General features: G+C 43.0%; 2 protein-coding genes across 6 annotated transcripts; both read left to right on the forward strand.

The window, feature by feature from the left end:
* The first annotated feature begins 7,790 nt into the window (after positions 1-7,790).
* LOC147892774 (uncharacterized) lies at positions 7,791-10,013 on the forward strand. The gene has a single exon (XM_087387412.1). It carries the CDS (start codon positions 7,826-7,828, stop codon positions 9,860-9,862), a length of 2,037 nt encoding a protein of 678 aa, XP_087243538.1. The 5' UTR covers positions 7,791-7,825; the 3' UTR covers positions 9,863-10,013.
* A 29,674-nt stretch (positions 10,014-39,687) lies between these two features.
* Positions 39,688-47,783, forward strand: LOC147892775 (prefoldin subunit 5-like). 5 transcript variants are annotated; one of them, XM_087387488.1, is made up of 5 exons: positions 39,688-39,709; positions 40,212-40,411; positions 45,525-45,628; positions 45,712-45,789; positions 46,166-47,783. In XM_087387488.1, exons 2-5 carry the CDS (start codon positions 40,219-40,221, stop codon positions 46,247-46,249), a joined length of 459 nt encoding a protein of 152 aa, XP_087243614.1. In that variant the 5' UTR covers positions 39,688-39,709; positions 40,212-40,218; the 3' UTR covers positions 46,250-47,783. The 5 variants fall into 5 exon arrangements, with proteins under 5 accessions (XP_087243614.1, XP_087243615.1, XP_087243613.1 ...); XM_087387489.1 differs by having other exon boundaries at positions 39,694-39,706; XM_087387487.1 differs by lacking the exon at positions 39,688-39,709 and adding an exon at positions 39,902-40,019.
* The last annotated feature ends 24,306 nt before the right edge of the window (positions 47,784-72,089 follow it).

Consider the following 72,089-nt stretch of genomic DNA (forward strand, 5'->3'; position numbering starts at 1 on the left):
GACGTGCCAGTCCTTTAAAAGCCCAACCAAGAAACCAGCAAAAAATCTACAGTCAATATCAGCTTCAAGGCCATTCGAACTGGTTGCTTATGACATAATGGGACCTTTCCCGATTTCTTCTAATGGAAATAACTATGTCATCATCCTCACAAATTATTTAACTCGTTGGGCTATAGCAAAGCCATTGAAATCTGCTAACTGATTTTTTGATTCAAAATCTGATTCTTCCTCATGGGTGCCCATAACAACTTCTTTTTTACCAAGGCAGCAATTTCAAGTCTGAGGTAATGAGAATTGTGACAGACTGACTGAATATCACATAGCAGTTCACAAGGCCTCATCATCCTGATTGCAACGGGTTAACAGAGCGCCTCAGTCATACTTTCAAACTTATGCTAGCTATGTACATCGACTCGGAGCACAAGAACTGGGATATTTCTCTCCCATTTGTGGTCGCAGCTTACAATACGGCACTACAAGAGTCAACCCGCATCAGTCCGTTCGCAGCCCTCTATGGCAGACCACCAATTTTTCCGCCCGAGGTTGGCCTCATAGATCCCACCAAAATCAAACATAAGGACGCTCAAGATTGGGCAGATTTCCTTCAGGAGGTCCTTTCTTTTCTCAGGCAAAACTCGACAGCTCATCTGCACAAAGCACAACAAAAACAAAAGTTTCTCTATGATCGACGACATCGAACTGTCACTTTCTCTCCCGGAGATTTGGTCATGGTGCAGTATCCAGTTCGAAAAAAGGGCCTGGCCGAGAAGTTCCTAGCACAATGGGTTGGCCCCTATAAAATCATCAAACCACGGTGACATACACTCTATAGCGTTGTAGTCCCGATCATCGAAAGACACATACTACTGCTCATGTGTTTTGCACGGGCTATTCTTTCTTTTGGGGGGGAAAGACGTGACGATGTCCCTAACCCAGCTGGCAGCGTGGCGACCACGTAAGCATGCGCCTCTGCTTGAGCTGTTGTGAGCCTGTCTTGAGGCAAAGGACCGTCTTGGAATGGCATTCTCAATTCTCAGGCTCTCTTGCTTTGTCGTGTTCTTAGTAGTCCCGTTCTCTGTCGCGTTGGTCTAAAGTAGGTCATTACGGTATGTTCCTGCCGACAGTCATCCATGTCGTGGGATGATGCTAGGAAATTTTCAAATCTAAAGGAAGTTCAAACCAAACTGACATCCAGGTGCCTGAGGAAACAATTAGATAACTACCTAGCTGATTTGATGTGTTTCCTCATAACTACCTAGCTGATTTGATGATGGTATGGCCAAAAAGAGGTGTCACGTGCAGTCTCTGACTAGAGCTTGGGTGATGCTTAGCCAAAGTCAGATAGGCCCAAGTCGAATGAGTTGGCCCTATTAGACTTTGGCACTCACCGTGGACAAAGGAGAACTCACCAATCCTACAATGCAAAATGAGAAGCTAGATGTCTTAGACTATAGAATACATCATTTTAGAACAAAATGCCACAGCTTAGAACCCATAATGACTCGAACATTGTTGACTTGGAGTGAAACACTAGAGAACTTGTTGATTATGGTGATAGAGAAAGTCGGCCATCAAATGGGTCTGATTTTTTGAAAGCCACAGTTGGAAGCCGACCAAATTCACTCAGCACCCTTGCAGCCATGCGTCATTCAGGGTGTTACATCCTAAACATGCATGGGCATGCTCAAAAAGCTCACTAACTATGGTGATGTAGACCGTTGATCGATCCTTCTTTCTCCAAGATGAAGGTTGGATGTAGAAACATGTTACCTACTCTTAAATCATCTCAAACCTTCTTGAAACACCTTCCAATGAGCTAGAAGGCTTCACCCATCCATGACCTCTTTGGCGTCAAGTGCACGCCAAAGGATAGGGGGAGATAGGAGCCATAGAAGAGTGGCACGGTTGTGCACATAGGACTAGATGAGGTTGGAAAGGGCTAAGTACCATAGAGGATATGGGAGCTGAGCCTAGGCAACCAACTGTGCAAGGCGCTAAATTCCCATACACGCATCTTCAATAATATAATGAGTTGAAACACCCGTCTCTACACTGGGCCTCTCCTAGTTCATCTAGAGGGAGTGGCAGTTGACCCATTTCTTTCAATGTCATTGTACTGTGTCAAAGAGATACGAGGCAATGTATAGGTCTTTGCCTAGTGTTTGGAGCTGGTCCATCCGATGGGACTCTTTTAGATTGGGGCATTTGGATACCGCGATCTAGAGACTTGGAACAAAAAGAACCATGGGGACCACTACCTGAATCACATACACAATTTTGAAAGGGGTGATTCTAGTGGTAACCTTGTATGCTATCCCAAAGGCCCATAAGGCAGAATATAACTTTTGGTCCTAGTCAATCCGGTTTTCATTCACGCCCTCTTTCATGATTACCTGCATGATTTTGTTTGACAATTTTCCTTGGCCCTTGGCTTGAGCATTGAAGATGGTGGATGATCATGTGCCCTTTTGTGAGCACTTTTATCATGTCTCATTTGGTGAGCGCTTTGATGATGCAGTCATTAAAACAAAGAGAAAACAAATGGCCACCCTGTCACTTATTGACTCAATGGGGTAGTATTTCATTGAGAAATTTGGCCACAGAGGCTGTCGGGTTGTTGTGCATCACTCGTGATTCAATCCACTTGGTTCAATAATCTATCTCCACCATGAAGATGTAACATTTCCCAAATGGATGAGCAACTAGCTTGAAAGGTCCAACAAAATCCAGGTCCCATTTATGGAATGGTTGGAGGGATAGAACTAGATTGTGTGGCATCTGATGGTGGATAGTTCACTAGCCCAACCTTGGAAGACATCGCATTGCTTGGGATAGGCACCTCAGGCTACTACCGTTGGCCACCAAAGGTCGGCTTGGAGCACCTTTTAACTAGTCATGTCATTGGCAAAATTCCCATCGAATAGCCCTTGATTGGCCTCAGTAAGAGCCATGGATTGCTTGTGTAAGGGTACACATTGGCAAAGCATTGCATCAGAGCCAAGATGATAAAGGAGGCCTGCGATAATGCAAAAATTCCAACTTCAGAGGGCAAGTCTTGTCATGGGATAGGTGCAATCTGATGATGCCAGTGTCAACAAATTGGAACATGTCATTGTACCAATCGCACATGAATGCTAAAATGTTGTCTTGCGTAGCTATCTTGACCTCAAATTGGCCGGCATATGAAAGTCATCAACAAACAATTGGAGCCTTTCTCCACTGTCCAGTCATGACAAATAGTTGGCAACTGTGTGCATCGAACCTAAAGTATGCATAAGAGCGAAATTGAATTCCTGCAATAGTAACATACAACAAGCTAACTTACTTGTGAGATTTGGTTTGTTGATGAGATACAATAGTGTAGAATGTTCCACATGGTGAAGGGCTTTACAAATAAGCTCTTGGGTTTGGGGCTTGTGGTGAGATTGGAAGGTGGATTTTGAAAGTAGAATGACCTTGTGAGTGTATCTTTATAGCATCAAAGTATAGGTGTGGAGACTCTTTGTATGCTTTGGTCATGTTTTCCCTTCCCTTGGGCAGCCATGCATTGGTCGTCCTTTTTTTCTCTATCTTAAAAAAGGGCAACCATGCCTTTTCCACTTTTTTGGGGCATTGCAATCAAAGGGCAGCTAATGCATGGTTGCCCTTTATCGAGTTTGAGAGAAAAAAGGCAGTCATGAATTAGCCACCATTTTTTTTTGCAATGCCCCCCAAAAAAGGGCAGAAAAATTTTAGCATGCCCTTTTTGTGATTGAGAAGAAAAAGGGTGGACAATACATGGCTTTACATGTCTAGCAATGCCAAGGCCACATAGGGAGAAAAATAAGCCTTCAACAACCTCCAACTTGCATCTAGTACAGTGTTGATACTAAGACTATGCTAATGCCCACATTGGACACATCAAGAAACATATGGAATGACATTGTCCTATCTGAGGGTTGGAAAATCGGGGCTTTAGCCAGCCTAAGTTTTGATACCAAAAGGAATGGTCACACTCCAGGGTCTAGACCAATGGAGCTTTGTTGCGCTATACATTAAGCAGTGTGACCACATCTACGAGCTATGCATTGTGCCAAAGGAATCTTGCTAACTACTTGCCATTAATCGAACACACGACCTTGTAGATTTGTTCTACCTTGGCTAGATCCATTGCATGATATGGGGGATATGTAGCTACCTCTCCTCCAATTCTTTCTTTGCCCAAGTCTAAAAGAGTGTCATTGGATATCCTTGCTCAGAGTCATATGCTATCTTGTATTGGCATTGCCTATGAGATTGCCCTATGATTTTTTCACTGATGTATAACATATGACTATTGGGGAGGGAATGCATGACTTTATTTTTCCTATGAGTGAATTCATTGATTTTTTTATTGTGAGGCATACTAAAAAAGGTTGGGTGCTGATATATAATTACTATCCTATCTCACTTTGGTTCAAAATGCTTAGCGATATGTGATTGATATGGAAGATGGAGTCAAAATTTTGGCCTTTTCCAACAAAACTAGGAAAATAATCTCAAAGCCAATGACTTATATCTTTTCTTGTCTCTAGTTTAGCCATGTTACTGTATACAAAAGCTACCTGTGATCCATTGTAGTGTAAATTGAGACAAAAATTCATGGAAATAAAGCTACTGATACACTATAAAAATGATTGTAATAATTAGATGAATGAAAGATAAGTTAAAATCTCTAAATTCAATGTTTCTACTTTCCATATTCCACATTTTCACCTTTGTGTCATCTTGCCTCTCTCTTGAAGATTGCCAACTTGAGACCAAACCAATCAAGAGCTCCTTCCCCCTTGGAGACACTGCCTTGGTGAGAGCGGATGAATTTTGATTTGGGCAGGTGGAACGATCATGACATGGGGGATATGCAACTGCCTCTCCTCATCTTTTTGTCTACCTAGGATTGCAAGACTATCATTGGATATCCTTGCTCATAGTTGCACACTATCTTGTATTGGCATTGCCTATGAGATTATCCAATGTTTTTGTCATTGATGTAGAATATATGGCTATTGGGGATGGAATGCATGACTTAATCTTTTCTATAAGTGAATTCATTAATTCTTTTAGCATGACGCATAATTGAAAAGGCTAGTTACTAATATACAATCATAGTTCAAAATGCTTAACGATACATGACTGATATGGAAGATTGAGTCATGGAATTTTGGCCTTTTCCAACAAAACTAGGAAAACAACCTCAAAGCCAATGGCTTAGATCTTTCCTTGTCTCTAGTTTAGCCATCTTACTCTATATGAAAGCTACCTACAATCCACTTAAGTGTAAAGTGAGATGCAGATTCATGGAAACAAGCTACCACATTGGTACTGAAAATGATTGTAATAATTAGATGAATGAAATATAAGTTAAAACCCCTTTCAAGGTTTCTATTGTCCATATTCCACATTTCCAACATGACTACACTAGCACAAGAAATGGTGCTTAAAAGCCACTTAAAGGCTAGGAAAACAAACACATTGCCGCAAAAAGTGTGTGACAACCAATTGTCGATAATCCATTAAGCACATTTGGAAAAGTGTGGCCTCTTGAAACCATCTTGGTCCATTACCAGTGCTTCCCACACAATATCATAGGCAAAGACCGAGAGTGTTCTATCTTTCACGAATCAAATCATGTGAACCTTGACAATGTGTATCCACTCGCTCATCTACTTTGTTACAGTGCCGTCTGTAGTGCTGGAAGTAACTTGTGTAATGGAGAAAGTGTTCAAAAAGTTTGGAAAGTTTGTTATATGTGTATCAACGAATTGATCATCTTGGAGACGTGGCAATAATACCTTTGTAAAATTTGTGTTCTAACATGAGCTACAGATGTAAAGTGCGATGTGCAAAATGCACTATGTGCCAAATTCATGCAAACTGCTATGAACCCAAGCAAGGGCACTTTCCTTGGTCTTATAATTTTTGGAGAGGGAGGGTGTCTACTCTTCTCTCACACAAAGTGTGGTTATTAAAGTACTATGTGCCAAATTCAAGTTGCTATGTGCTAAATGTAAAGTGCTATGTGCTAAATGCAAAGTGCTATGAACCCAAGGAAGGGCACATTCCTTGGTCTTATAGTTTTTGGAGAGGAAGTGTGCCAACTCTCCGCTCACACAAATTGCTATGTGCTAAATGAAAGTGCTATGTGCAAAATGCAAATTGCTATGTATTGTGCATATACCATGAATACAGAATGCTATGTTCTGATGAATGCAAATTGGTATGAAAAGGAAGAGCATGTTCCTTGGTCTTACAATTTTTGGAGAGGAAGCATGCGAACTTTCCACCCACAGAAAAGGTGTGGTTATGTGCTAAAGGAACATCATGTTCCTTGGTCTTACGATTTTTGGAGAGGAAGCACGCGAACTGTCCACCCACAGATGTGTGGTTATGTGCTAAATGCAAAGCGCTATGTACAAAGACAAATTGCTGTGTATTGAATTGCAAAGTGCTATGAACGCAAGGAAGGGCATGTTCCTTCCAAACTGCTTTTCAATTATTCAATATAACATCTACTCTCATTTTTAATATTCAATTTCAATCTCTTTTTAAAATTGGTTAGAATAATTAAACAAACCCTACCATCAAAGAACAGAATGATGTCCTCTTTCTCAATATAGCTTCTTTCTCAAAGAACACAATGCTATCTTCTTTCTCAATGCAACTGCCTGCCGAATAGGTTTAGTGGGGAAAACGTATTTGGCATTGTAAGATTTTGTAACGGATTGGGTTTACCATCGTTATGCAGAAGCCTAATTTTTTTAAAATGGGATGAGCTAGAGCTCTAATGCACATAACACTGATGTGTGGAAAAGTACAACAATCGCCAAAGTTCTTTTGGGCTCACCATGATTGAGAAAGGGCCTATTTCCCATGGGGGTGAATCTGCACACCCAACTGTTGCTAGATGCGACCCCCCTTGAGTTCATGCGTGGAGATGGCAGTGGAGATTTTGCACCTAGGTGGCCTTTGGAGCATTTTGGAACATGGTGGATTTGTGTGGCTACCCAGGGTGCTGCCTCGACTGATGGGGATGCTCTAGCCAATCACTTGGGTGATTGCGAGTGCTAGTCTCTTCTCTGCTTCCAAACAGTCTCTGCCTGCCTCGGAATAGATCTGTCTACCTTTTTTTGTGAGCGCCAATTCTAGAATTTCACGTGTGGTCGTGGGCATTGGGCACCCTTCTCGCACCGATGCACCAAGTCCACACCTCCATTCTAGAAGGCAAAATAGCTTGTAACCTCTCAAACATGCTTCAAGGAGCATAAAACATTGTCGAGTAAAGATTGCTGTTGGAAACAAGCCCCCAAAAGTCATCTCTTGGGGCTTGTTTCCACACGGGTTGGATGCGCCTACCCAAGTGCGGCATGCGTAGGGAAAAAATGCAAGGTGGCGGTGCAAATAGTCGTGCTTGGGTGTGAGATGGAGTCTTGCCAAAAACCATGGACTTGTTTGGCCACTGCTCTGAACGTCATTTTTAGTTGAACCTCCTTGACCCTCTGCGGACCCTTTGTGTCCTTCTACTGGTCAGTGTCACAATTCACTCACTCCTTTTGGTGAGGGCACCAGTTGCTGCCTCTGCACACAGGTCTAAACTCTTGCGATCTGCTCCAGCAGCGGTGCCTATGTGGCCATCACACTCTTAGGCCCTTGAAGGCGGGAAAGTGCGATGTTGACGACACGAGTACAATTTTTTTTTGAAAATGGCGCGCAAAAATTGCACAAGTGCAGTTGCAAAATTAGGGTTTCCGAAACTGTTGTGAGCTAAATTGCGAATCTGCAGTCTTGCAATCGATCGATCGATCGAATCATGGAAGAAGACTTTATCCCTTCCGGAGGCCACAGCGATTCGCAGTCGCACATCATCCTCACTCCTGAACAGAGAAATCGCATCGCCAAGCACAAAGAATTAGCCCTTGCCCGACGATCAGCTAAAGAAATCCGCCTTTCCTCTCCCCCAGACTCCTTTCCCAGCTCGAATGATCGACATTGCTCTGTTTCTGGACGCCTTCCGGGTTCGCGCGAAGAGATGAGAGGCTTTCACGCCGTCCCACCGTTGATCAAACAGTCTGTCTGCGAAATTGCGCAGAATCCGTCGCGTAAGGTAGGACGAAAATCATTCTCGCGCGTTGGCTCAAAGAAAGAGAACGAGGAACGTTCGATGCCTCCCCGTGTCGTTATTGATCTTGAGGATGAAGGCGAGGGAAGAATGCAGAACAATTTTTCGTGCCCTGACGCGCAGGAATCAGAAGCTTTCCAGGGGGAAAATGCGAAAGATTTTTCTTCCTTCCGTTTTAAGGCGAACGTTAGGCCAGCTGGCAACGAGCAAGAATGGAGATCTGTCAGGAAACGGCCCCTGCCCGGCCACAGTTTTGGTAGGGAGATCTTCCGGGACGACGAAAATACAAACGAAAACCGACTCAGTTCCATAAGAGAGTCTTACTTCAAGGGAGTTGTAAATACTCAGAAGGTTCCTTCATTACAATCCGGAAACCATCTGCAAGCTGGAAGAAAGGTAGGATTGAAAGGCCTGTCGGGGCAGCAGCGAAAGGTACTCTCAGCCATTGCAGCTGGAAAGTCTGTCTTCGTTACAGGTTCTGCGGGCACAGGTAAGAGCTATCTTTTGGACTATGCAGTTAAAATTCTTCACATAAAATATGGCGCGAGCTCGGTCTTTGTCACCGCATCTACCGGCTTGGCTGCTTGCGCTGTCGGCGGCATCACCCTGCATTCCTTTGCTGGCATTGGGCTAGGAAATGGCGACAAGAGAGCGCTTGCAGACAAAGTGGTTTCCAAAAGGGATGCAAGGAATCGGTGGATGGATGCTAAGGCTTTGATAATCGATGAGATTAGTATGATTGATGGAGAGTTGTTTGACAAGTTAGAGTATGTGGCGAGAACAGTAAGAGGACCGGCTGGAAAGGATAAGATATTTGGCGGTGTACAGCTTGTCGTCACAGGGGACTTCTTCCAGCTTCCACCAGTTAACCCAGAAAACCCGGACAGATATTTTGCTTTCGAGGCAGAGTGCTGGAACAGGTGTTTTGACCTTCAGATTGAATTCACGCAGGTGTTTCGACAATCAGACTCGGAATTTGTGGGGATTTTGAATGATCTTCGAAGAGGACACTGCTCACCATCTGCTGAGGCCAGACTAAAAGCTTGTGACAGGCCTGTGAAAGTTTCTGACTCAGGAATCCTCATGACAAAGTTATATCCACGCAAAATGGATGTGGGCAGGGACAATGAGCAGAGTCTGAGGGCTCTAAATAAAGAAACTGTCGAGTTCATTTCCAAGGATGTGGGCAGTGACTTTGCCAAGCGGCAATTAGAGAACGTGAGAGCAGAGAAGGTGCTCCACCTTTCCGTGGGAGCTCAAGTAATGCTCGTCAAGAATGTCGACACAAGTATAGGCCTTGTTAATGGTGCGAGAGGTGTAATAGTGCGGTTCACCTCTGTTGAAGATGTACCAGAGCTGAAGGAACTTGCAAAGCAGTTAAGTCCAAGTGGTCTTTGGCCAGTTGTCCTTTTTGCCTGTGAAGGTGTAGAGAGGGTTATACGGCCTGAAAGCTGGAGCATTATGGAGGGTAGCAGGGAAGTGGCAAAAAGGTCACAAGTTCCTTTGATTCTTGCTTGGTCTCTAAGTGTGCACAAGTGTCAGGGGATGACTCTTGATAGAGTGGAAGTTGATCTCTCAAGGTCATTTGAATATGGAATGGTCTATGTTGCACTGTCACGTGTGAAGTGTTTGGATGGTTTAAGGCTGATTGGTTTCGATACATCTCGAATTAAGGTGCATACCAAGGTCGTTCAATTTTATGAACTATTGAAGACTGTTGAGCTGTAAACCATAGTGACTGGGTCAAAATTGATTTTCTCAGATGTGAATTGAAAGTCACCCTTTACTTTTGAATTAGCGTTTCAAAACTTGGTGTTATGGGGATACATTGTTTAGTCAATTAAACTGTATCCCTCATACCCATATTCTTTCCTTTCCATTATGTACACTAATGACTATTGATTTTATCTGCGTCAGTCTTTTTTATGGTTGAAATTTTTGTACCATGCACTGTTGTTTTAGATTAAGGCCTCCAGGACTGGAGCTACGTTGAGTGTACCACTGTAGGTTGACAGTGCCCCATGATGCACTCCACTTGAAATATTTGGTGGGCAATAGTACTGAGGTGGAGCTGGACTAGAAGAAATAATGAGCCATTCTGGCTTTTATGGTACTTAGCTAGTTTTTTGTGAGGCTATGACTGACTAGATAATCTATCCAGATTCCGTTCAGGATGTCAGTTATAGCTTTCGCTGGTGTTGTTAAAAAAGTCAATTTGTAAGATTGGATATATTCTAGTCTTATGAAGGTTATATATATTACATCACAAGGCCTTGACTATGACTACCTGGCAATAGGTCCGGTGGAATCTCTTCCATGGAATAACTTTACATCAGGGACCAGACAAGTGGGCTATGGATCCCATGGTGACTGCACTGATTACCATGGACCTCTGACTGACCATGAGGACTGATGATGGAGTCTGAAACAAGTCTACTCATTAGCAATGCGTTCTTCAACCAACGTTTAACGACAAGACAGGTCAAAATGTAGTTAAGCTAGGGGGGGTTAGGCCAAACAGGACCTGGGGTGAGAAGGCTCAACAGGGAAAGAGGGGGTTGCATGGAAGTATAGCAGTATCTATGCTTTGTATGTTTTTGCAGTTATTAGTAGTCCTCCAGTTCCCTTAACTCTCTCACCCCTTGCTCGTATGCCCCCTCCTCTTGTGTCCTGCATTCTTCCTTGCGTCCTTTCTCCCCACCTTCTCTTTCCTTCCTCCCTCTAGATATGCTAAGCTACCTCTGTCATTGTTATTGGAGCTCGGAAGAGCCTGTCTAAATGATGCTGAAATCAGGAGCTCAAGACGGCAGTCAGAAGGATCTTGGGTAACATGGCATGTCCCCAGGCCTGGTGAGGTGGCGTGTGGGTGCCTCCTTCGTTAACATGTGCTCCTTTGGGCCATAGTTACCTCCTTTTGGTATCTGCCCTATTTCTTACAATCGAGGTACTTGTTAATCCCATAGGTGTAACAATCACCTTGGTAATAGGAGAAATGTGACATCTCCCCAAAGCTTTGTGAAGTAGCATCTGGATCACGTTTTTTCCACTAAGGTGCTCCCCCATTTGGGTTCTCTACTAATTACCTCCTTTGGGCATGTGTCCCAAAGGCAACAGCCTTACAAATTTCCTTCTTGCCATTACAGCCCTCAGGTTCCCTATTCTCAGGTCTAGCATTACTAATCATTAATCATAAGAGGTGATCTATTGGCCTGAACCTTACCATTTTCAAATTCAGCTTTATCTTCAGCCCATCAATATGCTTTTGCATGGAGAAGAGGATTCATTGTCCCACCTATAAGCCCCTAAATGACGATAGGAAAGGGATTATGGTGGAATCACGGGCAGCATCTACAAGAGCTGACATGGCTTGTATAGGGCAGCATGGAGGGATACATGGTGCAGCAGCAAAGGCTGACACACAGCCACAGGGCAGGCTGGGCAGCATAGCATGCACAAGGAGCTGGCAGATCTGCAGAAAAGATAAGGGTATCTGATGACGAGAATCAGTGCTGAATGGCTGCAGATAAAGGCCAGGACATGTGGTGGCAGACGGGCCGAGATGGGGGCAGGAAAGGCCCAACAGAAGGGCTCAAGGAAGAGGGTCGCAAGGGCTATAAATAGGCCCAGACACAGCTGAAACCTCCAGAATTCCTCGCTGAGCCAAGCTCTCCTAAAAGGAGTAGTAAGATTTAGTAGGTTTTTAGACTAATTAATAGGTTTTTGGGAGAGATGAGATTATAGTGAACTCGTAGATATTGGGGGCACATAGCTGGTTTAGGGGCAGTTGTGATGCTCATAATGATGCGCAACCTAGTTGGTGGCTAGAGTCGTGTTCACAGCAGAGGGCATTTTTTGCATTGCAAGTTTTCACTTTGCTTCGGGAGTCACGCATTTTGGGCATCGTGTGTAGGCTCTTACGGGGCCATGTAAGAAATCCTAGATTTACTATATTTAGAAATGTGCTAAGGAACAGAAAGGAGACTGAAATAGCAGAGAACAAGGAATATTTGTATTGCTTGAGTGTCTGTAGTTGTCATCCATACAGTTGGGCCTCTCTTATATAGAGAGTGAAGAGACACACGAAAAGGTGTGTACTCCAAAGTGTATGTGCATGAAGAGGTGTGTACCCCTTGCGAAGGGTGTGACCCTTGATGAGAGGGTACATTACAATGGGAGTGTCTCTTCCATAGAATGTCTCTTGTGAAGGGTTGTGCCTCATAGGAAGTGTCCCGTCGAAAGGGCATACCCTTCCACAAGTGTCCATTCATCAAACCATCCATAAGTCTAAGATATAGAGAAAGGAATACGTCACAGATCGTGACATCCCCTCCCACTCAAAATAAGACCTTGGTGGAGATAATGAACTGATGTAGAAAATATCACAGTAAATTCTGAAAATGCTGCTGTAAAATGTAAGGGTATTGTTGTAAGTCTTCATCAGATTGCCAAGTAGCGTCGGAGTCGTCCAGATCTCGCCAAAGAACAAGGAATTCTGTGATAAGTCGATGTCGAGTCTCTCGCTATCGATGGTCCAGAATACGCTCAGGAATAAGGAGAACATAATCGTCTTCGATTTCTGGGACATAATCACCTGCAAGAGGAACTGCTTCATCGCGTGGAATGTACGTCTTTAGCCAAGAAATATGAAATGGCGGATGGATTTTACCCCATGATGGTGGTAATTCCAATTTATAACTTAAAGGTGAATTTTTCTTGACAATCCGGAAAGGTTCATAGTATCTTGGTCGCAACTTAGGAAACCAAGAGTTAACCGTCTTATAGCGATGTGGGGCTACAAATAATAGCACCATGTCACCATTGTCAAATTCCAGGTGACGTCTATGTTTGTTGGCAGACCGTTGATACCGCTCTTGCACTTTTCGCATACGATCCCTAACTTGGAGTAGAATGTCTTGCATTTCTTGAACCAGTTGATCAGCTAGGGCCACTCGATGTTGAAGTACAAAATTCGTTGGTACAATCGGAGTGTGTCCATAAGGTGCTTGGAATGGAGTCATGCTGATGGCACTATGGAAAGAGTTATTATAAGCAAACTCAAGGAGTGGTAGGTACTCTTCCCAAGCTGCTAGGCGTGACTGAATATAATGCCAAAGCATTTCTTCCAGAACTTGGTCGACTCTTTCAGTCTGGCCATCTGATTCTGGGTGGTAGGCTGAACTAAATAGTAGAGTTGTACCCAAAGATTCGAACAGTGAAATCCATAAGTGGCTGGTAAACTTAGGATCTCTGTCGGATATGATATTCTTGGGCAATCCATGGTGTCGGAAGATGTGTTGTATGAAGATTTTGGCGATGTTCGGAGGCTGTGCACTTCTTTTGCAAGCAACAAAGTGTGCCATTTTGGATAATCGATCAACAATCACCATAATCTGAGTGTTACCTCTGGAGGATCGTGGTAGTGTTGTAATGAAATCCATGGAAATACTTTCCCACCTTTTAGTTGGAACTGGAAGAGGCTGAAGAAGTCTTGCTGGAAGTCGTCGGCTTGCTTCATCTGTTGACAAGATAAGCAAGATGTAACCATTTGGATGACGTCGCTTTTCATCTGAGGCCAGTAGTATGTTGCACTGAGTAACCTATAAGTCTTGTTGAGGGCAGCATAAGGAACTACATGATTCTCTTTTAACAAAAGATGTCGAACATCCTTGTCATGTGGTACACAGACGCGATCTTGATAATACATAAGGTCATCCGTATAAGAATAGGATGAGAAAATCTTCTGTTTGGAAGTCGAAAGTTGATCTTTTGAAAGAACTTGTACTGCTGTGCCAAAGTCTTTATCATTGAAATACTTCCCTTTGAATGAATTCGGAACATCCACAGATAATGTAGAGATTGTCATAGCTGATGCTAGAGTTAACCTACTGAGAGCATCTGCAACTACATTGCGTAGTCTTGGAATGTACTCAATGGTCATGTGAAAGTTGGCCAGAAACTCAACCCAGCGTGCTTGTCGAGCGTTCATGACTGGCTGAGTAAAGATATACTTTAGAGAGTGATGGTCTGTCTTGACCACTGAGTCGGCTCCCATGAGATAATGTTTCCAAGAGCGATAAGCATGTACAAGGGCAAGAAACTCCTTATCATAAACCGGGTATCGGGTTTGGATATCGGAATGTTTATGGTTGTCAAAAGCAATAACTCTGCCTTCTTGCATCAAGACTGCTCTTGTAGTGATGTGGGAAGGGTCGGTCATGACCTTGAATGGAAGGTTTGGGTCAACAATAGCCATGACTGGTGTGGTAGTGAGTGCTTGCTTGAGTTGTTGGAAACTGTAGGATCCCGTAGGATAGAATAGATGCATCTTGCAAGCAGTGTGAGAGCACAATGAAGGCAATATTGTAGATCTCTATTATGATTGTGAGAGAGAAGACTCTCTTTTATAGAAAGGGGGAGAAAGTAATACCTTTCCTACATAGTGGCAATCAGTCCATACATCAGTGGGAATCAATCCCTATATCAGTGGGATTCCCTTTGTCTTACATCATCACTTAGGTCACACACTAGACACATCATAGCACTTGATGCACCTTTACAACACACACAAACACACGTGACTGTCATGATCTGTGACGTATTCCTTTCTCTATTTCTAGACTTATGGATGGTTTGATGAATGGACACTTGTGGAAGGGTATGCCCTTTTGACGGGACACTTCCTATGAGGTACAACCCTTGCCCTTTCGACGGGACACTTCCTATGAGGCACAACCCTTCACAAGAGACATTCTATTGAAGAGACATTTCTATTGTAATGTGCCCTCTCATCAAGGGTCACACCCTTCACAAGGGGTACACATCTCTTCATGCACACACACTTTGGAATACACACCTTTTCATGTGTGACTCTTCACTCTCTATATAAGAGAGGCCCAATTGTATGGATGACACACAATGGATACCCTACAGACATTCAAGCAATACAATTATTCCTTGTTCTCTGCTATTTCAGTCTCTTTTCTGTTCCTTAGCACATTTCTAAATATAGTAAATCTAGGATTTCTTACAGTGGTATCAGAGCAAAATTCGCTCCTGCCTGTAGGAAATGCCCCCCACCTTCTAGCGCCGATCTGATACAAAGGATATCCGTGCACATTGTGCATGGAAGAGATGGAGAGGATGAGCGTAAAAATTTTTCGCGCCAACCCTGCCTAAAGTCATCTATGGCCTCTCCATCTCCCACACATCACGAGTTGATGTGAATGGACATGACAAAAATCGTGTCTTTTCAGGTGCTTGGGCTGTCCCAAAACCAAGGGACGCACCTTTTCCACCATCGGACACACCTTTTGATGAAGAGTCTCGACTCCTCACCCAAGGGACACACCCCATCGTGGACAAAAGGACACACCTATTCATGTAGGGACACCCCTTTTAAAAATAGGGACACACCCCTTCATGAAAAGGTGCACCTATTCCAAGGGTCACACCCCTTCGAATAGGCACACCTTTTAGGCACCAAGCACTTATAAAAAGGGTACCTAGAGGGGTTAAAATGGAAAATCCAGCCCCAAACCTTAGGTTTACCCTAGCTACCCAAGGGTTAAATAAACCCACCCTTTAATTTTTGGGCAACCACCCAACCTAGGCAGCCACAAACGAAAAAGGGACGCACCCTTTGATGCCCTTACGGATTTGTCACGTAGGCTCGCCTCCATCGTACGAAATCTGGTCACGCAGGATCTGCCCTCTTTCCTCGCCATATGCAGCCCTTGCCTCTCGCCGGTTCGCTACCAGCCTTGCCTCGCCATTTCACTGCCAGTCCCTCGCCATCTCACTGCCAGCCCCTGTTTGTGCCATTTCGCTGCCAGCCTTGCCTCGCCATTTCCGCTGCCAGCCCCTCGCCATTTCGCTGCCAGCCACCTTGCCATTTGCAGCCCCATTGGTTTTTCGGCCCTGTTCCTTGCCAGCCTGCAGCGTGAGCACAGCACCAGCCAGCCATTTTGTCGCAAATCAGCCTACAACCAGTTTGCGCCATTGATAGCCTGCTCTCCTTGGTTCGCTACCTTTTTCCTACCAGATCAGTAGCAGTTTCAGCTTCCTATCGCGATGAAGACAGCCTGTTAAATGCCAGGCCCAGTTTTGCTCCTCGCCACCCATTACAACATGGACCTCCAGACAGAAATTTGCAAGCCTCTTCTACGCAACAATTTGGTAGATTAAATCATTGCCAAATTACAGTAAATGAAAGACGTTTCCTTAAAGCATGGAAACCCCTGGTAATTCACCCGGCATTTCAAGGACACCTCAGGCATCATCTACCACACAATATCGTGTTCAGATTGCACAACCAGCCCATTTCGGAGTTTTTGCATCGTGGGTCTTCTGTGTCACGTGCCCTCCTAGTGATTTGGACCACATCCTATATCTTCTGCGTGAGGCACCTCAGTTACATTACTTCCTCAGCACAGTCCAGGTTGTGTTCCACGAGACACGAAGATACCCAGAACCCAATATTCCTCAAGAGTTTGCTGTCCATTTTTGGAGAGAATTTTACCCCTCACCTTCAGCGTCTCCAGGGTACTCTCCACCTCCTTCAGCTCCCAGATATCCTCCTATATAGGTTGTACCTTCCCTAAGACAATATTTACACCCTGAAGGCACTCCTTCTCCTGGATATCCTCCACTTCCGACAGCAGCTCCCTATCCCTTCTCAGATCTGTGGACTCTGCAACCTACTCCTGTACTCTCATGAGCAGTAACACCCATTTCGGCATCACTAGTGTTACCTCAGACAGGACCTCCTTTACCAGATTTCCACGGCTGGTTCCATCCTGCTTCTCCTGCCCCCTCCAACATGAGCAACCTCAGGGAGCAGCCCGAATCTTCTTCCAAGAATGGTACAAACTAGAGTGTAGGTTCGTGCTTTTCTCACAAGGATCTCAGATATGTCGCAACGCTCGCGTGCAGCCTCTCCGAAGATAAGCGACTCAAGTCCAAAAAAGACCCCTGAAGTCAACTTACAAGGCGAAGCACTACTTCAACTTCAAATTTCCCAGCTTTAAGACAACATCTCCGACTTGGTCCAAAAAGTCCAACAACTCCAAGATTCTCGCAGTACCACACATACAGAGGATGACGTGATGCAACCAGACGACTATGCGGATTCATTCCCACCAGAGGTAGAAAACAATGAACTACGTGCCCTCTACCGTTTACTTCAAGCTTCCAAAACTAAAAGACTTGACATCAAACTTCCGGAAGCCTACACTGGTCAACGCAATCACCGAACAGTTGACCAATGGCTCGCAAAAATGTGCATGTATTTTGATACTGTTGACCTCACTGAAGGCAAAAAGATCGCCTTGGCAGCCTCCCTCCTCAAGGATTTGGTTTTTATGGTGGCAAAGACACTTAAAGGACATCAAAAGTGTGTTAACATGGGAATGTTTTGAACGCGTGCTCCATAAGCAGTTCATACCTGCCAATGCGGACTTCCAAGCACGTTCAAAACTCCGACAGTTGGAGCAAACGGGCTCCCTGTCTTCCTACATCTCTTAGTTCACCACACTGGTGCTAGAGATTGATGGTTTAACTGAGGATGATCGCCTTCATGCTTTCATCTCGGCCTAAATCCCTCGTTACGCATTGATGTCCTTAAAGCAAACATCACCACCACAGCTGGCATGCAGAGCGCATTATAGATTTTCAAAACACAGGGAAGCAGAGTGCTAATCGCACACAGAACTCTACTATGGCCAAAGGTGCTCGTCCTCCAGATAACACTAGGTTTCGAAAAAACTCCGGTAATCAAGGTCAGCGACAGTCTCAAGATCCCCCGAAGACTCAGGAATCATATGCTGGATTCCAACAGAAGCACTTCTGCAAGGATTGCGCCTCTTCTTCTTCACAAAGTCATTACCGACATCCCCAACATAAAGGTGCGGCCACTGACAAGAAGAACAACTCCAGCATAAAAGAACTTTGTATCATCTATACAGGCGACCATAGATGGTTCGATTGTCCCAAGCGACCAAAGCAAAATTCCAATATGGAACCTAGCACTTCCCAACGAGAAGATGCTACCCTAGCACAAGACAAGAAAGGCAAAACTGTTCGAATGGCGAATACCATCCACTTGAGCCTTGCCAACAACCCTGAACCTTCCCTAGTCTCTCAAGTACTTTGTGTTCAAGGATTGATTCGTGGAACAACGGTCACTATCCTCATCGACAGTGGCTGCTCTCATAATTTCCTAGCTAGTTCTATGGTTGATAAACTTTGGTTGACCAGCAGTCCTATTCTCATGGCCTATCAGATTGAACTCGCAAATGGAACTACTTTCTTGTGCAACACCAAGATTAAAAACTTGTCTTTTCGCATCCAACATTATACGGACAAGTTGAACTTTGACATCATGTCTCTTTCTCGGCACGATGTCATACTCGGACAACAGTGGCTCTACGACTATGATCCATCAATCAGTTTTCGTAGCCATACTATCCAGTTTTTCTACCAGGGAAAACTTATTGAGCTAACTGGTTCTAGGGACTCTCCTTCAACCACAGTTGCCTCTGCCCTACAAGTAAAGAAGTGGGTTTGTAAACGTCAAGTAAAGACTTCACTTCTGTTGGTTACGGCAGTTGAGGAGACACCAACAAAGGATCCTCCTGAATACCTCAACCAACCTTTTTTCCAGCCCTACCTGGATATTTTTCCACAGGAATTGCCAAAGTAGTTACCACCTCGACGACCAGTGGATTACCCAATTGAACTTATTCCCAATAGTAATCCACCGTTGAAACCTCCTTATTGGGTTTCTTACACTCAAAATGAAGAAATCCAAAGACAGGTCACCGAACTACTCGACAAAGGTCACATTCGGCCTAGTCGCAGTCCTTTCGGATCTCTTGTACTACTTGTGGAAAAAAAGAATAAGTCAATGCGCCTCTGCATCGACTACCGAGCCCGCAACAAGCTCACTATAAAAAACAAGTATCCATTGCCTTGCATCGATGACCTCTTCGATCAACTTCTACATGCAACACAATTCTCAAAGATTGATCTTCATTCAGGTTATCATCAAATTCGCATATGAGAAGGTGATGAGTACAAGACAGACTATCACTCTCTAAAGTACATCTTTACTCAGCCAGTCATGAACGCTCGAGATCTGGACAACTTCGACGCTACTTGGCAATCCGATGAAGACTTACAGCAGTACCCTGACATTTTACAACAGTATTTTCAGAATTTACAGTGATATTTTCTACATCAGTTTATTATCTCCACCAGGGTCTTATTTTGAGTGGGAGGGGATGTCACGATCTATGACGTATTTCTTTCTCTATTTCTAGACTTATGGATGGTTTGATGAATGGACACTTGTGGAAGGGTATGTCCTTTCGATGGGACACTTCCTATGAGTTACAACCCTTGCCCTTTCGACGGAACACTTCCTATGAGGCACAACCCTTCACAAGAGACATTTCTATTGTAATGTACCCTCTCATCAAGGGTCACACCCTTCACAAGGGGTACACACCTCTTCATGCACACACACTTTGGAGTACACACCTTTTCATGTGTGACTCTTCACTCTCTATAAAAGAGAGGCCCAATTGTATGGATGACACACAACGGATACCCTACAGACATTCAAGCAATACAATTATTCCTTGTTTACTGCTATTTCAGTCTCTTTTCTGTTCCTTAGCACATTTCTAAATATAGTAAATCTAGGATTTCTTACAGTGACTCCCCTAGATGCACATATGCACCATAGAGCAAGCCCTTGATCATACTTACCCCAACAAACCCCTCCAAGGGATTGCCTCTTGCAGTGTCAAGGATTGATCTAGTCTCATAGTTTCTCATGCCATCTCATGGTGGTCAAGGATTAATCTATGGCTAGGATCTCATGCTAGCAAGGGTTCCCAAGGGTGTGAGTTTTACAGAAATGGGATAGTCAAAACACATATCACATGGTCTACATCATATGGCGACCACAGAGGTGATTTACATATTCTTTTTGGAGTACTACTCCAGGCAGAGAACCTCAAAATTTTGACCAAGTGATGATAAATAAAGAAGACAAAGTGCCTAAAATGCATAGTCTTCATCATGTGGAGACTCATCAAATGAAAGTAGATTGGTAGTTTCTGACTTTGTAGCTTCTTCCTTTTTGGCTCTACAATGCTTTTCATGGTGATTGTTTTTGCCACAATGTTTGCATGGATTGATCTTGAAGCAATCTTTTGAGAGGTGATTAGTCTTCCCACAATGTTTGCAAGGTGAAAACTTGCCCCTTTGAATGTTTATGGCATAGTCTGTGTCATTGCCTCTCTGGTAGGTTGTGTCATTGCCTCTCCAGAGTTCCATGTGCCTTTCTTCTTCTTGAAGAGCAGTAATAAGACCTTCAAGAGTAGGATTAGGAAGATTTTTCAGAGTGGTAACAACATGATCATAATCTTCAGGCATACTTTTGAGCAATACTGCCATTGCATCATCTGTAGTGATTGGAGAGTTGATAGAAGCAAGTTGAGTCATGAGACTCCACTTATAATTGACATGGGTAGCCAAAGGAGTGCCACTAGCCATCTTCAATTCAAAGAAAGCAATCTTAAGTGACAATTTTGAGATGTGAGAGCTAGCACCAAAAATAATGTCAAGCTTCTGCCAAGCTTCAGAAGGAGACTCTGAATCAGAAATGTGATGAATATAGTCATCTCCTAAGCCAAGAGCAATGATGCCATAGGCTTTCTCCTCTCTAACAGGATCTCTTGCCGAATTCTCCCGCATTAGAGGCTATTGAAGAAGTAGTTGAAGTAGGTTTGACAAGCCCCCAGAGGTTTTCCCTCATCAATGCAAACTTAATCTTCATCTGCCATGTGTGAAAGCCTTTACCATTGAACTTATCCATATTCAAGATGGTAGCCATGAGAGGGTCTAACCCAAAATGGGCAGTGTCTACTCTCTTACAAGGTTAGAAAGAGTTGAAGAGCTTCAAAATACAAGCATTTAGAGTAGCAAAGGCTTGTAACCAAATTCCATACTACAATAATGGAAATGATGCTTTCACTTGCATGCTTCATAAAGGTGGCTAAATGAAAGCATTCCAAGCAAATCCAGGTGTAGCAACTTAAAGCAAAGCTGTAGCCATAGTTGTACTGAAGCTATTCAACACTTTAAAACATTAGAAATGCTAAAGTAGCATGTAATGTAGCATCAAACTCACAACATTGTCAAAACTGTCCAAAACAGAGACCTGAACTTGGAGGGTGCAATTCTCACAACGCATAGCTCTATTCAAGGGGATTTTTATGTAGGAAGAAGGGCCTTATACCAGACAAGGGCTACCAGCAAGGAGAGGCGCAATGTTGCGTCAGGTTGCCATAGCCAAGCTTGAGAAGACCGACTGGTTTTTTGTCTGTTGCGCCTCCATTCCTTATCTGAATGAGCTCAGATTTCAACAGCAGGTTCCCTTCAATGTCTGTAGCTTGGGCTCAGAGGAATTGACAGAAGGATAAGCACAGAGGCAGCATTGCGGGAACTTTCGTCAGAGAGTATGAGTGTTGGCGTTTCACGTACAGTCGAAATTTCACCAAAAGCTTGCAGCTGGAAGTTCGCCCATGCAAGAGGAGTTTGCAGCTCAGAGGGTTTGGGCAATGGTCGTTTGTAGGTAGAGAAGAGAGCTCTCAAAGATTTTGGGAAGGAGGAAAATGGAGAAGATGAAGAAACTTGTAGTTTATGCTAGAGATAGCATCTAATGCTAGGCTAGGTTAGATCTAGAACCTAAAGCTCTGATACCATTTGTAGGATCCCATAGGATAGAATAATGCATCTTGCAAGAGGTGTGAGAGCACAATGAAAGCAATATGGTAGATCTCTATTATGATCGTGAGAGAGAAGACCCTCTTTTATAAAAAGGGGGAGAAGGTAATACCTTCCCTACATAGTGGCAATCAGTCCCTACATCAGTGGGAATCAATCCCTACATTAGTGGGATTCCCTTTGTCTTACATCATCACTTAGGTCACACACTAGACACATCATAGCACTTTATGTGTCTTTACAACACACTCAAACATACATGTGACTCCCCTAGATGCACATATGCACCATAGAGCAAGCCCTTGATCATACTTACCCCAATAGAAACTATACTCTGTTTTGGGAAGTCACTGAAAAATTACTGTGCTTTTCAATAATTTGGACATAGGAGCTGCGATTTCGAAAAACTGATAGACCTTTGTATGGTAGAAGTTTGCCAATCCGAGAAAAGAGCGGACATCATGAACATTCTTAGGAGTAGGCTAGTTTCGGATTACCTCGACCTTCTTGGGATCCACAAAGATGCCTTGAGCTGAAATAACATGTCCCAAATGTTTGAGTTGGGTCTTGAAGAACTCACTCTTCTCAATGTTGATATAGAGAGAATTTGTGCAAAGAACTTCAAAAACTTGGTGAAGATGTTGTTTGTGCTCATGTAGGGATCTGCTGAAAACGAGGATGTCATCGAGGTAAACGATGACGAACTTATTGAGGAAAGGCTTGAAGATGTTGTTCATGAGTGTCATGAATGTGGTCGGGACATTGTTTAACCCAAAAGGCATGACCAAACATTCATAGTGTCCATACTTTGTTCGAAAAGCTGTCTTGTACTCATCGCCTTCTTGTATGCGAATTTGATGATAACCTGAACGAAGATCAATCTTTGAGAATTGTGTTGCGTGTAGAAGTTGATCGAAGAGGTCATCGATGCGAGGCAATGGATACTTGTTTTTGATAGTGAGCTTGTTGAGGGCTCGGTAGTCGATGTAGAGGTGCATTGACTTATTCTTTTTTTCCACAAGTAGTACAGGAGATTTGAAAGGCCTGCGATTGGGCCGAATGTGACCTTTGTCGAGTAGTTCGGTCACCTTTCTTTGGATTTCTTCATTTTGAGTGTAAGAAACCCGATAAGGAGGTTTCGACGGTGGATTATTGTCGAGAATAAGTTCGATTGGGTGATCCATTGGTTGTCGAGGTGGTAATTGCTTTGGCAATTCCTATGGAAAAATATCTAGGTAGGGCTGGAAAAAAGGTTGGTTGAGGTATTTAGGAGGATCCTTTGTTGGTGTCTCCTCTACTACCGTAACCAACAGAAGTGAAGTCTTTACTTGATGTTTACGAACCCACTTCTTTACTTGTAGGACAGATTCAACTGTGGTTGAAGGAGAGTCCTAGAACCAGTTAGCTTTATAAGTTTTCCCTGGTGGACAAACTGGATAGTATGGTTGCGAAAATTGATTGATGGATCATAGTCGTAGAGCCACTGTTGTCCGAGTATAACATCGTACCAAGAAAGAGACATGATGTCAAAGTTCAACTTGTCTGTATAATGTTGGATGCGAAAAGACAAGTTTTTTATATTGGTGTTGCACAAGAAGGTAGTTCCATTTGCGAATTTAATTTGATAGTCCATGGGACTAGGACTGGTGGTCAACCAAAGTTTGTCGACCATAGAACTAGCTAGGAAGTTATGAGAGCAGCCACTGTCGATGAGGATAGTGACCATTGTTCCACGAATCGATCCTTGAACACAAAGTACTTGAGTGGCCAGGGAAGATTCGGGGTTGCTGGCAAGGCTTATAAGGATGGTATTTGCCATTCGAACAGCTTTGTCTTTCTTGTCTTGTGTTGGGGTAGCATCTTCTGTTTGGGAAGTGCTAGGTTGCATATTGGAATTTTGCTTTGGTCACTTGGGTTAATCGAACCATCTATGGTCGCTTGTATAGATGGTACAAAGTCCTTTCGTGCTGGAGTTGTTCTTGTTGGTGGCCGCACCTTTATGTCAGGGATGACGGTGATGACTTTGTGAAGAAGAAGAGGCACGATCCTTGGAGAAGTGCTTCTGTTGGAATCCAGCATACGATTTCTGAGACTTGTGGGGATCTTGAGACTATCGCTGATCTTGATTACCCGAGTTTTTTCTAAACTTGAGGTTATCTTGAGGGTGAGCACCTTTGGCCATCGTAGAGTTTTGTTTCTATTAGCACTCTTCTTCCTTGTGTTTTGGAAATCTATAATGCGCTCTACGTAAGCAATAGCGCCAGCTGTGGTGGTGATGTTTGCTTTGAGGACATCAATGCGTAATGAGGGGTTTAGGACTGAGATGAAAGCATGAAGGCAATCATCATCAGTTAAGCCATCAATCTCCAGCACCAATGTGGTAAATTGAGAGATGTAGGAAGATAGGGAGCCTGTTTGCTCCAACTGTCTGAGTTTTAAATGTGCTTGGAAGTCCGTATTGGCAGATATGAATTGCTTACGGAGCACGTGTTCAAAATGTTCCCAAGTTAACACACTTTTGCCGTCCTTTAAGCGTCGTTGCCACCATAGGAAAGCTATATCCTTGAGGAGAGAGGTTGCCAAGGCAATCTTTTTGCCTTCAGTGAGGTCAACAGTATTAAAGTACATGCGCAGTTTTGCAAGCCATTGGTCAACTATTCGGCGATTTTGTTGACCAGTGTAGGCTTTCGGAAGTTTAATGTCAAGTCTTTTAGTTTTGGAAGCTTGGAGTAAATGGTAGAGGGCACGGAGTTCAGTGTTTTCTACCTCTGGTGGGAATGAGTCCACATAGTCATCTGGTTGCGTCACGTCATCCTTTGTATGTGTGGTACTGCGAGAATCTTGGAGTTGTTGGACTTTTTGGACCAAGTCGGAGATGCTGTCTTGAAGATGGGAAATTTGAAGTTGAAGTAGTGCTTCACCTTGTAAGTTGACTTCAGGGGTCTTTTTTGGACTTGAGTCGCTTATCTTTGGAGAGGCTGCACGTGAGCGTTGCGACATATCTGAGATCCTTGTGAGAAAAGCATGAACCTGCGCTCTAGTTTGTACCATTCTTGGAAGAAGATTCGAGCTACTCCGTGAGGTTGCTCATGTTGGAGGGGGCAGGAGAAGCAGGATGGAACCAGCAGTGGAAATCTGGTAAAGGAGGTCCTGTCTGAGGTAACATTGGTGATGCCGAAATGGGTGTTACTGCTCGTGAGAGTACAAGGGTAGGTTGTAGAGTCCACAGATCTGAGAAGGGATAAGGAGCAGCTGTCGGAAGTGGAGGATATCCAAGAGGAGTGCCTTCAGAGTGTAAATACTATCTTGGGGAAGGTATAACCTATATAGGAGGATATTTGGGAGCTGAAGGAGGTGGAGAGTACCTTGGCGATGCTGAAGCTGAGGACTAAAAGTCTTTGTAAAGATGGACAACAAACTCGTGAAGAATATCGGTTTCTAGGTATCTACGTGTCTCGTGGAACTCAACCTGGATTGTGCTGAGGAAGTAATGTAATTGAGGTGCCTCATGTAGAAGGTATAGGATGTGGTCCAAGTCATTGGAAGGGCACATGACACAGAAGACCCACGATGCAAAAGCTCGGAAATGGGCTGGTTGTGCAATCTGAACATGATATTGTGTGGTAGATGATGCCTGAGGTGTCCTTGAAGGGACTGGGGAATTACCAGGGGTTTCCATGTTTTAAGGAGGAGGCTTTCATTTGTTGTAATTTGATAATGAGCGTCAAATAACAATATGAAAGAGAATCCTTAGAAATAGAATCCACCTGGCATAGATTAGATCTGCCAATTAGTTGCATAGAATGGCCTGAAAATCTCTATCCGGAGGTCCATGTTGCTGTCCATGCAAGTCCACGTAGATGTGTGAACAAGAAAAAGGTGCCTGGCGAGACTTTTGAGGCAGATAGGGGCATTGGCAGAGGTGTGGTGCAGAAAAGGGCAGATTGCATGGAACCAGACATGCTTTTCTTGTGTTGAATTCAGAGGCAAGTACCTGTGGGGTGCGAAGAGCAGAACTGGGCCTGGCTGGTTGGAATTGGAAGGCAGCAAAAGGCCGCTGTTCATAGGCTAAGGTGGCGAGATGAGCTAGGAAGATCCAGGCTGGTCTGAATCGCGATAGAGGGGCAGCAAGGCTACTGGTCATAGGTAGGTATGGTGGCGATGCTCTAGCGAGGGCTAGCTACCAAAAATGATCCAGTAGATTGTAGGATGGAAGCCTGACAAAGGGCGCAGCCTGCTTGCATCTGGCGCTGCTTGTTGTGTGCTTCTAGGGCTGATTTGCAGTAGCAAGGGCTGATGATCTGGGCCAAGAAAGATGACGAATTTTTGGCACCTACGCTATTTGCAGAAATCGGGGCAGCAAGATGACAATAGAGGCTGCAAAGGGGATCTGTTCGATCACAAGGTCTTGTAGGTAGGTATGCAAAAGAGTCGACTGATGCAAGCCATCGAGAATGACGCAAGATGGAGGCTTGACGAGGGGAACGGCTTGCTGCGGGGATATGGCACAAACACGTACTGCAGAAAAAATGAAACGTATTGCAGGAATTCGAATTTTGATTTGTGCGCCTATTGCTGGGTGGTGGTTACCAAAAATTAAAACGTGGGTTTGGAGAACCCTTGGGTAGTCTGGGTTAGGTCTTGGGTATAGGACTGGTTTTCCTTTTTAGCCCTTTTAGGTACCCTTTTGTAGGGTGCTTGGTGCCAAAAGGTGTGCCTATTCTAAGGGGTGTGACCCTTGGAATAGGTGTACCTTTTCATGAAGGGGTGTGACCTTGTTTTAAAAAGGGGTGTCCCCACATGAAAAGGTGTGTCCTTTTTTCCACGATGGGGTGTGTCCCTTGGGTGAGGAGTCAAAACTCTTCATCAAAAGGTGTGTCCGATGGTGGAAAAGGTGCGTCCCTTGGTTTTGGGATAGCCCAAGCACATCAAAAGACACGATTTTTGTCATGTCCATTCACATCAACTCGTGATGTGGGGGAGATGGAGAGGCCATTGATGACTTTAGGTGGGGTTGGCGCTAAAAATTTTTACGCTCATTCTCTCCATCTCTTCCATGCACAATGTGTGCGGATATCCTTCTAGCGGAAAGAGATATATCAGATAGGCGCTAGAAGGTTGGGGGCATTTTCTACAGGCAGGAGCAAAATTTGCTCTGATACCACTGTAAGAAATCCTAGATTTACTATATTTAGAAATGTGCTAAGGAACAAAAAGGAGACTGAAATAGCAGAGAACAAGGAATATTTGTATTGCTTGAGTGTTTGTAGTTGTCATCGATACAGTTGGGCCTCTCTTATATAGAGAGTGAAGAGTCACACACGAAAAGGTGTGTACTCCAAAGTGCATGTGCATGAAGAGGTGTGTACCCCTTGTGAAGGGTGTGACCCTTGATGAGAGGGTACATTTAGAATGTCTCTTGTGAAGGGTTGTGCCTCATAGGAAGTGTCCCGTCGAAAGGGCATACCCTTCCACAAGTGTCCATTCATCAAACCATCCATAAGTCTAAGATATAGAGAAAGGAATACGTCACAGATCGTGACATGCCATTTGAGGGCCTGACCAAGGTTGGCCTATTTCTAGACACGTCAGCTCAAGAAGACAGGCCCAATCGAACAGATTCGAAAGGGGGCAGACAACTTGACAAGACCTTCCTTTAAATAAAGAATGTAGTGGGGGCTGCCCCAAACACTTGCAGAAAGGTCACAGAAGAGCACACAGCCAAGAGTGATTGTTAGGCAGAGAGAATAGGAGCAGATCTTGAGCTCACCACTGAGCTTCCAAGGCAGCGACTTGGCTGCATGTGATGGGGGGAGCACAAATGTCAATTTGAAGTTGATTGTACATCAGTATTCCCCTTTGGTTCAAGATTCTTCCATTGGTAATAGGACTTGAAGCCCTCCCACTGAAGCCCTTCCATAGGAATCCAGGACAGGAAGGAGAACAGCAGCTCAGCATTGAGCTTCGCTTCAGTTTTCTGGCCTCTTCTCTGTAGTTCATTGTCTAGGGTGACCTTTGGGTCTTTGCATCTTCACTACACATTTTGGTGGAGCTTTATCGATGGTCTATTGTTTCTGTACTTTCAGCTGTATTTCCATATCTGAGTTATCTACTTGTGCACTTGTGTTAAGCAACTGGATAGAGTTTGCTTTTGTATTCTGCTACGGGACTAGCATTAGGTGTCTATCTATTTTCTGACATGGCACAAGTGGCCAAAGGTTCAACTCTTCTGATCTGCATCACTCGTGAAGGAAGGGGAGCCCTAATGAAAGGCGGCCACATTTTCAGTTATGTGCAGTTCTTGAGATCTGGAGCATTGTCATTTCAGTTTTTCTAGTTTCTTCTATCTGCCATGGCTTCTTGTTTGGCCATCCCTAACTTTGATGAAGGGGGAATTTTGAATGATCAAACTCCAATGTGAATCTGACGGTTCATAGTTATGTGGTTGCAAGAAAGATTTAGAAGGTATACAAACACATCCACTGATTATTGGACATTGGCAGTGGGGAAGATGTGACACCTGTAGATCTGTAGCTTGTTAAAGAGTGGGAACATAAAGATGCCAAAGGCCTTTCTTGAGGGTGGAGTCAATGATTCCTGTATCCACGTGCATAGATATCCTTCAAAGTGTGGACTATCTTGAAGGGCACGTATGAATTAATTGTATACAAAGAGAATGGAGGAAAGTATGAATTGCGTGGCCACATAATGAAGGATACAAGAAAGGGTGTTACGTAATGAATTGAGGAAGGTTTGTGTAAGGTCACAACTTTAGTTAACTAACTCAAGCTTTGACATGAGAAATTTGGTCATACCAGCTAAATGACTTTTTGTAGATGCAAAGAAAGGTTTAGTGAATGGATTTCCACAGATGAGACCATTGAGGAAATGGAAATGAATTAGATGCTGTTGTTGAAACCACCCTTGTCATTTTTTGTGGCTAGTGTGGCAAGCAACTTCCTTTATAAATGACCAACCAGTAAAATAGGACGAATGAGCACACCATTGGTAGTGGATTTGCTATTATGGGAATCTCCCTCATTTGGCAAGAAAGCAACTGTAGGAAAGCAAGCATGACTATGAATGATGCCATCTTGTGTTCTTCGCAAGCAAGGTTACTTTATCACCACTATAAATTCATGTACCAGTGTGACAAACCTACCTAGAGGACATCAAATGCACATCTAGTTTTGAAAAAGGGTAGATGCTATATATATGATCTATGAGAAACTCTCCCATTGAGATTATGGCAAATGGTGCATTATTGAGATTGCAAACATGACATTTATTCACTTGGGAAGACATGGCAGTCAAGCTGCGAGTGGAATTGCCATCAGGGGTTTTGAACTCTCCAAACAAACGTAAATAAAAGGTGACATTCCTCCACTTTGTTAATGCATGCATTGTGTTGTGCACACTTACTAGGAGTAAGATTTATCCAAGGACATTGCGATATCGAGCAGTATGGTAGTATGCATGGTGTTACAAAGTCAAATTTGGACTTGTGACATGGAGAGCTAGTGACATCGGTATGCATTCTGAAGGTGGCCATGTTTTAGGTCAAGGCATTGCTAGAGTTAGCTCTCTCTGACATTTGTAGGAAGATGACCACCAAGTCAAATTTAATGTCCATTTGTTGTCTAACCTTCATTGATGACTTAAGCCATACGATTTGGGTTTGCCTTCTAGTAAAGAAGATACATGCATTTAAGGTCAAGAATGCGACTAAACACCTTTATAGTAGTGAGCAAAGGGGGAACAAAAGGCAAATAAACCATGGTGCGCACATTTCCCAGCAAAATGGGATTATGGAAGGAAAGATCCATAACGAAGATGGGCTTAGTATGCTAAGGGCATAAAAGCTTCAACGATCATTTTAGGCGGTGGCATTTCACGTGGTTGTCCACATCATGAACTTGTGCATGACCAAAAGGGGCGGTGTGTCTTAGGAAAACCCATCATTGCTCATTGGAGAGTTTTTAGCTTTGATGCTTTTGTGCTTGTGAGCGAGGAAGTTAGGATAAAGCTTGATCCTAGGTTTGAGAATGCATCTTTGGCGAGTACAATGAGGAATCAATAGGCTTTTTTCAAGTGTACAATCTAAAGACAAGAAGATCGTGGTGATCCCAGGTGTCGACTTTTCGGAGATGGAGTTTCAGCTTGAGGTAGTTGTTTAATTGCACCCTCCAAGGCATTGGGGTGGGGATTCATGAGGAGGAGGTGGTGGATTTATGAGAGCAATTTCAATGAAAGTGACTTCTCGTTGATTGCGGAAGCTAGATGATCGTGAATGTGCTTGAAGGCTTGAATCTGAGGAATCAAGGAACCAAGTTGCTTTGATGAAGCAAAGAACAAGCTCGATTGGAGATTTTTGCTCCCTCACTCTCTCTCCCTTCCACTCCCCCACTCCACTCACTCTCTCTCGTTGTCGCGGCAGTGGTTGTGGCCACTCCCTCATTCCACTAACACAAGGTTTGGTGGAAAATAGATAGTTCTTGGTACCAAGTGGATTTTGAAGGCCAATTACAAATTTGGTTAATTATAAGCCTCTAGTTTTTGCCAAGGGTATAAGTCTGGACTATTATGAGACATTTGACCCTTCAATTGAGATGACCATGATTTGCATAGTCATAGTTTTGGTAATTTTGGAGATGTCAGTCATAGGTTGAGTCTTTTAATGAATATAAAAAGGTCAATAGATCTTAGTGTAAACATGTGGGCGTGCATAAGTAGAGGCCAAAGGCCACGGAATTGAGGTCATGCATAGTAGTTAGCGAGACTTTAGGAGGTATTTTAGTGGTGACCATCATATTCCTCCTTGAACATGAGATTCCTAGGGTCGCATCTTGTACTAGAGTGTAGTCTTGCTCTTTTAGTTTTTTATTTGCAATCTAGCGTGTATATTTCCTTTGATTTGTGACCTTGCAAGGGTCCTAAGGCATGGTCTCATGCTAATCAAGTCTAAGATTGAAATGTTAGTCATCATAAGTGTCCTAAGGCATGGTCTCATGCTAATCAGGTCCAAGATTGAAATGTTAGTTGACCATTTTATGTGTTGGTCTAGTAGTTGTTTAGGGCTTTCTAATGTGTTGTTAGGGTCAGGATTTTGTCCTCTTGTGGAGATCCTAAGTGCTTTTGTCTTTTGCTAGGTATTTCTCCCTACAGATGGTGGCTCTCTTTGTCTCTTAGTACTACCCTTTGGTCTAGTTGACCATGTTAATGGGTGGTTAATGATAAAATTAGTGGTAGTTTAGGTCATTGTAATGAGTTTTTGAGTTTAGGTTTGTGTCTCTTTGTGAGGGTCTTAATTAGAAAGAATAGCAGGCATGCATAGGAAGAACCATAACTATTAAGCATTTTAGAAGAGGAAGCATGTGGAACAAGCATGTACAACAAGTAATTCATGGCAACCTTTCCATCCATAAGCAATTCATGTAGCCTTCACATCCATAAGAAAACTTGTAGAGCAAGCAATCTGGAAAAAAGGAGCAAGTATGTAGATGAATCATGTCCACCATGCATTCTAGAAGCACATGGAAAGAAACATGTAGAGGAATCAATCCAAAGAGAACACCCCAAACTCACAAGCACTCATGTGAACCAAGCATTTTGGTATTACGAAAGGATAAATTGGGCTCCATGTAAATCAAGTGTGTAGAAAGGGGTTGCTTCTAGATAAAAGGGGAAGCATGTACATCCACAACCATCCAAACAATAGTCTCAATGGTTTACTAATGTCCAACTATCGAATAACCAGCTATCGAATAACCTCTTAAACATATATGGAAAGAGAATGACATAAAATAAATTGATGTGGCTAACATGTTTTATGCTTCAAAATTTTATGAGATTGAAACATATCATCCTCCATCAGATTGCAATCTCTTGCAAGTGGTTGCCATTGCACCACAGTGAACAAAGATGTCAATTACCACATCACTAGATTTAGTGAATGTTTTCAACATCCACTGGCAATAACCAATGTTTAAGAATATTAGTTAGATGACCCTTCCCAATTGAACATCCATTGAATAAAAGATGGAGGTTTTTCAACATACATTGAAAAAAGCTTGTTCCTTTTTGCACTCCCAAGAACTCAGATTCCATCCACAACCACATGAATTTCATTTGTTGACTCTTGAATATAACATTATTTTGCATATTGTTTATATTGCCACCCTACAAAAAGGTATGAAGTATTGTTTTATTCCATGCTTTCAAAATCAATGCAAGTGGAATACAATGCTCATATAAAGTCTCACCAATACTCACACCCCCAAAGATGTAGGGAAGTTTGCCCATAACAATGTACAATCATGATTTCTTGCCTCTCCATAGAGGGTAAGATAATCTTTACACACTACTTCATAAGCATTACATACTATTTATATTGCCACCCTACAAAATGGTAGGAAGTTTTGTTTTATTCCATGCTTTCAAAATATCAATACAAGAGGAACACAATGCTCATATAAAGTCTCTCACCAATATGTCTTCAATGTTTTTTCCATGTTAACAACATCTGCTTTCATTGGCAAGATGACAGGTGGCAATTTTGTCATGTATACAATTCTCTACAAGGTCTTATTAAAACCATGACATAATGGGAAATGGAATTATAGCCAACTATTGATAAAAATCAATATACAAAAGCATTAGTGATACAAAAGTAAATTTCTATGATATGCAATGAATTACCATATCCATAGTTGCCAACTCTATTGGGCATTGGGCTCTATCTTTGAATGATAGTTTGACAATGTGACCTGTGGTGCCATCGCTATGTCCAATGCCCTCTCGCTCCTAATTTTGGACTTCCTCTCCTCATGTATGTTTCCCTTGTTATTGTATGTTGACTTTTGCTTTGGAGCTAGTCTAAGCATCTGCCCCATAGACAATTTTAATGTGTATGCACTCAGGTTCGCATGATCTAAGTGCATGAGCAGTTCATTTTACCCTCATATATTACCCTTGTAGAGTGCTCTCCATTTCAAGAAACTCTAGAAGCGGATGTAATTAGAGTAATACTTCTAGAGAAATAGGCAATTATCATGACTATGGAATCCTAGGACACGAGGAACCTACATTTAGGTTCCTAAAACACTGGAAATCAGATTGCAAGAAGAAACAAAGGGAGGTACTAGTGGTCAATACATTAGAGTTGGCAACCAACATCAAATCAAGGAAATCAACATAGACAGTTTACACATTATAGTAATAAATTGAATCATGATAATTCTCAAGGGCAAGCCCATCGACACCAACCACCTAGAATCATCAATATGAAAATATTTGGTCATTTAACTCAATTGCAACTAACCACATGACTCTTGAAAAGAATTGGTCCTTCAAATTTTGCCTGAACACAAATGCCAAAGAGAATGTGATTATGGTAGATAACATCTCTCATAAACTTGAAGGGATTGGCAACATACCACTACATAGTGATATAGGTTTCGTTGCACAAAGTACTTGAACAAGATCTTCTTTCCATTGGTCACATGATTGAGATGCTATGGAAATTGCTTGCAACACGTATGGATGCATAGTTAGGGAGCTTGAAAATCCTAGTTCTATCATTGCTAAAGGTGCCAAGATTGGCAAACATTTCTATTCAGAGAGCGATTGTTACTCACCATGTTTGCACTCTTTGAGACATGTTCACTATCAAATATGCACTTTTGCATTCATAACTTAAATCATTGCATACATTCATGCATGTTTCATATGTCATGCATGTATAGGATCACTTATATGTGTAATGATGTGTTAAATGTAACTTGTCTAATGAATGCATATGCACATAGGGTATGACAGTTACAAATCATGGAGGATGTCCATGCAGTAAACATATGTACACTGTAATTTGCATGAATTGTAGATCTTATGGCTTGTTATATACATTCATGCATGTTTCATATGTCATGCATGTATAGGATCATAGATATGTGTCAGCATGTGTTAAATGTAACTTGTCTAATGAATGCATATGCACATAGGGTATAGTTACAAATCATGGAGGATGTCCATGCAGTAGACATATGTACACCATAACTTGCATTAAATGTGGATCTTATGGCTTGCCATATGTAGAAATTGGATGCAATTTGCAAACCAATGGCACATGTGAGTTTTTCTCAAGATGGCATGAAGTCAAAGTTTGGCTCGATTGTAAGTGCAAGCTTGGTGTTATGTTAATAAAGTCTCAACACAATATACTTAATTAAGGGACTATTGGAGGAGATGAACATGATGTCTAAGAGAGACAATAGAAAGAATTGATAGTTTGTAGAATTTAAGGATCAATGCTATAAAGAAAAAATGAAGGTTGCTAGAAGTACATGTCCAAAATAATGAGCTCTTCAATATTATGGGATGGGAATTTGTTGCATTTTATTTTGTTGAATCCTCATCAACAATTAGATGACATGGTTTTGAGAAGCATGTGTTGCAAGACCATAATTGGTTGAAGATGTTAGGGCATCACAGATGGAGCGATGAGATCCAATATGGGCTTTATAGAAGAGTAGACTTAGGGTGGAGTTCTATGATGTAACAAGAAAGCCAGCATGGTTGAGAGTTGAGATAAAAAATTTCATGAAATTTTGAGATGGATTAGAGCAAGCCAAGCAAGATGAGGAAGAGGTAGTGCAAGCTTGAAAGGAAAGGTACAAGTAGGTGAAGCACAAAAGCTATAGCAATGGGAGAGACTAAGGCACACATGTAAATGCATGAACGCATGCATATACTTGGACATATATGACAATGTATAGATGACTGATTCATTATAATTACATCACTTCTGTACTTTTTGCCCTCTATTCTCTGTATGTGGTCCTTTCGATTTCTAGGTTCTCTTCTTATCAATTCGAGATGGATGGATATGAATTTAATAAGACTTTTCAAAAGGACAGATCGGGCCATAATAAAAAGAAAAAGCAGGCTGTGGGTCAGGATGATCCTATTCATGATTCTTTTGAAGCCAAGCTTGTTTATGAGGTTATGTAGAGGGTTTTGAAGACACTCGTAAAGCATAGAAAGATTAAGTCCCTACAGTTGGTCTCATGGTAAAAAAGGATGACATTGTCGACCCTGTGTGAGACTATGCCAAACATGTTATCATTATTTTTTCCCCAGGATGTATGCCTGCTGCCGCTGCAGATGTGGGTGATTGGTTAACTCAAACTCTTGGTGGTTCCTTTGTTCGTAAAGTCCATTATGCAGCGAGGGGTTTTTTTGAAGTTATAATGACAGATGAAGAACATAAGTAGATGCTCTTGGAGCATTCTCCCTTTTCTATGGGTAGCAAATGGTGCATGTGATTCCATGGTCACCAACCAGAGATTACCATGCCCTCATCTGGCATCATTGTCTAGTTTGGGTTGAGATAGTGGACTTTCCACAATGTTTCGCTTCCCTTTTGCCCAAAATTGCAGCCTCTTTGGGCAAAGTAGTTTGCCCTCCACGGCCAAATGGGAATTCCAATCGTTTTTGCATCTTATGTGATATTGATCATCCCATGCCAGATTCTTATTCTGTCACTATGAATAATGTTAACATGTGAAGTGATTTTTACAAACTCAAGTGGGGTTTTTTTGCAAGAGCTTGCTTTGATTGCAAAAAATTTGGTCATATGGCTTCCCAATGTCCTTTATGTGCGTAGAAAATGCATCAGGAACCCATACCTGTGTAGATGTCAGATAAAGATACTGGATTGTCTTATGTGGTAAAAAATAAAAACAACATGCAAATTTGTGCAGCACAAGACAAAGGCAGAGCGTTGATTGTTTCGAATGGCTCTACTATACATGTATCCCCGTCCTTACCTTCACCTTCTCCAGCACAGGTTCAGGGGGGGAAAACTTTGAATGGATGCTACAAAAAATTCCAAGAAAGTGATTTTAGCCAAGAGACCTTTGCCTTCTCACACTTGGAATGGTGCATCATCGAATGGTAATCTCCTAAAGAAATTTTGAGCATTGGCATTACATGGGTTGCAGTGACAGCATGTCACACTCTTTTCCCAGAAGAGGAAGTTGCTACTTTGTTGACTTCTCCTCAGGCTGTCTCTTTATCTCAAGGAAGAGCTTCTTTAACACCTAGATCACTTGGTGGCTACTGATATGCTCGATAGTTTGGATATACTGATTGATTGCTCAAGCTTATGCCGATGATTCTTTTTTTACCTCGAAAAACATTGAGACAGATCTTTCTTCCCTTATGCATTCTCTCTCTATATATGGCATGGGTGCTAGTCTTCATGTCAATTTTTAGAAATCAAAGTTACTACCATTGCATGCTAAAGACTAGCATAGTCTTTTATGGTCGAGGGAGATTGTACCGCCTATTCAGTTAGTTCATCACTTGGGATATCCTTTGGGTTGGATGATGACCCATCGTCAGCAAATAGACTGGGTTCTTGAAAAAGTAAAAAAGCAGCTTGAGTATTGGAAATTGGTGACTTGGCCATTGCATGTTAGGATCCGGATAGTGCAATCTATTTTGGTGGCATATATTCAGTTCTTCTTGCCTCTCATCATGTTTGGCAAGACAGATATTGCTTCTTTCATGTCCATCATAATGGAAATTTTTTGGTGTTCCAAACATGCTAAGAAAAGTTGACACTTGTTATCAATGTCTCATCTATGTTCACCCAAGATGCATGGGGGCTTGAACATTCTGAATATTCATGTTCATATCCTTGCTCATAAAGGGAAATTAATGTTATAGTTCATGCATGGTGATCAGCCTTGGGCTGCCATGATTCATTTTTTTCTTTTGCAAATCACCACCCCTACCTTTGGTCATTGGCAACCCATGCATTGGGACTTTCTCTTTGGTTCTATTGACGGCAAGGTCAAAGGCTTGACCATTTGTGTCTCAACTATTATTGGATTGGAAGCACATTTCTCCCATTTGGAATGGCATGGTCGTGATTCTATGCAAGGCAATTCTTTGAGAGCTGAAAGCATACATTACTCTAGAGCTTTTGATCTGCCTCTTGTGATGTAGGAGCCTACATGCTCTTATTTTCTCACTTTCAAAGGTATTTATTCAGTGGCAGAGGTCATTCATGATGATGGGACTATTCATGATGATGGGACTCTCCTTTCTTTTCCTTTAGTAGCTGCAAAATATGGTCTGGGGATGCATTATTGTCCTGTGTGGCATACCATTGATTCTATGCTTCAGCCTTACTCGAGATTGAAGACAACAGGCTTCAGGACTGGACTATTCATCCTTCTGTATCCACATCTTGTCCATTGAAACTGTCTCATATTACCGTATCGACATTGTATAAAGTTATCTTGCCTTCACCTTAGGTTTCACACCGAGCAAATTAGATTTGGAATATGCGTCGACATGCAAAGTGGTGGCAAAAAAGACTGCGCCATATTTGGGATTCTAAAGTTCCTCTTTGGCAATAGATTTTCTTGTGGCAAGTTTTGTTCAGACTTTTTCCGTCTGGGCAGCTTATGGCACACATACATTTTGCTCCTGTTCTTTGTTGGTGATGTCATGCTCCGCGGGAATCTGTACTTCATCTCTTCTGGCCTTGTCTGCATACTCATGATTTTTTGGGTATCATTGGACAGTAACTGAGAGCTCATTTTCCAAATGTTGTTTTTGGAAAATTCTTTTGGCTCTTTGGCATTCATCCATCGCGATTCGAGTTTGATTTGCTTTTGCTTGGGTTAGATACTGGGCACTTTGGACTCTATGGATAGATCGCAATCATAAAGTCTTTGGTGATCCTCAGTTATCATTTTTCTTATTTTTACGCAGATCTTTGCAACAATCTCTCTTTGATTGTCTGCAAACTCACTACATAGATTTTGATGTATATTTTTTCTACACTGAGATTTTCTGTTGATGTATTGTCCATCTTTCCCTTTCTGCGAAGCTCTCTTGTAATATAAAGCAACAAAAATTTCACTAAAAAAGTGAGTGTGTGTGTGTGTGTGTGTGTGTCCGTGTGTGTGTGTGCGTGCGTGGGTGCTTGCGTGCGTGCATGTGTGTATGTGTGTGTGTGTTTGTGTGTGCGCATGCATGCAGGCATATATGGAGAGAGAGAGAGAGAGAGAGAGAGAGAGAGAGAGAGAGAGAGAGAGAGAGAGAGAGAGAGAGAGAGAGAGAGAGAGAGAGAGAGAGAGATGCATTGGTCTGAAAATATGTTTTCCCAAATAAAGGCATTGCTATGGCTTCATTGGGATTTGATAAGAAAATTCACTAAAAAGTGTACAAATATTAATATTTGTAAATATAACCAGTCGCCTTCACAAAGAGAGAGAGAGAGAGAGAGAGAGATGCATTGGTATAAAAATGTGTTTTTTCAAATAAAGGCATTGCTATGGCTTCATTGGGATTTGATTAGAAAATTCGCTAAAAAGTGATATTGATATTTGTAAATATAACCAATCGCCTTCACACACACACACACACACACACACACACACACAGGGGGAGAGAGAGAGAGATGTATGCAATGCCACGAAAAGCAATTTTCCCAGCCAAAGCATGGTAAGGCTTAATCGAGATTCAATTTGAAAATTCCCTAAAAAGCATTCCAAAATTATGATTTATAAACCAGAGGCACACGGGCATTGCCTCCTAATATAGTGGTAAGTGTTGCTTTTGGATGCAAAGAGGAAGCAAATGTTTTTTTTCGTGCATTGGGCTATCAAAGCCGGTTTCAGCTATATAACGATCTCCATAAATGATTTTTTTCATGCATTGGGCTAATAAAGGCTTTTTTAGCTATATAATGATCTCCATAGAAGCAACCCAACTCAATTAGTTTTTTTGAAAATTACATGTGAAAATTCAAAAAGGAGAATCCAATTGTCAGTCTCTCTAAGGAGGCAATGCTAACACCTAAAATTTTATTCATTAAAATTAAAGGCAACCTAGGATCCCAACCATGGAAGAGGTCCTTAACCTTGGGTCATGTGTCTAAGGGTGTTTATGATGGACTACACCCACTCATGCCTGCCCATGGTGTATTGAATGCATCTTGGTCATGAACTAGACGTCTTGCCCGTACACCGTGAGGATGCCCACGCTAGGGTAGTCTCTCATTGTAAGGTTGGATATATCTTAATCTTCTATTCTACCTATTACACATGGATTAAAAAAAAACAAAGATGGGGCTTTGACACATGATAGCTTGGTGGATAAGAGCTTAGGAAATGCTACCACGGGTAACTACCACCCTTGAACTACCACAAGCTCTTGGACTACGACCCTTGGACTCTTACACTACCACACGCTCTTGGAGTACCACCCTTGGACTTTTAGACTACTACGGGCTCTTCGACTGCTACATGACTCTTGCACTAGTCATACATGCACATATGCATATGTGCAACACATATACATGAGTGTATACATGCACACAAACACATGAGTGTAGTGGCCTTGGTAAGGGACTTTACAGCGAGGCTTCACTCTGTTCTCCTTGCATCCTACTTGGCTGCCATTTCAAGCCCGAAATTTTCCCATCCATGATTCCAACCAATGGCTTGCTTCCCATTAAATTAATTCAATAAATGGGCTGTTCAAAATTTTTAATACATGTTCGGGCGGGGAGTGTATCTCTAAAGTCACTAGCGACAGCCTACCCAATACTATTTTTTAGCCTACCCCATGGGGGTAGCCTTAGTAACGATGCAATTTGGGCAAAGCAGAAATTAGCATTTTTAGAATTTTTGGAAGTTCGTTTTTCCTATTGGACTATGTGGAGTCTCTTCTTCATTGCACTTGAATGCAGACTTTAAAGTGGTTGACTTTCTCTCTCTCTCTCTCTCTCTCTCTCTCCTTCTTTATCTCTTCAAGTCTTCCAACACACTTTCTCCACCTTTTCTCCCTCCCCCCCCTCTCTTCAAGTCTTCCAACACACTTTCTCCACCTTTTCTCCCTCCCCCCCCTCTCTTCAAGTCTTCCAACACACTTTCTCCACCTTTTCTCCCTCCCCCCCCTCTGCTCTCTCTCCCTCTCTCCCCTTTATCTCGTGGAGTCTTCCTCTGGTCCACACCATTTCCAACTTTGTTTGCGGGCCTTATGAATGATTAAATATCATTCACCTTGTTAAGTGCGCAACGACTCTAAGAGTTTGAAGGGAGTGCTCCTTATGTGAGCCTTCAAAAATAGAATTTGAAGTTCAAAAGGCTTGGCTTTCTAGCAGTTTCAAAATTTTAAGCGTCAATGAAGAAGGAAATTACTTTGCATCAATCTTGGATTTTGTGTGACCCAGTGATCTCAAATTTTGCGAGGGCAATTGCAGACGATCCATGGCTGCAGATCAGGGGACGGGTCTTATGGAGGAAATAGAAAAGCTTAGCTTGGAGCAGATCCGGCAAGTAAAAGAACAGGTGGATTCGGAGGTCACTATGCTCCAAGACAGTCTTACGAACATTCGCACAGCTGCTGCTCGTTTCGAGTCTGCTTCCAAAGCTCTCCAGAATCTTTCCGTGCACCCTGCAGGTTTGACCTTCCTAAATGCTTAGTTGGGGCTAGCGTCGTGAGCTTGTAATTTCCCATTTGATGCATCAATAGACCTAGAAATTATGTCTAACTTCCTCATGAACTCATCATTATCGATAAGCCTGTCCACAGTCCAGGATAGACACGATTAGATGAGAAGAAGTCGTGATTGTTTCTTAATTTTATAGATTCTGTCGCTCTGTACAAGTTATATCGCCCTTATACAATGGACTTTTTAAAGTCGTTGGGATTTCAGCGTAAATGATCAATGCTATACTCAAAGTTCTCTCTCTCTCTCTCTCTCTCTCTCTCTCTCTCTCTCTCTTCCCCCCCCCCCCCAAAATCACATCTATTCATTTCTTAGTTTAGGGCAGCCGAAAAAGCAGCCTTGGCTCAGTATGCAAAGCACTGGCATATTTAGTCCATGTAAAACGGGATGCTTGGCTGCTCTTCTCAGAATACACATGCTCAGCAACGTGGATAGTTGCTTTTGAAGACCTCGTCTCATGCCTTCCATATCTCATTTCACGATCCAGCCATTGGCTCTGGCTGATCTTGCAGTCATTGCCGTTGACTCATATGGAGGCACATTGGGCTACTGCATCAGATATTGACATGAGAAAAGATTGGAAAATTGATACCGGTTTCATACGGTTCACAGCTACAGGGCAGAGGTCAAGCTGCTTGTAGTTTGCCATGTGAACATGACTTGGAGAGGATGGAAGCTCTTATACAATTGGCTAAAAAGAATATGCAAGAACAAGAATCGTTATGCTTCACTAAAGGGTAATGCCAACAGAGTGCTTGCTCATCGGGATTATGTCCCTTATAGGATCATCTCCAAGATTGGGGAAGTAGTGTATCAATTGGAGCTAATGTATTTCACGTGTCTTTGCTGAAACCACATGTAGCATGTGGACATTTGTCCTGAGTTGCCACCTATGGATGAGGAGGGTCATATCCTTTATGTCCCCAAGTGCATTGTAGGTTTTAGATATATACATTGAGTACCTCATTAGAGGGGAATGACTACTAACTGAGAATGAACAATAATGGCAGCTAGAGAGCATTGTCCAGGAGTATCCCTATCTTTCACCAGGCTGATTAGTATCATTTTGCTATCTCAGCACCCTTGTGCGACAGCCAAAACATTAATTTTGAGGGAAAATTCTATGGCAAGGGATGGCTGTAGTGAAGGGGCTAATTTAGTATACTCTAGTGGGAGTTAGAGGGAAGTGTGGAAGGACTGAATAGGTCCACATCCAACACTCACCTCCTATTGTGTGCATTCTCTCTCTCTCTCTCTCTCTCTCTCTCTTTCCCACTTCTTCCTCTCTCTCTCCTTCTCCCCCTTCCTCTCTTTCCCTTCCACACATTGTACCCCCTCTCTATAAATTGCCCTATCTTCTTTTCTACATTGTCCAAACTTTAAATTTTTGATTTACAAAGATGTAAATTCTTTGGGTGGAGGAGTTTATCCTTAAGATTTTTTGTGAACTTAATTGTATAGCTAGTGGAAGCTATTGTAGTTTCTTGGGTCTTCAAAAAGGGAGTACTAAGAGCTCATAATGGCCATACCTAGTTCAAAATCCCGTCTTTTAAATGTCTTCCTCAGCTATGCATATTTGGTGAAACCAGTATGAAGGTCAATCTTCGTAAAATAGGCAGCCCGTGCAACCTATCAATCAAGTTAAGGGGATATCGGTTCTTGATTGTAACTTTGTTGGACTTTTTATATTTCAGGCACCTCCTCCAATCTTTCTTGCAAAGACTTTGATCTAAGACTATGGTACTAAAGAGTAGCCATGCGTTTCTTATGCTACCTCAATCCTCCCCACGCTAGCTCTAGTCTCAACCTTGGGTTAGATGCCCTAACTCTAGATCTAATCCAAGATCATAGTTTAGCTTGGCCTTAACCCTAGACAGTCCAATCTTGGTTAGGCCTTAGTTAGTACATAACACTTTCTCCCTTTGACCTTGCTAATTGCCTCACTTCTTTTCTCCCTCTCGTTCTCTTCCTTGCATGCTGCCTCTCTTTCTTTCACTTACGTTGTTTAAGGGCTCTTTTTTAGCTCTCTCTTGCCGTCACTCCTTGTAGCTCCTCCTCCTCCTTCTCTTTTGAAGTGGAAGGAGTCAAGCCTAGACATTTGTTAAGAATTCCATCATTACACTTGACATACAGACATACGTGCAGAGGACATGTGCATTAAGTGTCACTAGCATAGTTACTAGGGAACATGAACGGCAACGGAACGTCGACCCCCTGGGGAACGGGAACGCCCAAATCCTAGGGAACGTGAACGGGAAGGGAACACCACGTCACCATATCCATAAACAAACATACTATTATATACATTAGAAAGCTTAAACTTAGAATCCAAGACTCAAAAACGTTGCAATTGCTTTTGGAGTAAGGACTCAAGACTCAGGACATAAAGTCAATACCGAATCTTATAGATGAATCATGATTCATGCGTAATCATTGATAATAGAATCTAGATTAATCATTGTAGCTTGCCAATGGCATACAAAAGCAAAGTCCATAAGAGACAAGGCACAAGCATATGAGATTATCTTGTGTCTTAGAATCTTGAATCTGGATACAAGAAAAGGAGAGTGAGACGTCCTACTACTAAGGCTCCTAGAACTTAAAAAACTAGCCGCTACATGCATGATCCACTCAACACTGTCAAAATCAATGATCAATCTAAATCTGCAGCATTGTGGTTGCTGCCCTCTTCATCCTCTTTATCATCTCCATCATCTAGATGATCTGCATGTAGGGAATGGCTTAAACGTTCCCTAGACGTTCCACAAGGGATGTGGAACGCTCCATAGCCGTTCCATAGACCAGACGTTCTACAGACGTTCTCTTCAAGCTCAGTGAAGAGAACGCCGTTCCAACGTTCTATAGCTATGGAACGGCGTTCCCTGGCAACTATGTGACTCACTAGGTGTGCAATGGTCAGTGACTCCCCATTGACCATGGTATGTTACTTTTGGAGGTGGAGTATTGCCTAATTTTCTGACCTAATTCTCTTCAACAAGCTGAGGAAATGGCCATTGTACATGTTTTAAACTTTTCACCCCTTGGCTATGACTTGGAGTTAGGTGCACAGATTGTCAAAATTATCTAGAATTTGTGGGGTCCATACATTGCCTAGTTATCTACAATAGAAAAACAAATGGCCATTATGTGAGGTTTTTTCACCCGCTTTCCATATCGAGGAGCGACAATGTAATGCACTATCTCATTAAGTCTCTCACCTTTGCCTCGCCCATTCTAGACTGCTATACACATCATAAATCAATCTCCGACAACCATAGTTCCTAAGGTAGCTTAGTTCAAGGCATATTTTGGTTGTAATCCTGATGTGTCGCATTTCAAGGTGTTTGAGTGTGATGCGTACCTCCGTATTCCCAAGCAACAAAGGAGAAAGATGGATACAAAATCCCACAAGATGGTCTTTGTTGGCTACAATACTCAGTGTACATGATAAAAATTGTACGATCTAGTTTGGAGAGACATTTGGTCAACCAACATGAAATCTTTGATCAGTAGGTCCCAACCTCAATTGTGGATTGGCCACTGATTCTTGGAGAGAAAGGAGACTATGATAACCAGGCCATTGTTTCCACCTTAGTAAGCACAAGTACCAAAACCTAAACCTGTTGTTGTACTGAAATCCGACCATCACTCAATCTTCTTTAGGTTTAGAAGTTCATATCTATGATAACAACAACAACTTGAGTATGCTATGTTGAATATCTTACGAGTGCCTCACATTGACTCAAACATCTCTTATTTGGCTCTTTTTTTCCAGAAAAAGGAAGCTTCTATTAATGCTTGAAAAACACCGTACAACTCGGCTGCAAAAAGGAGCTAAGGAAGGTAAGTACAAGAGAAACACCTGGCTGTCAGAAAATAACCAGCTTGTTTCCTAAAGAACCCTGCACATTGCCTTATCTTATATGGCTAAATATGGAGTAATTAATTACTTCCAAATTCTTCTATTTTTGGAGGTCATCTACTCTTAGGTTCCTATTTATTTTTTTAAGTTTTGTTTTTATTTCCCACTCCCTTATTTTATTTTTATTATTTTTATTTTAAGATATGTAAATAAAAAAATAAAAAATAGTTATAATAATTGGTTCCTTGTGTATGTGTGGTGTTTGATTTGTTATCTTAGCATTGGTTTATCTTTGTTCCCTTGTGTTTGGCATTAGTGTTCTTTTGTTTTGGGTGTGTTGTGGATATTTAACCTAATTCAACTCTCTCTCGCTCTCTCTTTTCTTTTCTTACTTTCTGTGTTGTTTCTTTCTTTTTGCTATTGAAAATTTCGTTGTGGGTTGGGATTTCAAGGCTTAGTAAGCACTGTGGGTTTATCCAAGAGATTTTGGAATCTTTCAAAAGCCAATTGGTAGCTTATGCTTGGGTACTGATGAGAAGTTGAAGCATAAGTGTAGCTTTGCTTACTAAATATTAAAAAAAAAACTCATTTACTTATAATTTTGATTTAAAGTTGGTTACAAACTCCCTTCTTTCCTTTGTTCATTTGCTTGTTTTACAAAAATTTTAATTTGTAAAATTGGATATATTCTAGCCTTATGAGGGTATACCATAATTTTTCTGGTGCTGGTTACCCTCATTGATTCCTCCATGAACAAACCTTTCTGATGAACCCAGGATGCTTGAACCATCGTAGACATTGTATGTTTCCAACTTTGTATATTTTATCATGTTTGTGACACGTTACCAGTGAAAGTTGCTTAAGGAGGCAACCCAAGCGGCTCTTGGTTCCTATAGTCTAAGGAACTTAATGGTTGAAGCTAGGCAAGTATCTCAGCAATGGCAGATTGAAGCTTTTTCTAAGGATGGGAATATGTAAATTATTTTATTGGAGAATCGACATAAAATCTGAGTTTTTTCTCTTGGTAATCAATATTTATCATGTTGGTATCCAAGAGGCAGCCTAGGGCTCATTTACATGTTCATACCCCATGTCAGTGTGGCAAAAGTCTCCTATTAAACTCTTATTTTTGTGCAGATGTTATTTTCCAAGAATGCTTTAACTGTTTTCGATGTTTAAACTAGCCTCTTATTTTAACACAGGGGAAAAATTGCTGGTGCCTCTTACTTCATCCATGTATGTGCCAGGCACACTTCAGAATGTTGAGAATGTTCTTGTAGATGTGGGGACAGGGTATTATGTTGAGGTAATCAAGAAGCCTATTTATTTATTGGCTCTTTCTAAGATTACTTCTGGTTTTATTCTCATGGAATCAAGCTTATCTTATAGAAATCAATGGAGTCCGCAAAAGATTATTGTGACAGGAAAATAAAATTTCTGAAGTCCAACTATGATAAACTGGTTGAGGTATGCCCTGCATAGTTTCGTTTTTTAGCATTACTTTTATATTTGACTCTTTCATATTAGTGATTGCCCCAATTCGATAGAAGTATTTCACATCTGTATTTTGCTTGTATGTGTTTGGACTAGAGCTTTTTACCCATCGTTTATTTTACATTTGTAGCAGGAACTCACATAAACAAAGAATTGCATGTATTTTGCCTGTATGTGTTTGGACTAGAGCTTTTTTATCCATCGTTTATTTGACATTCATGGCAGGAAGTCACAAGAATTCTGTGATCTTGACACTAGAGCTTTTTAATCCATCGTTTATTTGACATTCATAGCAGGAAGTCACAAGAATTCTTGCTAAGGTTTATAATCGATAATGGTTTGCTAGCAGGTTGCTGGTAAAAAGCAGAATATAGCAGAGCAAGTAACAATGGTAATGCAGTCCAAATTGCAGCGATCAGCATCTACGAATTGATGTTCTTTTTTTGGGGTAGGAGTTTAACTCGTCTCAGTGATGGTCGGAGATACATGAAGTTGGATAGTTGGTTTGTGCATCTTTTTTAGCATTTCATGATGAGTGTACACAGAAACAGGCCTATTCCTTATTGCTTCATCTTTTGCAGCAGTCCTGAGCTGTTAAAAAGACATACTTGCCACTACATGAATATGGAACATGTTTAAATCCCTATAGCTGTGAAATCGAGGATACATAAAAAGCATGATAGAAGTGGATTGCTTATCTGGGTAATTCATGTAGGTTGCACACTTGCATAGTCTTTCTCACTTAAATAAGAAGAGACAATCAAACTTCACTATGCATCGCTTTTTCTTATCTTGAAAAATCATCTGCAAGCAATACCAAGGAAAGTTTTGTTTTTTGGTCCCCTTTATTGTAGCCTTAGAAAAGTACATGGAAACAGTCTTCTTCACATTTTGTACATGTCTTTTGTGTACGATGAGCAAGTTGGAACCGAGCCTATGTATGAAGCAAAGCAGGAGAACCCAAGGAGTTATTCTAATATGCATTTGGCATGGTTGCGTGTGATGCTATTGTGATGGTTTCATGACTCCAAATGTTGTCAGTCTTGTTCACATTTTGCAGCTGCCAGCAACTTGGAGCTGGCCCTATATACGAATCAAAGCAAGAGAAACCAAGGAGTTGATCCTAATCTGGATTTGCCTTGGTTGGGTGTAGATGCTGTTTTGGTCAAATTCTTGTTTCTTTTGTTGGCTATCTTTGGGCCATTCCGTGATGGCTTGAATCAAGTTGTATGCTGGACTAAACTACAGGTTTGTAGTGTGATTGAATAACAGGAGATCAAAGCCTGTGTACTATCACGATATCACATGTACATGTCTACTTGGATATTTGATTCAGCAATGAGCTACCATAATGTGACTCAGCAATTATCACATAGCTGAGGAGCAGCTCAGAAATGGACTGCGTGATAGTTGAGGAACGGCTCAACAGTTAGCCACCCAGTTAATGAACTGTACAGTGATGTACCATGTGGGCTCAAGAGCAGATGAAAAGCATCCCTTGGTTGATCAAGGAGGTGGTGTTGCTGAGTGGCTTAGCAATCGATGCGCTAGGGACAAGCAAGGAGTGAAGAGCAAAGAGAAACAGGACTACCATTATGGGCTGAGTTACACAAAGCACTTGTTTGTGGAGCTTCCACTCCTGTGAGAGCAGCAGTGGAAAATGACTAGCGGCACAAGGATTCATTTTATGTTGGAGTCAACTCCGTAGCTACCCAGCAGCTCTAGATGGGTTTCTTATGCAGAGCAAGCAGGGAAAAGCTGGAATTGATGGGGAAGGGGATTAGGTTTGGAAGGCTAAGTGGAAAGGCAATAAGTCTCCCACCACAGGAAAGAGGAGAGTAGCATTGAGAGGAGGCATTGAAACTGGCGAAGTTCACGGATAGGACATTGAAAGCAAAGAATGTGTTAAGAGGGGAACAAGCTTGAGCTATGAGCTCGCTCCCATTCATGTATCATTTGTATTTCTAGTGGAGCTATCGTCATTCTTATGTCTACATTGCTTGCAAGTCTCCTCCATTCTTGTGTTACTTTTGTTTGATTTATTCTGCTCGTCTTTTTTGTTTTCAAGTATTTATTTAAGCACGTGAAGCACCCCTTGTGCAAGCAGTTTGAGGCAGTAGATGGTTGTAGAATACTTTTCCATGTAAAGCAGACTAAAAATTCAAAGTCGTGACCAAGCAGTGGAAGATATTGAAGATGAGGAAGACGACTCATCAGAAAATGATGAGGATGATGAGGAATACTCAAAGAAAAAGAAGAAAGACAAAGCAAAAGCCAGCATATAAAATCTCCAAGTTGGAGTGCATAGGATGGGGGGATCAAAGGACAGTAGGGAACGAATGGGATCTCAAAAGGGCCTCCAATTAGTGTTTCCTAATTTTAAGGAAATAGAGAGGGATTTGAGATGTACCAATGAGAGTGTTCCTTTTTGTGGGACAATGCCTTATTGAGATGGAGGGTAGGCTTTCATGCAAATAGTCCATATTGGCTATTCCTCTTACACTGGGGACTACCAAACTATCCTTCTCCCTTAACCCATGCTTGATCCCTCCCATGTGCACTTGTCTTAGATCAGCTCCACTCAAGAGAACGTGGATCCTTTTGGGTGAGTTTTGCTTCTGCCTTTGGCTTGTTGTAGGGTTGTTTCCTCTTTCTCTGCTTCTTTGATCTGGTCCAAATATTCTCTCTCTTCACTTTTATAAGTTTTGGTCGTTGTACCTTTTATATCTACTTTGCCTCCTCGTATTATGTTTCCTCTTGCTTTGGTTCAATTATTTCTCCCTTAATTTTTTTATTTTATGGCTACAACACCCTACAACACCTTCTCTCTCTCTCTCTCTCTCTCTCTCTCTCTCTCCCTCTCTCTCTCCTCCCACTCTCTTCCTAAATGTCTTTGACATGTCACAAAATGAGCAAATATATAACATATTTTATTACTAACAGCCAAAAGTGCTTCACTAAAAGAAGGGTAGATGTGCGGGAATGTTATCTAATAATTGGTATGACTAGGATTGTAAAGATGCAAAACAAAGCCTAGAAAATAGCAAACACAGTAGAGAAAGATGACAAAGCACAAACATACAAATAGATGGTAAGGAATAAGAAAGGATATTTTTCAAGAGTAAATAGCTTGAGAGCTTTAAGGAGTTAAAACAAGATCCTGTAAAGTTCTTGCATGCCAACAAGCCTCAAGACAAGAAAACATAATGGGAAGACATGATACGGTTTGTGGAAAGCCTTTATGAAAGATAAAATTAAACACAACTATACTATTAAAGCAACAAATGTAATTATACTTGAGGAGGAGGTGCTAAGGCTTGAGAAAGCTAGCCAATGGGAAAGCACCAAACGCACTAGGGCTAGTGGTGGAAATGTTGACTTGGGGAGGCAAGACGATAGAAAATGCTCATCAGGCTTATGAATATGGCTCTAAAGGAAGGGTTTTGTTTTAGAATGGCAGCTTAGTAGGATTGCACCGATCCATAAGGAGGGAGATGGCAAAGCATTATCGGACAATCGTGGTTAACAATCTAATGGCAAAGCTATATGGCACTATCCTTGAGCAAAAAATTAACAAATAAGTGGAGGAACAAGGAGTTAGAGTACCATCCCAAGTAGGGTTTCGTCCCAAACACTCGAGAGTTGATCATTTGGTTACCATAAGGGATGCAACGAAAGGACCCAAACATAAAAAGAGGTCTAATGTGGCTTTGTAGATTTCAAGAAAGCCTTTGACACAATTTCACGTAAGAAGAAGTGGGAAAGGTTGGAAAAACTTCAAGTTATTTTAAAACTTAAAGAAGCCACATATCGACTCTATGAGAGAGCTTTTGCAGAGTTGGTGCAACTGCTAGTGGATATATCAAATTCCAAGGAAAAGTTATCATAAACATAGGGGTGAAGCAAGGATGCCCCCTCTCACCAACACTTTTTGGTCTCTTTATCGGGATGAGAATGCATAGCAAGGACGGTGTTACAGATTGTAGGATATGCTTTGCTAATGCTTATCTACATAGACGATGTGGTATTCTTCGCAAAGAGCAATGAGAACTTGCATTTGGATGCATTGAGAGAATTTTGTAGACACTTCGAAAAATGTGGGTCAAATATAGATAAGACAAAAGCAATGGTGATTGGGACGCGTAATAAAGAGGTTGATGTCACCTTCGAAGGAAAGCCCTTGGAAATAGTCAACAAGTATAAATATCTAGAACTAGATTTTATGGACAACTACAAATGGAATGGATGTGTGAAGAGGAGAATAGTGGGAGGATATAGTGCCAAAATAAATGCAAGAAGGCATACCTGTGGAGTTGGAAAATGAGGATATTTCTATACATTAGGCTTGTCTCGACAATAATCCTTTACGGATGCCCAGCTTGGGCACTCGGACTCTCCTAGGATCTACTAGGAAAGAGTAGAAACTTTACTTAAGTGTTTCCTAAAAGGGAAGCTAAGGGTTAGAGCACAAACACCCCACCCCATTCTATAGTCTGAAACATGTATGATACCTCTAGAAGGGGAAACATTATGCCAATTTATGACTTACCTCAACATAGTTGAGAAGATGGATGTTAGCAGGATACCAGACAAGGCAATGGAAGCTGCACAAGTCACAGGATGGCATAGAGAGGGGATGAAATGGTTGAAATCATGGAGTATAACAGTGGCTAATATTCTAGAAGATGCATATGAAATTAGGGAGATAGTGATGTAAAAAATGTTATGAAAACTATGACAAAACCCGAGGACAAACATGTAGTTCTAGAAATAAGAACTTAACCCAAATACAGCAAAAAAGCTCCTGCGAGCTTCCCCTCCCCCCCTCGCCGTTAGCCCCTACCTCCCCCCTCACTCCCCCCCCTCGCCGCGACCACCTCCACCCCTCCCGTCCGCCCTCGACCCCCGTCCCCTCTCCTCCCCCCCCGCCGGCACCCCGCTACCCCTCGCCTCACCTCCGCTCCAGCCGCCCCTCGCTCCATCCCGCCCCCTCGCTCCATCCCGCCCCCTTACCTCCGCTCCATCCCGCCCCCTCGCTCCAACCCGCCCCTCGCCCCCGCTCCAACCCCCCCCTCGCCGCCGCTCCAACCGCCCCCTCCGCTCCATCCCGCCTCGCCTCGCCTCGTCCCCCCCCCCCCCCCCCTTCTCTCCAGCCCGCCTCGCCCTCGCCCCGCCTCCGCTCCATTCCGCCTCTCGCTGCTCCCTCGCCATCCACCCCGCTCCAACCCGCCCCCTCGCTGCTCCTTCACCCCCTCGCTTCACCCGCCTCCGCCTCATTCCGCTCCCCCCGCCCCCCCGCTTCACCCCTCCACCCCCGCCATTCCAACTTCACCCCCCCCCCCCCCTGCCCTCCCGCCCCCTTCCGTACTCCCCGCATCCCGCAGCCTTCGCCCCGCCCTCCGCTTCGACCCCTCCGACCCTTCATTTCGCCTCGCCCGCCTCACCCCCAGGCTCCACAGCCGCTTCATCCCCTTCTTGGGTGGCAGCCTGTTTTTCTTCATCGGAAGCTTGCAGTTAGTCTTGGCGGTATGGCGGCCCCCAGCCCGGATCCGGAGGCCCAGTCGGACCCTCCCTCTCCAGATGCCTACCGCGTTATCCTGACAGAGCAACAATCATCCCGTGTTCAGGAGGTAGCCAGTGACTTTGCTCGTACCTTTGTTTACGGTAGAGTCATTGGACACTCCCCCTCCAGGTCTACCATCAGGGACTGGCTCCAGTCCACTCTCTTGCTAGAGGATGGCCATATTGAGGAGGTGGCCCTTATGGGAAGGGGCATCTTCTGGCTCAAACTCTCCAGTGAGAAAGCTGCGAGCAATCTGATTGCCGGTTCCCCCACATCGGTGGATGGGAAGATCATCATGATAGTCCCGTGGTACCGTGGTTTCAGCGCAGCGGATTTCGATACTCGGTTCCGTATACCTCGCCACCCAGTGACACTAGTTTTTCCAGGGCTTGCTACTGAGCTGCGGCCGATTGTCAGGGACTTGGGCTCCCATTTTGGCTGGGTTATGCACGACATCTTTGCCGACGCGGTGACCACGGCAGGAGCTCCCCGAGTCCGTGTGGCTGTGGCGGATCCTGCGACTCTCCCTGCAGTGATCGAGATCGTGACAGGTGCCGGCAGTATCACCCAGAGCATGATAGTCACCGGACAGCCAGGTCAGTGCCTGCGGTGCCATGGCTTTGGGCACTTGGCGGCTGCTTGTCCACGCTTTGCCAGCTCGTCTCGACCCTCCCCGCCCCCGCCCCCTCCGCCCCCACCTCCCCCCCCCGGACAGCCACGTCAGGAGGAGCCGAGGCAGTCGGAGCCTGGGCCAGAGGTAGTGGGCGGTTGGACCGAGGTTCGAAGGAAAAGAGGAAAGAATAAGAAGATTTCGGATAAAGGCAAGGAGGCAGAGGTCACCCTTCCTGCAGCAGCACTCCAGAGACCTGACAGGCAGATGCCCCAGGGACCTGGGAGAGCTTCTTCTTCGACGGCAGCCCGCCCTCCACAGCCTCAGATCCTCCTCTCTCCCACCCCCCCGCCTTCTCCCCAGTTTCCCCCCCCTTCGCCCGCCCCGCAGTTTCAGCCCCCGCCTCCTTTTCCTCAGTCCCCTCCCCCTCCCCCTCCCCCTCAGCCCCAGTTCCAGATGCATCCCCATCCCCCTCCCCCCCCTGCTCCCCTCGCCCCTCCTACAGAGTTAGCTGCACCGTCGCCTTCCCAACCGAGTGCAGCCTCCGCTCCACCTCCTCCACCTTCTCCGCCAGTTGCCTCCGTGGAGCCCGAGTCGCCTATCCCGCAGCCTCCTCCCCCTCCCCCCCCGATTGCAGGACACCCGGAGTCTGTACCACCAGTGGAGCAGGTTTCCCTTCCCGCTAGCCCCTCAGTGGCAGACTCAGCTGGGTCTCAGCTCCAGGAGAGAGAGCTCCCTCGAGACTTTTACAGATCTGGCCCCTGGGACTACCTGGATGTGGCCGACCTTGGGACCTTCCCGGCTTGTCTCGACATTAGTATCTTCATGCTCCGCAAAGGGGCGGATGGGAAGATTGCTGCCTTGGCTCCCAGGGATGGCCCTAGCTTCGCCTTCACGTTCCTCAGCGATGGCACCGAGACCTGGACAGACGACTCGGTGTGGGAGGCTCTCAGAGAGCAGACACACGCCCAGATTTGCTCCTGGATAGGCCCGTCCGGTGGGCAGCTCCTCGAGACTCAGTGGTCCGAGGGCGATGTGCGCTTGCGGTGGCGTTGCGTTGCCAAACGTTTCCGATTGATCGTGATCCTCAGGAGAACTCGGAGCGACGCTGGAGGGTCTCCTCCAAGAGGGCTCTGGCTCGAAGGGCCTGGATCCGAAGCTCCTCCGAGCCCGGGGAAGACTGCTGAAGTCGCTGAATGGAGGCGAGGTCCCTCCGAAGAGCTCTCTCTCTGCCCCACCAATCCTGTCGAACCTGTAGGGCTGCGAGCTGGCAGATCTGGCTGGACTCCTGCAGAGCCTGCGCGACCGAGTCTACCAGATCCACGCCCTCCCCCCAGTCTCTGTCCCAAAGACTGCAAATGCTGCTACGGACGTCCACCCTCGAGAAGATGGAATCGGGAATCCTGCATGATCGGGGGGGGAGAGTTTGGGCTGCCGAATCTAATGAAAGGAGCACAGGCGCATGGTCGGAGAGTGTCGTCCCTGGAACAATGCCCGCCTGGCCACCTCTGCTGATGGCCCAATCACTGACATAAAACCTATCAAGCCGCTCCAGGAGTCTGCCTCCTTCCCTGCGGAAGCCCCAAGAGAAGTCCAGGCTCCCGTGCCAACGCCGGAAGGACGGGTCTCTCCAACTGTCCCTCCCTCCTGTCGCGAAGATGAAAGAGTCCCAAGCTGACTGCTCTGCCTGAGCCATACCTGTGAACTCCGGATCTCTACCCTGCTGGTCCTCCAAGGTCTCCAGGTTGTTGAAGTCTCCTCCAACAATCCAGGAATCCATGTCTGGAAGAATCCCTGTAAGTGTCCTCCAGAAGGTGGCTCTGCATCGGAGGTCTGTGGGAGCATAAATGTTGAGGATTCCTATCTTGGATCCCTCCAAATTCAGGCCTACCCAAAGGGCTCGGCCTGGGATCAACGTGCCGTGACCGAAAACTAACTGAGCTAACTGCTCGCACACGGAGGTACAGACCCCCCCGCTCCTCCCCTGTGCGCCGATCGAAGGCTCCCAATAAGTGTAGGAGCGTCCAGGGAGAACCTTCCCGCAGCTACGGACATGAGCCGCAGAAAGCTTGTGCTCCTGGAGCAGCAGTACATCCAATCGACCAATCACTGCAGGCTGAAGTTCCTGACGCAGAATGAGCTTCCTGGGACCACGGGTGCTCAAAGAGTGAAACCCGTTCACATTCCAGGATACGAGGTGTAGGCTCATGGAGAGGGATGGGGGGCTGCGAACAGCTGTCTGCTCGCAGTCGAAGTCGAAGAAGAATCAGACATATCGGAGTGGAGGCGCTGCCGCTTGTGAGAAGGTTTGGAGGGGGAGACGGGGTCGTCCTGCCCGTTCTTCAACACCTTCAGCAATGGCGAGAGGCCTCTAGTGCCATGAGCAAATGCTTTCTCGAGCCAGCTCGAGATCTCTGAAGTGGTCATCCCGTAGAAGGTTCGGAGTTTCTGTTGGGACCAAGCTCTGACATCCTGGGGAAGAGGCCATGCCAGGGGGTGTGCAGAGACCTTGGAGGAACCTTTGGAAAAGTTACTTTGGCTTTGTGAAGTGGTTTTGAGAGCCTGTTAAGAGCTTTCAAAGAAAAAGCCTTTTTTTTTAAGCTTTTCCCTGTTCCGTTCGATGACAGAGACTCCGTATTGACTTGTAGAGGCAACTATTGCTTGCTTTTGGTGTCCACATTACTTCAGGAGCTTGGAAACACCTTCATTCTTGAATCTGGGATCATTTCATTGGATTTCTGACTCACTATCTCAGTTTCTGCGTTTTTTGCCCGGGTGTTGGAACTCAAGTTTGGAGCAACCATTTGCAAATCTGTCAGTTCCAGTGGACTCAGGAGGTCCTAAAACTACTATGTTGGTCATCATTCGCACTCCGGTGGAGTTTACAAACAGCTCTGTTTCCAAAAACGTTTTTCAGTCCGTGTGTTGGACCCAGTGATTGAGACCACGGTTTCCAAAACCGTCTATCCCATTGCGTTCCGGACGCCCAAAAACCCCTAACTGTCAGTTCTTGCGTAATTCGGTGGAGGATTTTCAGAGTTATAGATCTCTGTGTATTCGATTTCGTCTCTCTGTTATGCATTTTTCATACTAAGGTTTTGAAACCTTAGATTTATGCCACATGGCAGTGGATAAGTGTTGACTCCCATTTCTCACTCATCGGTTGGGATTTTGGAGTTTTGGCAGAAGCGAAATATTTGCAGATTTTCTTGCTGAGTCTGATTATGCAATGGCGCCCATGTTTTGAGGCATCTCAGGTTCTATTTTCAGTAGCGGTCATTACCGTGGGACTATGATTTCTTGAGCATACCTTATGCAAATCAGTGCAAATCACTCTGGTTGCAGTTTGAGCAGTGTGCGCTCATTCGTGGTATGCATTGGGTTGCAGTGGATGATTTATAGGCCATTTGGATGCATTGCGGTCCTTATTGGATGCGCTGATAGGCCCAAATTGCCTTGTGGGATGCTATTTTTTATGGACGCTTTGCACATGGATGCTATTTTATGCTGAGGGACAGCTTTGACACATTGCAGGTGATGCATTGATAGTGCTATGCTCTCTTGGATGAGATATTATTGATGCATATGCCAGTGGATGGTGTTTATGCTTGAGTCATTTGGCACTTATTGTTTTGGGCCAGATTTGCTCATATGGATGCATAGTATAGTCAGATGCTTTGAGCTTTAAGTTTTGGTGATATTTCACTCTATTGTGGCATACGCATTTGGGTGCACCTAGTATTCTCTCTTGTATGCTCTAGCATTTGGGATTTTGCTTTATTTGCATTATGGCATCCTCTTCCATGTCTGAAAAGGAGTTTTTCAACATTAGAAAGTTTGATGGGACAAACTTTTCTTTGTGGAAAGAACAGATAAGGGATGTGCTTATTCAAAAGAAGCAGATTAAACCCTTGGTAGGGATTGAAGCTAAGCCTGCAAATATGTCTGAGGATGATTGGAATGAGTTGGATGCATTAGCAAAGTCTACTATTAGACTTCATCTTGCAGAGTCAGTTTATTTCACAGTAGTAAATGAGCAGACTACGGAAGATTTGTGGAAGAAACTGTGTGCCACTTATGAAAAGGAAACTGCCTCTAATAAAGTTTACCTCATGAAGAGGTTGTTTGAGTTGCAGATGAAGGAAGGAGTCTCCATTGCTTCTCACTTGAATGAATTCAATATTATTTTCAGCCAACTTCAGGCTCAGAAAATGAATTTTGATGCGGAGACTAAGGCAATATTTCTCTTATGTTCATTGCCATCCTCATGGGATACCTTCCGTACAGTTGTCAGTAACTTTGCACCTGGTGGAGTACTGAAATTTGATGATGTTGTGGGTAGCTTGTTGGCCGAGGAGATTAGATGGAAGTCTATGGATGGAAACAAGCAGGATGCAGCCTTAAATGTGCAAAGGGGCAGATCACAGTTCAGGGGGAAGTCCCAAGAAAGAGGGAAGTCTCGTAGCAAATCCAGGGCACAGAACATTGAGTGTTACCATTGTGGCAAGAAGGGCCATATGAAAAAGGATTGCTGCAAAAGCTGAACAGAGAGACTGAACAGAGAGCAAAAGGATAAGAAAAAGAATGCAAATTGGGGTGCAAATCAAAAGGAAGAGAGTCCAAGGGAGGACAAAGGAAAAGTGAAGATCGAGGAGATCAATGCAGTCACACATGATAGTGACAATGACGTTCTCTTCATGTCTAGTTTATCTGCAGAGTTGCTTACCACTTCAGATGATGCATATTCCCAAGATTGGATTTTGGATTCTGGTGCTTCATTCCATGTTACTCCCCATAGGGAATGGTTCTCCACTTATGACAGTGGAAAGACAGGTTGTGTGCATCTTGGAAATGACTATGCATGTGACATAGTGGGAGCAGGTGACATAAAGTTTTCTTTTGCAAATGGGTCAGCATTTATTTTGAAAGATGTGAGACATGTGCCTAAGTTGACCAAGAGTCTTATTTCAGTGGGTCAGCTAGATGATGCTGGTTTTCACACCACTTTTGGCTTTCAGAGTTGGAAAATTCAGAAGGGCTCTATGCTTTTGGCCAGGGGTGCCAAGTGTGGGACTTTGTATCCCTTACATGTATCAGGGGTATTTGATCATGTTGTTGCAATAACCGAGCAGCCAAGCACTTCTTTGTGGCATTGCAGGTTGGGGCACATGAGCCAGAATGGAATGAAACTCTTATGCCGTTTGGGTTATGTACCGCATTTGAGTTTCTCTGATTTTGAATTTTGTGAGCATTGTCTCTATGGGAAGCAGACTAAATCAGCCCATAAACGAAGGGGAAAGAAAGAGTTTGAAAAGCTTGATTTGGTGCATTCAGACGTATGTGGTCCCATGCCTACACGGTCATTAGGCGGGGCTGAATACTATGTGACATTCATTGATGATGCAACTACGAAAGTGTGGGCTTATGCTATAGCTCGGAAGAGTGATGTGTTCCAGGTATTTCAGAAATGGCTGGCCTTGGTTGAGAATCAGTCTGGTAGAATGCTTAAATGCCTACGGACTGACAATGGTGGAGAGTATCTCTCTCATGACTTTTAGCATTTCTGTGATACACGTGGGATTAAGAGGGAGCTCACATCCCCTCGTACTCCAGAGCAAAATCCAGTTGCAGAAAAGATGAACCGTACCATTCAAGAAAGGTTGCAATGCATGCTTTCCAATGCAAGTCTTTCTGGTGGTTTTTGGGCTGAGGCAATGAAGACTGTAGTGCATGTGATCAATAGATCACCTAGTAAGAGTTTGGATGGTGGTATTCCTGAAGAGGCATGGAGTGGCAAGAAGCCCTCTTACTCTCATTTGTGTATATTTGGGTGTGAGGCATATGCACATGTGCCAAAAGAGCTTCGAAAGAAGCTAGATCCTAAGTCTAGGAAATGCATCTTTCTAGGTTATGGTGAAAGTGGAGAGATGGGCTATCGTCTCTGGGATCCAGAAGCAAAGAAGATCATACGTAGCCATGATGTGGTCTTCAATGAGAAGAAGATGCATAAGGCACCCATGAGGGATGTGGAAATGAGGAGAATCACTTTCCAGGATGTGAATCCACCTGCATATGTTGATAGGCAGCAAGCTTTCCATGCACCAAATGTGCAAGAAATGGTGCCACCAAGTACTCCCACAGGTATACAATCAAGGGTAGATGATGGATCATCTATTGGTGGAAATGATGAGCCAAATGTGGCTGATATGCAAATGGGACAGCAAGCTGAAATGCCCTTGAGAAGATCATCTAGAGTGTCTAGACCGCCTGATAGGTTTGTTCCAGGGGTAGACTATGTGATGCTTACTGATTGCGGGGAGCCTTCTTGCTATAGAGAGGCTATGATGCGTGAGGATCAACGCAAGTGGGAGTATGCTATGCAATCAGAGATGAGTTCACTTATGAAGAATAAGACTTGGGACTTAGTTTCTTTGCCACATGGAAAGAAAGCCTTGCCGTGTAAATGGGTCTACAAAATGAAGGTCACAAGTGATGATATGCCTAGATACAAGGCCCGTTTGGTCGCGAAAGGGTTCAAGCAAGAGAAGGGTGTGGACTTTGATGAGATATTGTCTCCGGTTGTGAAGATGACCACACTTAGATGCATGCTTGGACTAGTGGCAGTAGAGGATATGGAGCTTATGCAGATGGATGTCAAGACAGCTTTCTTGCATGGGGATTTGCATGAGGAAATTTACATGGTGCAGCCGGAAGGCTTTGAAGAAAAGGGCAAAGAGAATTTAGTTTGCAAGCTGAAGAAGAGTCTCTATGGTCTTAAGCAAGCACCTAGAGAATGGTATCAGAAGTTTGATGCTTTCATTCGGTCCCAGGGTTTTAGAAGGAGTGAAATTGATCACTGCCTCTACACTAAAAGGGCTAAGGATAGTAGCCTGATAATCCTGACACTATATGTGGATGATATGCTATTGGCTAGCAAGAATACTTATGAGCTAGATGCATTAAACGCCAAGTTGCATGAGGCCTTTGATATGAAGGATTTGGGATTTGCAGGTCATATTCTTGGTATGCGCATCACGCATGATCGGAGTAGGAAACTCCTTTGGCTTTCACAAAAAGAGTATGTTACAAAAGTATTGCAGCATTCCAATATGGAGGGGGGGAAGGCAGTGAGTACTCCATTGCCTCCATATGTGAAACTGAGTCATACAGATAGTCCCAACTCAAATGAAGAGAGGGCCATGATGGCCAAGGTTCCTTATGCATCAGCAGTTGGGAGTCTTATGTATGCTATGATAGCTACTAGACCAGACATTGCATTTGCAGTGGGAGTTGTTAGCCAGTATATGGCTAATCTAGGAAAGAGGCATTGGGAGGCAATTAAGTGCATCATGAGGTACATGAAGGATACCAAGGAGATGTGCATCTGCTTTGGTAAAGGAGACATGCGTGTACTTGGGTACACAGATTCAGACTATGCAGGGCATGTGGATAGTAGGAAATCCACTTCTGGTTATGTGTTCACCTTTGCAGGTGGTGCAGTGTCGTGGATGTCTCGTGCACAGAAGTGCGTTGCTTTGTCTACCACAGAGGCTGAGTATGTTGCAGCCACAGAGGGTTGCAAGGAGGCTATATGGCTTGATCGGCTAGTGGGAGATTTGGGGATTCATACAGGTGTACCGACATTGCATAGTGATTCCATGAGTGCTATTCAGCTAGCACGGAATCTGGTCTTTCATGCAAAGACCAAACACATTGAGGTCAGGTACCATTTCATCAGGGAGGTACTTGAGGACAAGCGCGTAGAGCTTGTCAAGGTTCATACAGATGATAACCCTACAGATATGCTGACGAAGAGTCTACCTAGTCAGCGGTTTGAGTATTGTCGTGCATTGATGGGCATTGGATAGTATGCTCATTGGTTGTTCTCCCTTAAAGGCACATTGTCCTTTAAGTGGGAGGTTGTGGGGGTTAAAGGTCACTGTGCCTTTACCCCACTTATGTACAATACTCAAACACATATATAAATGAATGAAAAAGAAGATTAGGGTGCTTCTGCACCCACCAAACTTGTGTGGCTCTCTGTCTCTCTCTCTCCCTCTTCCGTTCTTGCTTCCGTTGAGAGCACTCTCATCAACTAGATGATGCTAGTTTTCAAACCACTTTTGGCTTTTAGAGTTGGAAAATTCAAAAGGGCTCTATGGTTTTGGCTAGGGGTGCCAAGTGTGGGACTCTGTATCCCTTACATGTATCAGGGGTGTCTGATCATGTTGTTGCAGTAACCGAGCAGCGAAGTACTTCTTTGTGGCATTGTAGGTTGGGGCATATGAGCCAAAATGGAATGAAACTCTTATGCCATTTGGGTTATGTACCGCATTTGAGTTTTTCTAATTTTGAATTTTGTGAGCATTGTCTCAATGGGAAGCAGACTAAATGAGCCCATAAAAGAAGGGGAAAGAAAGAGCTTGAAAAGCTTGATTTGGTGCATTCAGATGTATGTGGTCCCATGCCTACACGGTCATTAGGTGAGGTTGAATACTATGTGACATTCATTGATGATGCAACTAGGAAAGTGTGGGCTTATGCTGTAGCTCGGAAGAGCGATGTGTTCCAAGTAGTTCAGAAATGCCTGGCTTTGGCTGAACATAATATGTCATTGCGTAGATGTGACATGCCCATAAGGTTTCCTACAAACTGTGAGTACTCTTACTTGTTTTATTTCTTTCATCAAAGTGCAAGATTACTTTTACTTATATAACAATTTTGTCTCATTGCAGATGTATTTCCCTCTACTTGTATAAAAGAGCAGCCTATTCAAAGCCTTACAGGGACCTTTGAAGCTTTTCATGCTAGCATAGGTGAATCCATGTTTCCTAACAAATCTACATTTTCACTTTTGCATGAGAAAATATTTTTTTACAAGTATGGTTATGTAGTTCCATCCGTGAAGAAAGGATTTGATTCCTTGGATTTGCTACCCATTCCTCCTTTGAATAGTATAGAGTGGCCTATTCCAGACAAATGGAGCATGGAAATGTTTAAAACTAAGATGGTTTAGGACATTCACACATCTTTGAAGTTCTCTCTAGGATCGAGGTCTTTAGATCTTACTTGGTTTGTTCAATTAAATGTATACTCCTACATGTTTAAGGACCTCAAGCCCCAGAAGACAAAGACAATGTGAATCTCTAATATCATGGATGAAAAATTCATCATTTATCATAGAAAGGTTTGTTTTTTATTTTTTTAAATTACTTCTTTCGACATTGATTTGTCATGGCATTCTAATAATGTGTAGTGGTTGTTTGTTGCTACAGGTGAACAAGTGTTTCGAAAGAACTAAACGACGGTGTCAAATGATTGGTGTAACGATGTCATTAAATTTAGCCAACCACTGAACATACATGTGTGCTTTGGTTTAGGCTTCAGGGAAATTTTTCTAAGTTGCATATTCTCTTTCTTTGTAGTAGTGATGGTATAATTTTTTTGTTAAGGCGCATTGTTTTTTGTTTGATTGGACATGCCAAGTGAAAAAAAAAAACCTAATTTTTTAAGTGATATAAAAGGGGGTGGACCCTCTCATTTCTCACTTTTCTTTTCAGTAGCCCACTACTTTCCCTTAAGCCTTAACACTCCTTTTTCTCACTCTACACAACACAATGGCCACTCCTTGTGATCGTTTAGTTTAGTTTCTTCAAGATAATAGCATTGCTCCTAGACCAGAGTTGCTTTCCATTTTTTATCGAGAGGGATCTGAGGGCTACCTTGTCTGTGCATCAGGAAAGTTTTTCCCATATGCTTGCATATATGGAGGAATAAGCTCCATATCCTCTACTACCATGAGTCCAAGTATGCATCTAAGTGTGGTCATCTTCACAACCGGAGAGAAGAGCTCATCAAAGTCCACACCCTTCTCATACTTAAACCCTTTACAAACCAAATAGGCCTTGTACTTACACACATCATTACTTTGACCTTCATCTTGTAGACCCATTTAAATGCCAATTCTTTCTTTCCATTTGGCAAAGAAACCAAGTCCCAAGTCTTATTCCTTATGAGTGAACTCATCTCTGATTGCATAGCATACTCCCACTTGCACTGATCCTCGTGCATCATAGCCTTTCTGTAGCAATAATGCTCCCTGCAATTAGTAAGCATCACATAGTCTACCCCTGGAACAAATCTCTCAGATAGTCTAGACACTCGAAATGTTCTTCTCAAGGGCATTTCAGCATGTTGTCCCGCCTGCATATCAGCCACATTTGGCTCATCATTGCCACTAATAAATGATCCATCATCTGCCCTTGATTGTGTACCTCAAGGAGTACCTAGGGGCACTATTTCCTACACATTTGGTGCATGGACAGCTTGTTGTCTATCAACATATGTAGAGGGATTCACATCCTGGAAAGTGTTTCTCCTCATTTCCACATCCCTCATAGGTGTCTTATGCATCTTCTTCTCATTAAAGACCACATTATGGTTTTGTATGATTTTCTTTGCTTTTGGATGCCAAAGACGATAGCCCAACTCTCCACTCTCACCATAACCCAGAAAGATGCATTTCCTAGACTTAGAATCTAGCTTTTTTCGAAGCTCTTTTGGCACACGTGCATATGCCTCATACCCAAGTATACGCAAATGAGAGTAAGAGGGCTTCTTGCCACTCCATGCCTCTTTAGGAATACCACCATCCAACTTTTACTAGGTGATCTATTGATCACATGCACTATAGACTTCATCGCCTCATCCCAAAAACCACTAGAAAGACTTGCATTGGAAAGCATACATTGCAACCTTTTCTGAATGGTGCAGTTCATCTTTTCTGCATCAACTGGATTTTTCTCTGGAGTACGAGGGGGCATGAGCTCCCTCTTGATCCCACATGTATCACAGAAATGCTAAAAGTCATGAGAGAGAAACTCTCCACCATTGTTAGTTTGTAGGCATTTAAATGTTCTACTTGACTAATTTTCAACCAAAGCTAGCCATTTTTTAATGAAATACTTAGAACACATCACTCTTTCGAGTCATAGCATAAGCCCAGATTTTCCTAGTTGCATAATCGATAAATATCACATAGTATTCAGCCTCACCTAATGATCGTGTAGGCATGGGACGACACGTTTGAATGCACAAAATCAAGCTTTCAAGCTCTTTCTTTCCCCTTCTTTTATGGGATGATTTAGTCAGCTTCCCATTGATACATGTGCCTAAGTTGACCAAGAGTCTCATGTCAGCAGGTCAGCTAAATGATGTTGGTTTTTAGACCATCTATGCCAATTTGGGGAAGAGATTGAAGAGGTTTGTCGACAATATGACATCCTCTTCATACAGAGAGCTGCCAGAAGAAGAAATGGAGGATAGAAGCTTGCCAACTTCTATTGGCAACAAGTTTTTGAGTTAGGACATGACTTGTTGCCTATTGCTCCAAGAGGCTGAGGACCTCCCTCCCACAAAGGAAAGTTTTTTTGTTGTGGAAGGACTTTTGGAAGAGGAAGATGATCCTTCACCAAAATTGCTCGATAGCAAGGTGGAGGAAATTTTGTCTTTGCAATATTTGGTAGAGGAGGAGGAAGAAACACAAGAGGCATCCACCTCGCTTCCAGAACACGTAAAAGTTGAAGAAGGTGAGGCCTTAGCCTCCACACAAGTGTCTACCTCAAAGGGACCAGAAGGAGCGACCACAAAAGAAGGGGAGGGAGAAGTAGAGGGAGAAGGGGAATGGGAAGAAGAGGAGGAGGAGATAATAATCCCCAAGCTAGAGCTTTAGAATCTTAGAAAATGATAATTGAACCCGTCCACTGCCTGAACCCATGGCTCTTGCTTGCTGCCTGCTGAGTGCCAAGAAATGCTGCAATGGCTTGACCTTCCCATGGTGGTGCCAGAGCCGGTGCTTTCACTACCGCGATGGTCTTTCAGGCTATTAGTTTTGGCCTTTTGGAAGGCCCATTCCCTTCATCTGAAGACATGAATATCCTCACCTTTGGAAGGTGAGGCTTGGGCGATGGCTGGGCCTCGGGCTGGGGCTGGGGATGGGGCTTGAGCTTGGGTTGAGGCTAAGGCTCGAGCTAAGAGGCTAGCACATGAGGTGGGGAGGGGAGTGGCAGTCAAATTGGTTAGAGGAGGAGGAAGATTCAGTTTCAGTTTGTGTGGAGGAATCCTCTGTGCTAGACATGCTGAAGGAGGACGATTCAAGTGGTGGTGGGATAAATTTTCATTTTTTCTTAAGCCTGGCTATGAACTAACTTGGGCATAGCATATGGAAGGAAAAAAGTGCATGTGAAGAGGTAGAGAAAAGTAGTGGTGAGCAACTAGATAGAGGAAATGAGGCCAGGCCTCCCTATATATAACCCTTGGAAAATTAAGTACTCTATGTTGTACTTTGACCTTACATTAAAATGCAAAAAAACTCTTCTTTTGACCATTCATATCTTACAAACGTAATATGCAGTCATCCTGATGCCAAATACGTTTTTTCACTACTTCTTATGATGTGTCAAGCTGCATGTTTAGATTTGCCTATTCCTTTTTTTCCACTTTATTGTTTTTTGTGTCTTGTGTATTGTTATTTGATCTTTTGTGTGCTAGCCTTTTTAGTGGGGTTCTCAAGGAACCTCCTTGACTTTCCGCCACTCATAGATACCTTGCAAGGAACGTCTTGTGTATTTCCAGATATTTTTTATCCGTTTTTATATTAACATTGTCTCCATGTACCCCCAAACCATTGAAAAGGTCTTGTACTTCTAAAATACATTTTTCAACCCTTGCTTTGGGATGCATGTTGTATGCGTATCGGATATGCAAGTCCATGAGCTTGTCAATAATGCACATCTGACAATGAAGTGTGCAAAAATGCACTCTTGACAAAGGGATGGGGAAAATAGGCTTCCATGCCTTGTATTCTTTATCCTTGCTTGGTGTCTATTTTGATCACAACACAACACTCCATTAAGCCATCAGCCGCAATCCTCACCTTGAGTTGTAACTGCAACTTTCTTCATGCACATGGGACATGGATTAATCGAGCAAGCTCCAAGGTCACAACCTAGAATGCACTTTATGGTTTTAAGATCCCCTCCCAAATACCACTCTACATTGAACAACCCTACATCTGGAACATGAAGCAATTGACCATTTTGCTTTTGCGTAATCACATCTATGAAAGGAGTTCTCTCAAAAAACCATCTCAATGTCTCGTGTGAATCTTTTGGCAACTCAAATGCTGCCAACCACCAAATCTCCTTCTCAGATTGCAATTGCACACTAAAGTCATGTCTCTTTGTTTCATCAAAAGCATACTGCATTAATCTATTCATGAGAGTCACACTCACCCTCTCCAATTTGTGTCCTTTTACTATTTTGCATTCGTCTAGCTTCAAGATAAATGCCAGTGTGCCCTCACTTTCTGCAAAAATAAAAAGTATGTATAAAGGTTAGGCTAAAAGGTTCAATTCAAAACAAATGCTAGTGTGCCCTCACTTTCCCACTAATAATAAAATATTCAATATTTTCAAGCCATACCTTCAAGGGTCATCATGTAAAATTTGACCATTGCACATTGCAGGTGGATCAAATCGACAAATATGTTATTAAACGCATTATATTCAAGTGACAAAGATGCCTTTTTCTTTTTAAACGCCATCGTATCAACAATGTGATAATATTCTCGATATGCCCTCTTCTAATAATCTTCTTTTCACAATTTGAAAAATGGCCTCATACCCTTGGTGACAGATACCTGCCGAATCACAAGCATAATGAATTTCATTTGGATCTATGAGTTGTGGTACGTCCTTCAGTAACTCGTTTAGCACATGTGACTTCATCTTCTTCTTCTTTGGATCCTACAAAATTGCCATTATGTCGGCCTTCTTCACAACATATTTTTGTGCATAGACTCTGTTATTGTTGTTTCCAACCACATTTGACACGAAGTTCCTACAACAAAAGAAACACATGAGACCAAGGCAACGGAATTATAGTATTATTAAAGTACGAAAGGTGATAGGTTTAAAATCGTACCGCATCGCTAGCACTCTCCATTTTTGTGCACCTCCAGTAAAAGACCTCCAGTAAAAGGAAGGTTTTCTAAAGGAATGAAGCTTCTCCTCCATTGCTTGTAACCCAAGGGTATAGATTTAAAAGAACTCACAATAGCTTGCAAGCTCATGATTTTCCTTTCTAATCTTGCACTTTCACCTCTACTGCTCTAGTATTTTTCATCAAATACTTCTTTCTCTTTCTCTAAAAATGAAACCTTGGCTTTCAAATCTTCCACTTGTTTCCCACATTCCTCCTTTTATTTAAGTAGTTTTTTTCTAGCCTCAAATGGTTTACTCTAAGATAACACAACCTCTTCCAATATCCTAGAAGCCCATTCTCTCCCTCCCCAACGAATTTCAAAAAAGTGGATATGTTTTCAAATTGAGGACTTAGACGAGTGACAAGATCATCGAGATAGATCTTACCATCAGACCAAATGCCAATGTGATTTTTACCTTCAGCACGAAGGCCAGCTAAAACTATGGGATGGTGGTCCTTTCTACTATAAGGAACTCTAATAGGCGCATATTCTTCATCAAGTCAAACATGAACATCAGCCTTTCGCTTTTGAGATCCATTGGTAATGTCTTCTAAAGGCGCCATAAAATGAGACAAATCTGGAAGAATTGCAAGAAGTACTTTAGTGGAACAAAATGAGAAACTAACCAGAAATACAAGAAGTGAAACAAAATGTGACAAACTTGGAAGAAATGCAAGAGGAGCTTGGGAATGGGAATGGGAATGTGAATGAGAGCTTGAAGGGAATGGGAATGGAAATGGATTGAGAGTTTGAATGGCAATGGGAGTTTGAATGGGGATGGGAGATTGAATGGTAGATTGATGGGAGATTGAACGCTAGCTTGAAGGGAATGGTAGCTTAAAAGGAATGCTAGCATGAAGGAATGGTAGCTTGAGAGTTGAATGGCAATGGAAGATTGAATGGGGATGGGATTAGGAGCATGAAGGGAAGGGTAGCTTGAATAGCAATGGGAGCTTGATTGGGGTGGGAGCTTGAATGGGAGTAAAAAGTGTGAGTGGAAGGAGGTTGGAGATGAGGAAAGGTGAAACCATGACCCAAAAAGGTGGTATGGGCAATAGTAATGCTTCATGGGACACTTTGGGGGGGGGAGGGGCGAAATTCAAAATTTTGGAAAAGTCAAATTTTAGGGTTGACCAAATCCACGAGCCAGCTTATGTGGCACTTTAGCCCCCTTTAATACTCCCCACCCTTGACCCACTCCTTGCTTATGTGGCACTTTAGCCCCCTTTAACACTCCCCACCCTTGACCCACTCCCTGCATAATAAGACAAGGAGAGGGGGGAGTAGTTATTGAGGGGGAGGCTCCACTTGAGAAGCCTTTGGGCCCCAATATGAGCCCCTTAAGCATGCTTAGCTAACTCACTAATCCATTCCTTATTAGGCCCTTTTCGAGTCCATATTTTCTTTAATGACCAATGAGTGCCCTCACCTTTGGCAAGGCCTACACTCTATTGTGCTCATTGTGCACAATGGGGAAATCATGATACCTCACAATGTTGTTATCCTAAGCTCATGCCCCAGTCAATGTATCAACAAAGGCCACGTCTTACATTGCCCACACCACCAAATCCGTCCAATCTAGGCCAATTAGCTATACAAGGAGCCACTCCTGCCAACCCAAGGCAATTGAGGGCTCAAATATCCACCTTCAACCATATTGGGTCTTCAACCACCTCCACCATGGATCACTCCAATGAACTAGTTGTTAGTGCAGGCATTGTTGGTATATGTGCAATACCCACCTCTCATATGTAACCACCAATGTTCCATAGTGCCCTTTTGTAAGGCCCCCATTATAAGGAGAAGCCATGGTGTGGCATTGGACATTGGTAGGATCCTAGTTTTGACACTAGATGAGGTCTCATGGTGACCGTTTGATGGTTAGGAGATGGTAGAAGGAACAACATACTCCTAGGGGGTTTAGGGGCAGCGCCTTCGATGGGGGTCTGGGGGCAACACCCTAGAGGCGGGGTCTGGGTTTGTTGATAGGCCTCCACTGGTGACGGTATGCCCTCCGTTGCATGCACACAAGCATTCACGCATGAATTTGCTTAGGCAAACGTGGTTGATAGTCGGTGGTCAATGGTATTTGGACGGTGGAGAAATTCATGAAAATATGTGCCACCATCCTCACACTTAGTCACACAATGTGCTAAGTCAATATGCATGTGCCACTGCCAGTCCACCAGTGTGGTGGAATCGGTCTAGTACAAAGAGCTATATAAGGAGGCCCCTTCTCAAGCCTAACATGGAATGCTAATACCCCTACCTCAAGTCCTAGATCACCATTGAAGCCCTACTGGAGAGCACACGGATGGACAACACCATGAGTTGTATCTTATTTGGTCATACAAAGTTTTTATTCTGCTCTATGGTGTCTATTCTTTGGTTATTTTACTATCGTTATTGTCAAACGATCTCTCCACTACATCATATTTCTATAGGCATTACTTGGTGATTGCAAAGAATTGGAGCACACCCTTACTATGCGTGACTATTCTCAATACGAGAACCCTACAAACTAGTCTGACTATATAAGTCATTACATTATGCAAGATGATCAATACATCTCAGCCTATCAAATGAGTTCTATTTCCTAGAAGACTAGGGATATGAATACCTTGAACAAAAAACCACCAATTCAATGTTAAACATGTCAAGGTCCTCATAGGGTTATTGAGTGTCCCTATAAGATGGTGACCAATTAGCAAGTCTCATGCTACAAGTGCCAAGGACCTCACTTCTTGAAGAATTGCCCATATAAGGGTGATGCTAGCAGCAACCATCTCCAATGCAAGTGCATCGTTGTGCTTTGACTCTGGAGTGGATCATCCTTACAAGGACTTCCTAATGGGTAGGCCATGTAGAAATACCATTGACCCTAAAGCCAGCATTAATTTGCTGAGTATCTTAAGTATCCTTGAATTTGACAACCAGGTCCCAAGCAAGATCCTTTAGGAAGGAAATTCATAAGCAGGCCAAAAGAGATAAAGCTAGTACATCTCAGTCTAGAGAGGCAATTGAGAAGAGTGCAGTTAAAGTGGGAAAAGGTTCTAATAAGGTGATTATCCACCAAAATGGGTTCGATGAGGACACATCCACCTTGTCCACCTCATCCTCTTCTAGGCATACTCCCTTAGTCTCGATAACCAATTTAATTGACTACCGAAAGGAAGGGACAGGACTTGGGGAGTGTTGACTATAGGAAACCCATGACCCCCAACACTAGGGAGAATACCCAGATCTTGTCATCGAGAAACAATGCCTTGCTAAGGTAGAACAATTGGTGTATGATTGCAAATAAATATTTGAGCCATAGCTCACATCAAGTAAAGGGGCATACACTATCCATTCTAATTACTAGTCTACGAATAGAGCCCCCAAAGCCTTCCATGTACTTGAAAGAGTGGACAAGGAAGGTATGCAAGGTTCATCAGTAGGACATACTCTCCTTAGGCATAAGATGTTTGAGGAGGACCTGCATGGTACCAAGGAAAATAAGGGACAATATGTCCCTCGAATGGGTTTAAAGAGCCATAATTGGTTGGCATTGAACCAATTACACAACCCCAAGATGTGGCTAGACTAGCTGCATTCTTGGCTAGTGAGGTCAAAATGCCCATTGCAAATCTTTTATGGGGAAATCCAACACTTTGGAGAGATTTCCCCGATTGGATGAATGGGCAAATGGTGACCCCAAGGTAGTGGAACCCCCATTAAGGAACAAAACCTCCTTGTACTTGTTAATAAGCTAGGCTAGTATTTCAAGAGTGATGATACTAATGCAATACTTCCTACCAAGATAAGAATGTTATAGCAATCTTGGATGGGGGAGTTAACATTTTTCCTATCTCCTACCAAGGTAAGAATGTTATGGCAATCTTGGGGGGAGCAAGTGTAAGCATTGTCACCAAGTAGCATTGGGCCAAGTGTAGATGAACTAAGGTGGAGAGTACAAACCTTCTGATCAACTTAACTCATGGAGCTACAACTCAATTCACAAATGTGATTCATTTGAGTAAGTTCTACATATTATGCTTCCAAGTTTCATCAGTACTAGCATGTATAGTGCACCATATTTTGACACCCTGAGGGGGTCACCCGATGAACATATAGCATCACACCTTAGTTAGTGGATGGGGTCACTTGATGAACATGTAACATGGCACCTTAGTTGATAGAGGGGAATTTTTTCAACTAGGGGCTTTACATGCCATTAACATATATGATGAGATTTTCAAATACTTATCCATTTGATGGATATTTGTACATCCAAAAATGTATAAATCTGGACGGGTATTTAAATAGTTTGCAAATAAATAATTTAAATATAGGGGTACTTTAAATATATGATTGCTCATAAAGCTATATGGGATTTAAAGAGACTACCCCCCTACTTAAACCATATGTAATAACTCCATCCTTAGTGAAGATTAGGAATTTCTCAAAGGACCTTGATTCTTTGACCAATTATTCTCAATATATATATTAGATTCTTGGCTATTATTGATTCATCACTTGAGAATGTCTCTCTATGATCCTAAGATTGATTGCGATATTTCTTATGCCTTCAGTTGGTAGCTTGCTATCATGTGATAATTACATTGCCCTGTATCATCATCTCCACACACTCCTACTAGACTATTTCTCTATAAAGACGTGTTTTCAAATTGTTTCCTCTTTTGGATGTGTTTCCCATTACCTACACTTCTCTAGATGGCTATGATTAATTAGTGAACCATCACTCAACCAAGATGTCACTAGAATCTATATATTCCTGAGTCATAGATATGATGTAGACATTTTGCCTCTTTTGAATGTCTTTTCCATTTCATAGCTTTCTCTAATTACATATGATCAACTAATGACCCATTGCTCAACTAAGATGTCAATAGCTTCCATATTCCCTTAGCTACCTTAGGTGGCTATATGTTGCACAATTTGAGCTCAACTTGAGTATGGATATATTTCTACTTTTCTATAGCTATTGTTTTAGATTGTTCAAGGTCATTAATTTGTTGTAGTGGGCATTCTATGCACTTACTTATCTACAATCATTTACTTGCCTTAGACTTGTGTACTTCAATGTGCACTCCCTCTACTATAGTCTTCTCCAGCCACTATGATGATATGTTTGTTCATGTGCATGAAACAAGACTTCAAAATCATGTTTGGATCTTGATACACCTTTGTGTCAGCTTCTCAAGGATCATCAACCAAAGCTCGTTGAGCTATATGTAACTCTATTCGAGCTGTGACATCCTTAGATATAGTGTTGTAGCCTCTTTAAGTTTCCCATGAGGCTTTTCTTGGCCGAGGATTCTAAAGAGATGAATGCACTCCTTTCCAAGACTTCTGCAACATGTCTCCAATTTCCAAGCCTTTGCAGCCTATCAGATACTCTTCCTATTACTCATAATCCTTGCCTCTTTATGCTCTCACAAGAGGGAGTCATGAGATGGCAAGGGATGGCTTTGGTGCCCTATCAAAAAGGAGAGATGAGGGATATAGACAATGCGAATCACACATAATGAGAAAATGCAAGCATAATTAGATGCACAATGTACATCAATTAAGAAAACAAAGCATGCTCATAGAATGGGGATAAGGTTTGTCCGCATATGCTTGAGTATGACTAACTCAACCCACGTAATAATCGGGTAATAACCTATGTATAGCCATGAGGCTATAATACTAACTATTCTAACATTTTAAGATAAAAGATTATGTGCTTGCTCAACCATTGCAATGGATGTTGTATTGTTTATGATTAAATTAACAAATCAAAGCCTTTTCTTTTTTTGGTTGGATCACATTTGGAAGGATAGATGGTTTAAGGTTGGATGATGATACAACTTGGTGGTTTTAAACTATCTAGATCACGCTTGTGCACAATAGCTTTGCAAACTTAGAACTGGTAGTCATGCAAAGAGAGGCCTACAAAACAAAATGTGGGGATGGAAAATCACTTGCCAAACACACCAAGCCCATAAGTGAATAGTTGGGTATGTTTATGTGCAACAATGTGTTAGAAGCTGAATACAACAGTATGTAAC

The sequence above is a fragment of the Dipteris shenzhenensis genome, chromosome 16, assembly GCF_047967505.1.
Source record: "Dipteris shenzhenensis isolate YYH24624 ecotype China chromosome 16, Dip_SZ_1.0, whole genome shotgun sequence".
In the NCBI taxonomy this organism is placed as follows: domain Eukaryota; kingdom Viridiplantae; phylum Streptophyta; class Polypodiopsida; order Gleicheniales; family Dipteridaceae; genus Dipteris; species Dipteris shenzhenensis.

Coding starts and splice junctions, on each gene's coding strand:
- LOC147892775 (XM_087387488.1), top strand. CDS start 40,219: ATGGCTGCAGATCAGGGGACGGGTCTTATGGAGGAAATAGAAAAGCTT. Junction 40,412..45,524: donor TCTTTCCGTGCACCCTGCAG/GTTTGACCTTCC, acceptor ATTTTAACACAG/GGGAAAAATTGCTGGTGCCT. Junction 45,790..46,165: donor ACTATGATAAACTGGTTGAG/GTATGCCCTGCA, acceptor GTTTGCTAGCAG/GTTGCTGGTAAAAAGCAGAA.
- LOC147892774 (XM_087387412.1), top strand. CDS start 7,826: ATGGAAGAAGACTTTATCCCTTCCGGAGGCCACAGCGATTCGCAGTCG.